Source organism: Rattus norvegicus, chromosome X (genome assembly GCF_036323735.1).
Source record: "Rattus norvegicus strain BN/NHsdMcwi chromosome X, GRCr8, whole genome shotgun sequence".
Classification (NCBI taxonomy): Eukaryota; Metazoa; Chordata; class Mammalia; order Rodentia; family Muridae; genus Rattus; species Rattus norvegicus.
Window position 1 is genome coordinate 141473879 of NC_086039.1, and position 72089 is coordinate 141545967.

General features: G+C 41.2%; 1 long non-coding RNA gene and 1 other non-coding gene across 2 annotated transcripts; both read right to left on the reverse strand.

Moving 5' to 3' along the window:
* Positions 1–39601: 39601 nt before the first annotated feature.
* LOC134484184 (uncharacterized) lies at positions 39602–45696 on the reverse strand. Its single transcript, XR_010061649.1, has 2 exons — positions 43655–45696; positions 39602–40606 (listed from the first exon to the last, which is right to left on the reverse strand). It is a non-coding gene; the product is annotated as an uncharacterized LOC134484184 (long non-coding RNA).
* Positions 45697–51328: 5632 nt separating this feature from the next.
* LOC120099402 (U6 spliceosomal RNA) lies at positions 51329–51435 on the reverse strand. Its single transcript, XR_005498592.1, has one exon. It is a non-coding gene; the product is annotated as a U6 spliceosomal RNA (small nuclear RNA).
* Between the last annotated feature and the right edge of the window lie 20654 nt (positions 51436–72089).

The window sequence follows — 72089 nt, forward strand, 5'->3', positions numbered from 1 at the left end:
ATTGTGGAACTATGCTGTCCCTTCTACCACATTTGTTACTGTTGAAATGCTAGCCACATTGCAAGAAAATATACTACTATGCAAATATTCTAAATAGTGATTTTTAAGCCCCAGAAGGAATGACAGAAAGAGTGTCTCATCAAAAGCATAGTGCTAATGTTTTTCAATAGACAACAATGTATCATTGTTTTGTTTAACTATTGGATCTCTAAGTTATTACATTATTATAGTGAAAGTGTAATAAGTTAATTCTGGAGAGCCAGCTTTTAACTTCTCCCATACAGAATAATGACAGATGCAGCTAAAAGTGAAAGCATTTCTAGAGATTTGAGTAAGATTAGAGAGATGCCTGGCATTTCCTGTTTCAAGGGTTTCCAGCAAACGCCCCAGCAGTCACTGAGAAGTCCATTGCTAGGTATCTACCAGTCAGAGAGCACACTGATTTGGCTCCTTAAAATGTCTATTTATGCAATCTATTTTTACCAAGAAGGAAGCAAAAATTAAGTGGATTTGGTCAAGATTGTATATAGACCTCAACGCTTAAACGAAAGTGGATCATTCTTATAATTTTTTAGTTCTCCATTAGCCTTGCTTCACGAGGAAGATGATTTGCAAGAAAGTTGACGAGTCTTTGCTTGGGGAAGCTGTGGTATTTGTCACTGAAACACTACTTCAGCAAGCCAATGCTGTAATACTTCAAGGTCTTTGAAAAAGATTAAAAGGCTTCATATATTATACTTGACAAAACTGAAAAGTTACCCGTGACAGTTAATCTTTATTGTCCAGGTGAATGACTTTACAATCACCTAGGAGACACACTTCAGGATGTCTGTGAGAACGTTTACAGAGTTTTATCTAAGGATGGAAGACCTGCCCTGAATGTGGATGCTACTATTCCATCCATGAGCAAAGTTCCTGGATGAAATACAAGAACCAATGCTCATCGCTCTCTGATTCCTGAATGCACATGCAATGTGACCTTGTCCTTGTCTTCTCACAGCTCTATCTTCCTGCTATGCTAGACAGTATCTTCTCAAATTGTAAGCCTCAAGTTGTTTACATCAGATATTTTTTCACAGAAATGGAAAAAATTAATCAATACATTACCCAATTTTGTTTTAGCATTGCTAATTTCCTTGATGGTGGGAAGCTTAATCTCCTCATTAAAAACAATTCACTTCATTATAATTTCAAACTGTCCTCAAGCAGTCATTCTGTTTGATGTTCATAGTCTTTTGCAAGGTAAGAGCAAGAGGCTTTTTCCTTCTCTTTCTCCAATGAGTGTTTCACTATGTAGATCAAGGTTTACATATGGCAATACAATTAGCAGAACAAAATCACAGCTTCTTGGTTTCTGGAACATTCTCCATCCCTTTGAACATCGTTGCAGTGTAAATGTCTGCTGTTGGGACTATTTTTCCCAGTAGCCTTTTCAACCATCTGACATCACTTGGGTGTGAGCCTGCTGCTTGTCTTCATATGGCACCAGACATCTCCCAGCCTATCACGGTTCTCAATGTAACCTTTCCTCTGGGACCCCAGACGCTTGGAAATAATATCTCAGAACTCTCTGTACAGATATCTCTATTGTTGATGCTGCCCACTTGATGGTTCCAGTCTGTTGGAGTTACTTTTCCTATATGAAAATAGGGCCTTGAAAGTACCACAGCATCCAGGATGCTCTGTATTTTCTGAATAAATGCAATACGGCAGATATCTAGGGTTCTTATTTGACCTTCTCAGGCATAAGGCACATCTACCTTTGTCTCATTTATTTGATACGTACCCCTTCATCAACTATTTATTTCACCCCAGAAAGATTCTTCTGCTTCATTGATGTAAAACCTTTCTTTATAAAAACATCACTCTCGCTGACTCTGGTGTTTTGAACGAAGATCCAGGCTGCATTTGTCTTGTGCATACTAGGCAAATGTTCTAGCAAATGTTCTCTCTTTATAAAGAAATTTATTCTAATAAGTAGCATTACTCTAGAGAGCCTGGATTAATACAGAAACAGCTTTGCTTTACCAAATAAAGCAATGTGTTTATTTGTGTGTGTGTGTGTGTGTGTGTGTACAGGTACATGTGTGTATGTGTTTAAGGGTGGGAAAAAATTGACATTGAGTGTATTTTTCAATCACTTTCCCCCTTATTCTTTGAATCAGGAGCTCCCACCTGATCTTGCCAACTCAGCCAAAATGACTGGACTGTGAGAAGCAGATACTCTCCTGTCTCCAGACTTGCCTGGAATTTTGCATGGATGCCCAGGACCCAAACTCAGGTGGTCACAGGTGCACAGGAGCACCTACCTCACTCCCTAGCTCATCTACTAAGGGTTTTCAAGCTGAAGAGAATGATTCAGGGCATTCAGGAAATTGTAGCCCGTCTGTGAGTGAGGGTCTGTGCTATCTCAAGCATTGGTGTATTCGATGTCTTTTACTGTGTTTGTGAAGGTATTGAAAGAACTCGTAAAGTAATCCCTTAGGGCATATTTTCGGAAGCAATGTCAAAACTATCACTGGACAGAGATACGCAGAACCAAATTATTGTTGATTTGTTACTCAAGCTTATTTTTCTTTCTGAGTACATCCCTCATTAATGGTCAAGAAGCCATGCCAACTGGTGTTTGAATGCATGAGAGCAGACCAATCTTATTGTTACCAAAGCGATGGATAATCCAAAGGCATTTTAAAATTTGCTGCTCTTCTGAGTTGATTGCATCAAAATGTTATTTACCTCAGTAACCGCTCCATGGTGTCTCCTCTCTTTTACAGGTTAGAAACTGAGCCCTAGGGAAGAAAACAACTGATTTTTCAAGTCATTGCTATGCATTCTGTATTTCTGTGCCAAAGTCTGCTCAAATTTTAATCACAAAGTAACTATCTCCATAACACATTTGAATTTCGTAGTCCTGCTATCATGGTGTTATCATATTGCTGCACTTTGCCATTCATGAATTTTCAGAGTTTGAAAGATGAATTAGAGAGTAAAGAGAACAGATCCATTGTGATGGGAATAGCAAGAATGAAGTGAGAAGTTAAGGGGCTTTGGGGTTCAGTTTTCAGCATTGGCTACTTTAAACTGTAGTTATATGGATTTTAGATTAAATTTATTGCAAAGCTTTCTTTTTCTGAACACCAAGACATCTTAATCCTAAATGCTGCCACACTGCAAAATCAACCGAATGCTTAGCTTCATATCAATTAGCCTCGTTTAATTATAGAAAAGTTATATGACTTTTGTTTAGCTATCTGTGTATGCATGTATTTGTCTGTGGATGTATGTATACTACTGTGTGCCTGTAAAGGTCAGAGGACAGCTTTTGGAGCCAGTTCTCTTCTTCTACCATTTGCTTCTCAGGGTCCAAACTCATGTTCTTTATCATCCCTGCTAAGACTGGCTATACGTACTAACAAGTGTCATTAATTGAGGGGCCATCTCCCTGGCGCCAGCTCTAGTACCTTAGTGGTGAAATAAAAGCACGTGTCTGGATCATCTTCTGTAACCATAGGCGAGTCTGTATGATTTCCATAGCACGCAGTCAGATCCGTGTCTTTCTTGTCCTCGGATCTAATCAATCAGCAGGTACTAATGTCCATTATTGTTTAGATTTTCCCCATATACTTCCATCTCATGGGCCCCTTCTCAAGAGCCTCAATATCTTTCCTCAGCTTCTTGCTGTTTTCCCTCACTCTTTGGAACTACCCAAATGATCATTGTTAAATGCTCATTTGGGAGACTGGAACGGAAAGAGGAGAGACGGGAGGACAGGCAGGGTAGCCATGGAGGAGAGAAAATGAAAGCTAATGTTAAAATCCCACTCTGTGTATTTATAGGCAATAAACTCATGAAAATGCCCATTGTGGTCTAACGTAGAGTAAAAGGGAAGAGTCGGTTATCCAGTTTTGACATGAGCAAATCATGGGTACACAAACCTCCAGACAAATCGAACTCGCCATCTATGACTTCAGAGAAGTTACATGACAGCAGCAGCACACAGGTGTCATAACAACATGCCCACAGGCCCTGCTTCTATCTTCCTGCCCTGCAGAGAAAACAGCTGCCTTCTTCAAAAGTCAACATGCAGCCAGACACTGTGCCACTCACCTGTCACCTTGGCCCTTGGGAGAGAGACGCAAGGAACTCAAGATTGTCTTCCACTACACAGTCAGGCTGAGGCTAGCTGGAACTACCTGAGGCCCTGTCTATCGAAACATAAGCAGTGGATAACTTGAAATTAGCCAGAGGTAGTGTCACACCATAGCCTTAGTGCTTGGGAGGCAGGCACATGAGATCAGGTGTCCAAGGTTATTCTTAGCTACAAAATCAATTTGAGGCCATCCTGGAATACATGAGACACTGTTTTTAATTAATTAATTAATTAATTAAAACTAAGGAACTAGGTGTAGTGATGCAGATCTTTAGTCCCAACACTGGGAAAGCAGAGGCGGGTGGTTCTCTGTGAGTTTGGAGTTAGTCTGGTCTACAGAGTGAGTTCAGGGACAGGCAGGGCTCTGTTACATGGAGAAACCCTGTCTCAAAACAAAACAAAACAAACAAAACAGAATAAACAAATAAACAAACAAAAAAATGAGATAATACTGGGGGGGGCGGATTCCATTTGCAATAGCACCAAAAAGATTAAAAACTCATCAAGAACTCACCAAGTAAATTATAAGACTTCTACAGTGAAAAGTCACAAAACATCGTTTAAAGGCATTAATAATACTAAATAAATCAGAAGCGCTGGTGTTCATGGATTGGAAATCCTGATCGTGTTACCGTGGTAACTCTGCCAAGTCCCACCTATAGATCCAAGGCAATGCCTATAAAAATCCAATTGCCCCTTTTTACAGAAATGAAACTGATCCTAAAATTCATATGGCAATTCAAGAGGCACAGAATAGCCAAAATTATTTTGGAGAGGCCAGAAAGATGGTTGAGCAAATAAAAACAATTTTCCACCAAGCCTGACAACCTGAATTTAATCCCTGAGACCCACAATGGTGGAAGGAAATCGTCAACTTCTGAAGTCGTCCTCTGACCTCCACATATGTGGCCTGATACACTGACACCCACACCGCACACAAAATAAAAGAACAAATTAGTGTTTAAAAATGAAAAAAAAAAAAAACGTTCTTTCGGGAAAAAGAACAAAAACCACTAACTCATACTTTCCAGTTTCCTTTCTCTTCTCTTTTGAGACAGGTCTCATTATGCAGCACAGGCTGAAGTTTTACTTAAAGTAATCCTCCTGCCTCTGCCTCCTTAATGCTGAGATTATATAGGCAGGCAGTGCCACCTCCAGTTTATACTTCTTGATGTCAAAACTTACTATAAAACTACCAGAACCAAAACTATGGGGCCAACATAGAGATGGATATAGATTAATAGAATGAGAGTCCAGAAATCAAGCCACAGGGCCAGCTGATTTCTTCGATGCCTCAGTGTGAAAAGAGTGGTTTTCTTCTGACTTGAGGTACTGAGACAAGTGCACAGCAGAGAAATACAAGAATTAAAGCTATAAAGCCATTGGAAGGAAACGGATGGCAAGCTCTCTGATGTTAGCCTAGGCAACAGTTTCCTAAGTGCACCACCAAAAAATAAGCAATGAAGGGAAACAGATTACAACTGGAGATTTAAAATTTTCACACATCAAAAGACAGCACCTGAGGAGAAAGGGAAGAGGGCAGAGAGGACTGAGCAGTAGGAAGCACTCTTTAGGATCATTATTATTGTTATTATTAATACCACTGTTATCATTAGCATGGGGAAGGTGTTGGGGTGCATACACACTCATACACACACATGTGTATTTGCATAGAATAACATGCATGTAAGGTCAGAGGACAACTTTTACATTATTTGTGTATGTGTTTGTTTGTTTGTTTTTGTTTTTTGAAACATGGTTTCTCTGTGTGACCCTTGCTGTCCTGGAGTTCGCTCTGTGGAATGGGCTGGTCTCGAGTGCTGAGGTCTGCCTGCCCCTGCCTCTGGAGTGCTGGAATTGAGGGTGTGCGTCACCACAAAACAAAACAAAACAAAACAAAACAAAACAAAACAAAATAAAACAAAACGAACAAACAAAACCAACAACACTCATTTGATCAAACTGCACTTTGGGAAATAAACTGACTGTGGTTTCTCTATTTCTGAGTTATGAAGCATACTCTGCCCCTCACCCATTCTGTCTTATGGCCCAATTATTGGGCCAAACTTCACTGCTTAAAAATTAGAGGAACTGTGCTTGTATCTTCAGTGCCTAGGTTAGTGCCTGGCATGCTATAGTTGCTCAATAAAAGTTTATGAGCCTATTGAATTGATTTCATTATAAGCTTGCATCTGTAATGGGGTTACCTTATGGCAATTACTTTCTGTCTTGTTTTTAAAGTCTAGAATCCCTACTACAGGGTAGATGTCCATCCTCAGTGCTTGGTTAAGCCCCTCTGCTGATGATATGGAGAAGAGCACACGTCATATGGTATGGTACTTAGTATTCTGTTTATCACTACAGATGGTGAGCAATATGGAAGCAGCATCTACTGCAATGACCAAAATTAACCTGTAAACCCCACCTGCCAAGGGACCAGGTAATTTTCTAGAATGCTGGGAATTGTAGTTCTTAGAAAGCCTCATGGGAAAATATGGTGGCCTATAGGATGGCCCTTATAAACCTCTGAAACACATGACTCACAGCCATTCTCAACTGGGAAATTACAGAAAATATTTCAATTTCTTGGAAAATATTTAATATTTAATAAAGCTTGTTTTAAACTTGGCCCCCAAATTGGTTTTTCTCTGGTAAATCTCAGGATTAACAGCGCTAGGTAATTGGCTAGATTTCTAGTACCAGACATGTTTTCCCTCTTCTTGAATGGGTCTTGAGTCCAATTAGAAAACTATTGGTTGCTATCAAGAGATGTATGGCACAATTATACCCTTAGAGTTATCATGCCATGGTGGTCACTGTTGTGTTTCATAGTTGTGATAGCTGGGTAAGACTATCAGTTGCTTCTTTCCTTGGGAATCTTGCATGGTGCCTTCTGGTACCATGAAAACTTATATTTGGGAAGGAGACTTTTTAATTTCAGATCTACCTCTGGGCCTCTAGATCCTGTGTTCATGGTGTCTTCAGCAATAGGGGCTTACCTTCCACATTTGAGAAGCAACCAAGGACAACAGCAATAGCCTATAATGTTTTAGGAGTCTCTCAGACAACCCTGAACAATAACTCAAAGAAGGGCTTCTCATGCCTGTCGTTGGGGGTTTTGTTAGATAATCTATGACTCTTGGATGGAGCACTGTCAGTCAAAATGGAACAATTTTTATTTAAGACACACACACACACACACACACACATATATATATATATATATATATATATATATATATATATATATATTCTAATACCAAAAGGTCATTCCTGAAAAATATATACAAATAAGATTATATGGACTGAGCAGGTTGTATTTATATATTTGTGAGCACACAGACTCATGGACACACAGACACATATGCAAACACACACACACACACACATACACACACACACACACACACACACACACTCAGAAATGTTATAGCAATTAAAGGAAAAGAATCCATGAGTTTGAAAGAAAACTAGTTGGGTAGTACATGGGAAGGCTTGGGGGTAAGAAAAGTGAAGTAGAGAAATAATGTAATTATATTATAATCTCAAAAATTAAAAAAATAAGGGAAGAGTATAGTTAGGCAAGGTGGCACATACAGTCACCTTGTTATAACAGCATTCTGGGAAAAGGAGTATTGGTAAATTGGAGTTCAGCCTGAAATATAAAATGGAATCTAATTTCCAAAATGTTAAAAGGAGAGAGAGAGAGAGGGAAGGAGGAGGAAAAGGAGGGGGAAGAAAGGGGAAAAGGAGGAGGAGGAAGAGAAGCAGGAGGAGGAAGAGGAGCAGGAGGAGGGGGAAACTTTAATATAAATGTGTATACTTTTAGTTTTTTGCTATTGGAGCTTTTAACTAACTGAGGTACTAGAGAAAGGAGTGACCATTGTCTACCTGGCATGACCCTGCATTCACAGGATGGGGAAAGGAAAGGTGGTACTTTTAATGGCACTGGGAACCTCTGAATCTGTAAAGATAATGCAGGGACATTTTAGAAAGAAGGCTAACTGGAAACCATCAGGCAGCAGTGGCTGAGGACTAATCCCCATAGTATGATTATACTAACTTTGGAAAATAAAGTATTTATTTTACATGCTATGGCAATTAAACAAACACAAACCTATATGACCAAAAAGTGAAGACTGATACATGCATTCAGTGAGAGCAGGGAAAATTACACTCGCCTAGGAAAAGATTCCATATGTTCTCCAATACCTAGGCACAACTGGGTGCCGCTTTAATGACTTTCCAACTGCACCCCGTTGCTCTTAGGTATTGAAGAACATATGGTGTGTTTCCCCTTTAACTGTGAATTTCCTTGCTTTTGTCAGTTGGTGTCTCAAGCTTAATGGATTTTAATGCAGTTTTTGTGGGTGTGAATACAGTCCGAAGTTGTTATTAGCAAGGCCATGCTAATAGTATATGCAGATGTTATCTTTTAGTCTTCCCCAAATATGCTGTGAAAAATCTACATATAGCAACCTAACTTTGAAATTGTTAATAAAGGCCCTGCGAGACTGTTCAGATGCCTCTTCTCAGCTCTAAACTTAGCATGGATGATAAATGACCATTTAGTTGCCAATATAGCACAATATTTCAATTTCCTGCCTTCCCAAAGGTATTTGAAAGGTTGTACGAAGTTCATACTCACAGTATGCGTTGTCTACAATTCTGTGATCTCCGACAGGCTAACTTGAACCAAAGCCTTTTCAATTAAGTCAACACATTCCTGGATAAAGCCAGCCCACTTTAGGCTCTGTACAAATATGTCCTTATTGATTTTCTTGGCACAGACTCCTTTTGAAATTACAGAAGAATCTGTTCCTTCAGGTGATGTAGAGAAGAGAGTACTGTCTACATACAGTAAATGCTCAGCAGAAGTATGATTGACATTTTACCTGCAAAAACTTCTGGATTTCACTGGATCTTTGAATGTTAGGGAAACTCCAAAGGAAAGAGGAAAAGAGGTCCTCACTGTAGACCTCCCTCCTTCAAATCAAATTGTGCTGTGTTTTCCTCATTCCCTCCGACTTTCAAAGTGCGTGCATAATGTTTTACATAATTAAACTCCCAAAGTAGGCTCAATTTCCTAATCTAGTTTTTATTCAGTGTAGTGATAGGATTCCAGGGGAAGCTATCTAGTACGTCCTTATGGACAAACACAACGAGCCAGAGCAGAACCTGAAGGCTGTGTGCTGAGGTTTACAGGGTAAGGCAGCCCAGCCTTTTAAAGTCTAGAATGACTGACTTACATGGCTACATTAGATAGCTCATTGTTTACATTCACTGAAAGTAAGGGAGACAGAAAGGAGCTGGTGATGGTTGTCCCATTATTTTGAGACCTAGGCTATGCAAAGAAAGGGACTCAGCACTGGCTAGTTGTGAAGACCATTGTGGGATTAGTATTGTTCCAATGAAAGGAAGCAAGGCTGATTTCCGGCGACACATAGGCAGTCGACTACACACCAAGCATTTCTGAAGTGCATAGCTTCTGCTGGCTGATTACCTTAAGCTCTCCACAGTCAGGATCAAGCTGGGCCATCCAGGCTCCTTGTACACATCATAAACAGCAACAGATACTAGTGAATTCTGCAGATAAAAGCTGAGACCAAATAGTTACCAGAGTGACAGAATTTTCAAGTAAAAATTCATATACAGAGTGAAACGTTTTCTAAAAGAAAATACGTAAATGTCTAAGTTCAAAACAATCATGTACTTCAGCTTTTAAAGTGCATGCCTTAATGTTTTTGGTTGTCTAAACCAGTGGAAGTTCTCTTGAGACGGAAAAATAAATTTCTGGCATTAGTCGAACAAAATTGGCAACATGAGAAAAATAATTAGAACCCAAGTTTATGGGTTTTCTTTCTAAGCCTAGGTCATTTCTTCTATATATTTATATATAAGATTTAACATCAAGCAATTCCCCATTTTCATTTGGCTTTTAGACAGATTCTTACTGTGTACATCAGACTGGCTTCTGGTCATGATTCTCTGGCCTCAGCTTCTTAAATCATGAGATTAAAACTAGACACAACTGCACTCAACTTGAAGCTATTGTTTCTTCTACCTGTCCAAAACTGAGGATGGTGCTAGTAAGGATAGAGATGACAGTGGTTATGCTATCAATAATGCCAGGAATACCACATGTAGCCATTACTGAAGCAAATATAGCATAAATGACATTTTTCCTTAAGTTTAATTTTTTAAAAGATTCATTAGTTTTATCTGTATGAATGTTTGCCTGCATGTGTATATGTAGCATGTGTGTACCTGGTGCCTGTGGAGGTTAGAAGAAGGTATTGGATTCCCTAGAACTAAACTTACAGATGGTGTGAGCCACCATGTGAGTTCTAAGAACTGAACCAGGGTCTTCTGCACAAGCAACAGGTGCTCTTATACATTGAGCCATTTCTCCAGCCCAATATATTCGGTTTTAATTAATTAGTACAATGTGGTCACTCTATACTTACAAATTAATTTGCATACTTTTTATTTAAGACCAATACAGAAACATATTTACTTCAGGAAAGATATACTTTTCTACTTTACATATAGTTCTGCAGAAGTTCTGTATGTATCCCTAAGGACAGAAGAATGTGAACTTCTCAGGAACCCCGATGTAGACTAGCACAACCTTAAAATTTCTTTGATGCATTTTTAATATAAAAACACTAAAAACATTTGCATATGTTTTAATAATGTACTTATGTTTGTTTTTATTTTAAAACTAATTTATGTGATGGGAAAATTATGTGACTTTCTTATGCCTATGTAAACAGGAAAATCTGTCTTTCTGGAAGGTTTATCATGTTTGTTCCATGGCTTACCAGAACTGCATGTGTCTATTGAACAGTATGGCAGAGTAGTTTTAAGATTTTTTTTTTAAGATTTTTATTTCTCAACTACTTCAAGAATCCCTTTAGAGTTCATTAAATGCCAGGGAACAGTTGCTTGAAGCATTTTATCACTGAACTTCATATTACTACTATGGAATAATATACAAGAATATTGCTTTGAAAAGTCCCTGGTGTTATAATTCTGTTATGTTTGACCATGTGTTGATTTGTTCTTCCTCTCTCTGGACCTGTGCTCTTCAAGCTTGCTCAGATAACTTATTTGCTCATATGAATTTTAGAATAATAATTTTTGTTTAAGAATTTCATACATGCATATGTGCTGCTTTGATCAAGTCACCCCACTCATTCCCTTTTCTTCGATTGCTCCTGCTATGTCTTCTACCACTTTTATGTCCTACATTCCTATGCTCTGTTTTTAAACAAACTGAGTTCACTTAATGCTGTCTGTATGTGCATGATGGGTATAGAACAATCTAACAGCACAAGCCACCTCTCAGGGGACACATCCCTGGAGAAAACTGACCTTCCTTCCCCCTGCAGAAATCAATTGTCAATCACTTGTAAGCTAGGACTTGGATTCCATTAGCATCCTTCATCCATGCTGGCATTTTTGACTAGCTTGGTCTTATGCAGCTCTTGTGCAGGCAGCATAGCTGCTAACTGCATGAATACAATGGCCCTGGGATATCTGGAAAAAGTTGTTTTCTGACACCCTCATTGTAACAGTAACCCACAAGATCTGATTTGTGGTTCCCACATGTACATAGCTCTGTGGTTACCCACTGGAGCATCAGTGTCTCATCAGAGGTCATAGTTTCGAAAAAAACCCGACCGGCTCTCCCCCAGTAGCCATCAACTGTGACTTGCTCTTCAGCCAGGGCTTGAAGTTTGCAAGCCTCTTCCCCTCCCACACTGGGATGGTTAATGGCTTTATCATGTGTGGGTCTTGTACAGGTAATCACAGTTGTTAGTTTCTGAGTGAAGGAGTAGTGTCATGGACAGGAGATGCTGTTTCATACCCATCCTCTCCAACCTTTGGATCTTCCAGTCTTTTGGTCTCTTCTGTGCTTGTACCTGAGCTTCAGGAGAGAGGGAGTGATACAGATGTCCTGTAGGTGGCTGAGCATGCCACAGAGATTTATTCTCTGCACTTTGACCAGTTATCAGTTTCCACATTAATCACTGTCCATTGCACAAAGAAAACTCTTTGACGAGATCTGAGATTTTTATGTGGGAATTTTAGAATGCTGTTTAAAGTGAGGCTGTCTGGAAATCAAATTCACACCTTTGTCATTTCATTGTCTTGTCGCTGACCTGTGAAAGTTGATGTTTCTTCTTTTCTGTAAAATATAAACCAGACAAAAAATGTGTGAGTCTGCTTTAATGGGGTCACGTTATATAAAGCATGCAGCACATGGAGGATCTCTTAGTGATAAGTTAGATAAGGGAAGCAGTCTACTGTTCTCTGCTGCATTCTAGTTCCTTTTTCTAAATGCGGATGCACAGTTCTTGGCTACTTAGCAGCAGTTCACATTTTCTACCATTTTCACTGGAAAAAAAATAACAAAAGCAGTTTATGGGAAAGAATTACCAACCTAATCATGTTTCAGACAGTTACATGTGTTATCGTAAAATTTCCAGGATTCAAAACTTTTCTTTCATTGATGGATTTTCATACTGCAATTATAAATGTCCATTATTTGAATGAATTCTATTTCTTTAGAAAATATAGATCATATGTAATGGAGAGGGATTTGAAAGTTTGGTTTATAGTTTGGACCATTTGAAGCATATATAGCGAACCAACACTGACATTGTCTTAGACATTGTCCTGAATGTCTTACAAATAACCATTAATCCTCTGTATAGGGCTTCGTCTTCACGGACAATGATATCTAGGTTAATGATATCTATGGCTTTCCTTTCTCTTATCACAATATCTGATTTCATATTATCTGAATACAAATTCCAGCATTATGATTACTTACCTACTTTCTAGTGTTCTCATGTATATCACCAATAATAATAATACTCATTCTGATAAGCCAGGTTTCTAAGTTGTAAACAAAAAGCAACTGATTGCACTCAGCAAATCAAGACAGATTCCCTGTGTGCATGCTAGGAAAATAGGCCAAACAATTTTAGGAAATGATAGAAATGAAGAAAAATTGTGGGGTTAGGTTAGGGGCTTGAATCTGGAAGCTGCTTTTGGCATTACCACTACTCGGCCTCTGATGCTCCCACTGCCTAAAGGCAGTGTACATTTCCGGAGCTTTGCCCTTTGTAACATCACCCAATTAGTCAAGTTGAAGAAACTTGTTTGGGGGAGGGGATCATTTCACCATTTAGCTTTAGTGGGAGGTAGGACTTCATCATCTATTTGATGTACGGTATGACAGAATTTCACAGATGGGATACTGGCCACTCACAAGACAATTAAAATAAATGTAACAAACAGTACTAGATTAAAAATGATCCACAATCTATTTCATAGTATTGTTCTAAGGATAAACTGAAGAGCAAATGCTAAGGACACCGTGAGGATTACCAATTATTAAAATGTAATGGGAAAAACACCCTGCCTTTGCTTTTACCACTGTAAGTTCTCAGTCAGGACACCAGGCCTACATGGGAAAAGCATACACAAAATTTTAAACTTAAGCCTTTTGTGTCATATGTGAGTAAGGAGATGAAAACCTCAAGAAGTGGTTAAAATGGTGAGAAGAGAAATGTAGAGAACATAAACTGGCTTTTCACTACGACTTCTAAACTGTGAGGAATCAAGCCTGGCTGATTCATATATAGTCCTTCCTCCTTGTATCCACTTTGTAAGTTATGGGTGTAGCTTGCCTTGGTAGTAGGAAGTCTACTTGTTTCAAAAAAATCTTACAATTTGCTATAGGAGACTTTATACTATACCTGCAATTTATCTGTTTCTTTCTGCTTGAAATGCTTAATACGTTAAAACACTACATTTCAGCAATAAGATAACCTTCTACATCTCCCATTCTCTAGATCTTTTTGTCTGCCTTGGTGATGTTATAACTCTTTCCCTAAATGAGTTGGCTGAAGAGGTTAGCAATTAATACTTCAGGACCAAACTTGAATTCTGCTTCTCTTACTTCTTAGTTGTAAAATCCTGGCTAATTACCTAAGCCTCTTAGAGACTGTTTGTTCTTCTGAGGATTAGGTCGTTCATAGGGTTATGGGGAAAATTAATTAATTAATGCATACTGGCTTAGAATTATAGTGAGCCTTCATCATTTATCTATCCTTTTCATTAAATGAATATAGGAAGGGAATAGTAGAATAAAGGAAAGGTTTCCAGTGCCACAGTTATCTTGACAATTTAGGCATCACTACCACTATCTCTGAATCATCCACTTACATTTGTATGCGTGTTCTCTCTGCTTAGCCAACTCTTCAGTCTTTGCAGCCTAGCCTAAGTCTCATTTTGTTTCCAGCATTGGCCCTATCCTTCGTCAGTCTCTCCGTTTCTGGATTTCTATATGTTGGAAATATTAGTTCATTGTGATCATTCACTCTCTAAATCTGTTATATGGTTATAACTATGTGAAAAGGCACAACGATGGGAGGTTTGAAAGGATCAGTGGTTGATAGGAGTTATGCTGAAGGGGGGTGAGAAGATGGGTATATGGTTAACAGGAAATTGTTAAAATATAGTTTTTCTGAGAACTAAATATACATGTGACATTAGTTAATCACATTGGCTGCTCACTTATCTTCTGTAGTTCTTTAACTCCCCCCCCCCCACCTTGTACTTCTCTAGAATGGTTTCAATGAGAATGGGCTCAATAGACAGATGTTTGAATGCTTGATACCTAGATGTCGAAAATGTTCGGGAAGTATTATGAGGTGTGGACTTGGAGGTATGTCACTGGGTGGACTGAGATTTCAAAAGTGATCCTCAGGCCCAGTTAGCTTTCTCTCTGCCTTGTGCCTGTGAATCGTTAGGCAAGCTTTCAGTTTCTGCTCCAGCACCATGCCTGCCTGCTTGCTGCCATGCTTCCTGCCATGATGACCACAGACTTTAATCCTCTGGAAATCTGAGATCGAATAAACTCTTTTATAAGTTTTCCTTGTTATGGTGCCTTTTCATACCAATAGAAAAGTAACTAAGGCAGAAACTGGTACCAGAGAGAGGATTATTGCCATTACACACTTGAGCATACTGTTGCATGGAAGAACGTAGAAGACATTAGGATTTTAGACTGAAAAAGCAGTTGGAAAGTGTAAGTACAACTTAATTGTCTACTCTAGTAGGATCTTGGAAGACAAATATGGGCTATGGAAGCTCTGTTCAAGAGGTTCCATAGGAGAACAATATTAGCAACTGGGTTAGAGAACACTCTTCTGTTATTTGGCAAAAAAGTGAAGCCCCTTACACATAATGCTGGAGTAGATTGGCTTGATCTCACACAGATCTTGTACTGATAACCACAATTGCTGTGAGTTCCTCGATGCAGTGCCCTTATCCTATTTAGAAGACAATGTTTTTGCAGCAGCCTTCCATGACTCTGGCTTTTACAGTGTTTTCTATCACCTCCTTTGCAATGTTTCCTACGCCTTCAGGACAGAGACCATGATACAGACGTTGTACTTAGGAGTGAGCCTGCCATTAAAACTTATTCTCTGCAATTTGACCAGTTATAACGTAGAGGATTTTCTGGACAGTAAAAATAGTCTATGTGATAGTACAATGGTGCATGCCATTATCCATGAGTCCAAATTTGTAGAATATCAAGGGTGAATCCTAATATAAACAATGGGCTTTTAGATTTTAATTGCATTATTATATCCTTTCCCCTTCCTCTTCCTCCCTGCAAACTTTCCCTTGTACCTCCCTTGCTCTTTTTCAAATTTGCAGCCTCTCTCTTCTTAAATTGTTGTTATACATCGTTGTATGTATTCCTAAAAATATAAATACGTTTCCCTCATATAATTCTCCTTGAATGTATATATTTTCAGGGCTGATTATTTGGTAATGGATAGCCAATTGGTGCATGCTTCCCTAGTGAAGATTATTTTCTCTGTTCTCAGCATTTCTTAGTTTCTTATAGCACTTTGGGGTTGAAGCCTCTTGAGCTTTTTCTTATCCATGTTGGGAAGCCTTTGGTGCTGTCCTTATTCGACTCGTGCTTTAGGCAGCCACAATGGTGAGACTTTATGGGTGTGGCTTCTGACAGTACCATGAGCCATGACATTACAGCAAATTCAGGGTTCCGTCCCTCTGGCTCTTACAATCTTCTGCCTCCTGCTCTACACTGACCTCAAATCTTAGATGCAAGAGTTGTGTTACAGATTTATCAGTTGGGATGGAGCTCCACAACTCTACATGTTGATTGGTTGTGGTTCTTTTGTAACGGTCTCCATCTGTTATAGAAATCTCCATGAGGGGTGCTGAGAATTACCCTTAACTATGGGTAAAGGAGGTATAAGGATAAATATTTACAACGCAGTTAGAGATAATGCTGATTTAGCTTCACCTCCGAGATCCATGACGTCCCCAAGTAGTTGCCTGGATTTCCCATACCAGGCATGAGTTTCCTCTTACTAGGTGGGTCTTAAGTTCAATTAGAGAGCTGAATGATATTGACAAAGTACATGTTAATATTGTACTATTAGGTAATTGTGCCATGCTGGTCATTGTTGTGTTCACACGTGTTATAGCTTTGTTCATTCCCTACACTGGGCTTTGGTTTTTAATGAGGTAATAACATGGTAGGTTTATCAGTTGAAGCAAATACAACACTTTGGTGTGTGATGTTGACGATAGGGGAATCTATGTATGTGGACAAGGATTGTATGGGAGAGCTTTGTAATGTCACCTTGATTATGATATAAACCTAAAAGTGCTCTAAAGTTATTTGTGCTAAAAGACAAAAATATTTCTAATAGTATATTGACATCTCTAGTTTTTAAAGCTTCTTCAAAATATAATGTTATGAGAAACTCATACATGGGTCCTGGAGGAAGGCATAAAGTTGTAGTTATTTTTCTACAATTACAGAACTATAAGAAAGTGCTTTCTTTATTTTTGTTCACCTCTGCTGTCCTGCTCGGTATAAATGACTCTGTATTTATATCATTCTCTGCCAAAATGTCCTTGAGAGCTTTGACTAGGCCAGCAGATACATTTTAATTCTGTAGCCTTTAATTAGCATGTCATACAAAAGGGCAAGGTTTAGACTTGGGGTTCTGGAAATGAAAGATCCTTGGGTAATAGCCCTGAACCTCAGTATCTCCTCTTATGTTACAGGTGCTCTTTAAGGACATTTTCAGATGTGCATTTCTGTGACTTAGGCCATGTATTATTATATCAACACTATCTTCTGTGACCTAAATTCGGCCAAGGCTCTGTTTTAATACCAAACAAATGTCTTCAGTGATTAGCTAATGTTTCTATATGTATATCTTCAGCTTGTGGTAACGGTACAACTTCAGAACTGTGTTCTGAATGTACTCAGTCAGAGTTACCTGTTAGTGGAGGTCCTGGTGTATTTAAGTCAGGGCATTTAAGCTTGTCTTACTGTCAACATCCAGCAAATGAAAGAGGAAATAATACTGACAGTTTTGGCTATAAGGGCCAGGGCTGGAAGTCATGGTTATAACTGGGTTCATTTGTCTTTAGCCAGACAAGACCACAGTTAGATATGAGATATGAACTGCCCTTTAGCTGGATACCCAGCTGAAAGAATACCTGGATATTGATGAGGAGTCTTTTTCATAGGTAATAAGAATATTTGCAATGAACATGTTGGAACACTTTTTCTAGTCTGGTTATGTGCTATCTATATTTATCTCATTTGAACCTTATATATCACCTTATTGAGGGAAACCATTTTCAGACCCTATCTTTCAGGTTAAGAAACTGAGGTTCAAATAATTCAAGCCATGTTTTCTGAAGATATCTTATGTTAAATTAGATCTATTTGTTACTAGAGCTAGTCCTGTTAACCTCGCTAAGGTTTTACTGGTCCTTTATGATTGTTCTGTATTGAAGTATGTTCTATTGAATTTTAACCTAATGGAAACACCAATCATAAGTAAAAGGCTTTCTTTAGATTTTTTGGGTGTTTATATCATATTATGTCTGGCTAGTCTTCCAGCTATATTTCAGTTCTCTGCAGGTGAGCTTTCAAAAAATGTTCATAGATGAAATATACTGCCACTAGCAGATTCTTATCCACAGTTTCTCTTGGAATGTTGTCCACATGGGTATATGAAGTGTTTATGAACCTAGAGAATGATGATTGAAAATGAGGGTGGAAATCTCACAAGCTACTTCTCTGATGAGGTTTCCAGTTCCCTGTGAGTCACAAGGGGAATTGATATAACTACACTCTTGTGGTACTAGGGACATTCTGTATTGGGTCTTGGCTGTCATCAGAAGGGCTTGGAAGAGAAGTGTATTGGGATGCAAATTAGCACAGATCTTTGACCAAGACCATAAGGAAGCCAGACTGCCTGAGGTCAGGAGACTTACAACTAGAGGCAATTGGCCTTTTCAGGTGCATGATTCACAGGGGAGAAACATGCACCTGGAAAAAGCAAGCAGAGTTCTGTGTACAGCAGATCCACTGTTCAGTGGGGGTGCAAACTCTCCATTGGACATAGTGACTGCTGAAGGGTGAGGCCTGACTAAAGGGTACAGGAACAAGGAGCACGGGAATCCCTTAAGTTTTGGATTTCTATTTTGCTCTTCTGGGGATTACATAACTCACATTTCAAATTGGGAGGAAAATAAACCCAGTCTTTCAACTATTTTCTGTGGCCTGGCCTGTATATGAATCTTGAGACAGTTCTCCATGCCCATATTTCCACCTCCCCACAACCTCCCTCCTGCAAGTTGCATGTGGTGCCAGTACTAGTGGTGGGAACTTTGTGTTAGAATTTCAAGTTTCAATGTGTGTGGTGTTTTCACACATACTGAGAGAAAAACCCAGAATATTTTTGGTGTTATTCATTTGAAATAATTTCAGCTCTTTTGCTGTATTTACTGTATCCATCTGCTAAAGGAAGGTTTGTGAGTAGTCAAAAAACTCTGGCATGGGTTAAACATGGGACAAAGAGCAGAAAAGGACACAGATGTCTCTTTCAGGACACTCGTGGTCAGCTAAGGATGCTGCTGAGTTGGTAGGCTACCTGCCTACAATGCGTGAAGCCCTGGCTGAGACACACGGCACAACATAAAACTTGGTGTTGAGGCACACACTAGTAATCCCAGCACTTAGGAAACACAGGCAGCAGAATCAGAAATTCAAGGTGATTTTTGGCTGAACAGTGAATTCAATGGCAGTTTTTATTACATGAGGCCAGAAAAGAATTTCACAGCCTGTGGAAAATCTAGGATGGAATAGGGAAAAAAGGAACACTCTCATCAAAGGAGTTTTTCCTTAGGCATTGAATATGGGTTGTTCAAGAGACTAACACAGGGTGACTTATACTAATGACCTTTTTTTTGCGTTATACTTCAAACCTAAGTATCTTAGTTAGGGATTCATTGCTCCGAAGAGACACCATGACCAACTCGTACAAAGAAAACATTTAATTGAGGCTGGCTTACAGTTTCAGAAATTCAGTCCAGTATTGTCATAGCAAGAAGCATGGCTGCATGCTGGCAGATTTGTTGCTGGAGGAGTAGAGAGTTCTACATCTTGATCAAAAGGCAGCCAGCAGGAGATTATCTTCCACCCTGAGGGGACTTTGAACAATAGGAGTCTTCAAAGCCCACTAACACAGTGACACTCATCCTCCAAGTCATACCTACTTCAACAAGGCCACACCTAATAGTGCCACTTCTCATGGGTCAAGTAGATTCAAACCACCACAACAAGCCTTACCACCAATTCCCAAACAAAGCTATAAACATAGTACTTTACACACTTAGAAAACAGTGTTGTTTCTCTATTTTCTTCACTCAGAGATTTTAAAAAATCATTTATTTTATAAACTTGTTCTACTAGCCAGACTCTGTGTAAGTTATCTGTAACACTGAAGTGTGCCAGATATAGAGAACACATGGCAAAAGAAATATGCACAAGATATCATGGAAACCTGGGGATAGAACTAGGAGTGCCCACCCTAAGAGCACTCAGAGGAGAAACTTGGCTTCTAGAGAATTCATACGGATCTAACAGTTTTTTGGTAGATAGCCTTGTATGGGACACTGGAGATAAGACAACATTGGGTTAATGATGTAACATTTTGACCAGGATTACTTAAACTTTGCATATCTTTTTGCCTTTATGTAAATAAATGACTTATGTCAGAACCCCAAATATGGACTGGAGCAAGCATTCACTGAACTTTTTCTTTTCAATAGAGACATATTGAATAAATCTCCTCTTTCTAATGTCTATTATTTCTTGCTTGCTTAGTTGAAACATTGAGGGCAAGTGGATGAATGTGGCTTATTAAGTCTGAACCCACGTTTTAACTCTAACACTAGTTACAGCTCTAATAAATTTATTAATATGAAGATAATACAATCTTTTTATGAAAAATCAGAATTGCATACAAATTCAAAGGGGAAAAGGAGATATTAACCTCCAGAAGTTTTACTCATTATATCTATTATATATATATATATATATATATATACACACATATATATATGCATGTGTGTGTATGTGTGTATGTGAGTGTGTGTAAAACTTAGTGTCTCATGCATGCCATGCTAAGCATATGCTCTAATTGTAAACTAATTCTTCAACCAAATGCCCATTAACACAGGGAAGCTGATTTCTTCTACATAATAATACATTATGGTCAATGTCTCTGGCAATGAAACCAACTTTAAAGTAGTAGCATACAGGCCACATACATGTTGGGTTTAAGTCTGCCCATATGTATTCAGAAAAGTGTAACTGTCCCCTTCTATCTCTTTTCTAAATGTGCTTTCCTTAACACTTTGGGCTTTCACCCCTGTTTTCGGCTTCCTTACTGTTTCTCTAAAGACTTTCTCCCCATGATGTGACTGTTTTTCTCACCTCCAGGCCAGGTTAAACAGCAAGGTCGTTTTTTTCTTAAACGTCTTTTCTCCATTCTACTCTAGGCAGCTGCTTAGGTTTTATGGCTCTCCCCACCTCCCTACCCCCAACTTTTGCCTTTTCTTTTAACCTCTAATAAAGTTGTCCTTGAGCTTTAAAGCAATAACCATTACCACTGCAATTGTTGGGGACTGCATAGTACCTATTGGGTGTATTGAAGTCAGTTCTCTTGGTATTTGTTTAGACAGTTTACATTAGTTCAAATACATAGACAGAGCTGTAGCTAAGATATCCTGGCAGACTTTATGGCTTAGGAGTTAAAATGATTATGTTCGGATCTTGCCTTTGTCACTTAAGAGCTTTGTAAACTTCAGCTAATGACTTAGAAACCATGTGCCTTTATATCTTTCTACACACAATAAGAAGGAAATTACAAATAATGCATACAATATTCTTAGAATAGGGCTTGATGTCTAGTACTTACTTTTTAAAATTAATTTACTTATTTATTCACTTTAGATTGTGCCCCCCTCTTCTCTCAGTATCCTCCTCATACAACCCCTCCCTCCACCCCCTCCCTTTCCCCTCTGAGAAGTGGGAGCCCCTCCCCATACCAACCCACCCTAGCACATCGAGTTTCTAGTCTGTGCTTGAAGTACACTTAGCATTCTTGTTAATTGTGAACTTCTCTGATCGTGTGCTGCTGATAAAATCTTGGAAGTAGAATGATGGGGCCACAGGGCAGGCCTATTTTTGAACATGCCTGATGTGTGTTGTCAAATGGTTCAACAGAAGGGGCACAGTCATTTTCACTCCTACAAGTTTGATATGAATTGGTCAGAAATATCCTTACCTCCTCGCTGTCTCTGAGGATGAAACTCAAAGCCTTGTACATGCTCTTTTAAGTATCTGTTCACACATGCCCGATAAGTAAAGCCAAGTAAACTGATTGGTTCCTCAAATTGGATTTTATTACAATTGGGCTTTGGTTTGTTATTGGTGTTCCGTAAGGAACAGGTAGACTTTGTATATAAGGAATTCCTCAAACAACTTTCTCTCTATACAAATCCATCAACAAGAATGATGTCTAATTTCCCAGAACTTCTACAGTTCCTAAAAGGCAATGGTTGCTTAATAAGCATTTCCTCAATTAATGACCCCTCCCCATACTTTTGCACAAACACAATTTCTGAGTTTATTATTTGCATCTTGAATTTCTATGTGGGATTAGTTTAATGTTTATTTATTTCTCTAATGAGAGAAAGCATATATTCCTAATGCTCATTAGATATTAGCGGGGTTTTATGAGCTGTCTGTTCTTATTATTTCCTTAATTTTCCATTGTTGTATTTATTCTCCATTATTGATTCTAAGCTCTTTCTATGCATTTGACATGTTGTTTTATTTGCATATCTCATGTTTGTCATTTGCTTATTTCTGTGTGTGATATTATTTTTCATGTAGACTATTTTAAAATTATATAGTCAAGTTGTAATTTTTATCCTAGTTCTGTGTTTGGTGCTAGACCTTAAATACCTTGTTAACCCCAAGACAGAATTTTCTTCTAGCTTTTAATGTTTTGGGGTGCATGAACCCCTTACATGCTAAGCAAGTACCCCACAAATGTTCGACCCTCTAGACATTAGCTCCAGCATTTACATTAACCTTTTTCATCAACCTGGAATTAATTTGGACTCAGTTTCTTCTTAAATAGCTAATAACTACCTTATCACTCCCCTTTTTATATAATTGTCCTATTTTCTTTATTGCATATTAAATTCATATGTACATTAACTGCTGTTTCTGTGTCTCTCATCGAAACTCAGTGGTATTCCAATTCTGGTATTATGCTAGTTTATCAATAATTATTGTCATTTTACACAACACTTTAGGCCCCAGCACTCTGGAGGTAGAAGCAGGTGAATTTTTATGAGTTTGAGGCTAGTCTGGTTTACAGAGTTAGTTCTAGGACAGTCTGAATTATGGTAGAGAGACCTTGCCTCTCAAAGAAAAAAATTGTAAGTATCTGTCTGTTAATTTCTGTATTGCTTGTTTTATATTGAAAGGTATCTTGAGTGTGAAATGGCTAAGTAAATAAATAGACCATCTTACTGTTTATCTTATGAGATTCAGAATTTGTCATAACACTTTTTTATCATCTGGTATTTTTTAGAAAGTGATCTACGAAAGCTGTCACAAACTGGAATTTAAGCAGCAAGGCATCTAGTTACTGGCAAGGCTATAGAGAAAACTAGCGCTCCCTGACTCCACGTCATCCACACAAAGGATGGGAATGCATTCAGATTCTATCATCTCATAAGCTGGCATCCATCAGAGCAATTAACATATGTGTTTTGACATCCAATTCTGAAATTCATTTCTTTCATTTTTCTCTTTTACACTCCAATTGAAATTTCTAAACAAACCTTCCTGCCTCCATTGTAGATTTTATAAATATAAATGTTTTATGTACTACATAGTATTTTTTACCAGAAAACTACAATACGATAAATTTAGACTATGGTTTGAGCATGTAATTACAGCATGTCATAAAACAAAGAGAGTTAAAAATACAAAACTAAGCCCACAGCAATAAATATTGTAAAAGACACTCGTTCCTTTATGGAAACCCAAAAGAATTTGCAAGTCTCCTTTTTAGGGGTTGAGGGGGAGAATTTCATTTGGGATTGAAGTGTAGAATCATGAAACGGAGATGGCTTTTGGATATGCTCAAACTATACCTTTGGAAGTCAGTGTTAGCAGTCAGGGAGACGACAAGGCAGGACTTGGAAAAGATATGGAGCCTATCGTATTTAGCTTACTTGGCCTAAATCGGCTCTGACTAGCATAGGCCAAAAATTATGTTCACCTCAAATATACATGTTGGCCTCTGGAGAAATGTTTGGATTGTAACATTTACTACTCTGAGCCCAAGTGGTATGGGTATGATCCAAAGACCTGCAGATTCAGAAATAAAGATCTTTCATGGAGGCTCCTGCCAAGAAGTTCATATTGAACCAGCAGAGATCATGCAAAGTTAAGATGTAATTATGCAGCCAGGATTCCAACCAGCATAGGAGAAAATGTGAAAAAGGATGAGGACCCCATGTTTCTATTCTCATTTCAAAAGGTTTGACATAGAAGTGTACATCAGCATTCAAGAATGCTTCACATCTCATCATAAAGGGAACGGTTTCTAGGAATGGCTGGGGAGACTTTTGCCAATTGCAGGAAAGAAATTGCCTTAGTAAGTCATGCACCACTGAGTCCCTACTATGGAGTTATAATAAAATGGTATGCCCGCCATCCTCATCAGCAAAGGACTGAGCAACTTGTTGGCTATACGCCATGCCATTAGGCGTAAAGGAAGCCTATGGATTTAGGGTTGGGCTTAAGGGTGCAATGGAAAGAAGTTGAAAAAAAAGTGAGATTTAGTACTATTCAGCCACTGTGTGTTTGGGTAAATATTTCTTCCTCTTTGGGTCTCAGCTTTCCTAAAGCTTACCCTTCCTGAGGCATAGAGACCATTAATAATTTGATGAATAGAAAAGTCATGGCATGAGTCAGGAAAAACACAAATACCTCATCTCTCCTACACACATATGCCGAGTCTAGAATTCCTATTTTAATTAGAACCTTTGTTCAGTAAGAGATGTCTCATTTGCAGGTTATATAGATTCACAATTGATCTTATAGATGTGTGTGCATGTGTGTTTGTGTGTGTGTGTGTGAGAGAGAGAGAGGGGGGGGGTGAGGGTAAATATAGTTAGAGCACATGGTATATTTGTATGAAAACATCCCTTATGAAAAGTACATATATTCATCACTGTGTACAATGAATATATGCCAATAAAGAAAAAAGTTAAAGTAATCTTTACAAGAGAATTATAGTTAGGCAGTCATAAAAATTATGAGAGTGGTCTTGAGTTCATAAAAGTGAGCTACAGTCCCACAGTGGTTACATTTTTAATGATAGGCTTCTCTACACATGGGGTGTGTAAACATGCACACATATGCATATGTGAAATTTGATGACAAATATAAAGTATTCAGAAACCACTGGAGCCATGCTCATTTTCTAATTTTGTTAACATTAGTGGTTGTTGTTCAGGTGAAAAGGGCTTAGTAGATAAGTCGAACTATGAGGCTTCTAGGATGTATGAGTTTTTGCAAGCTCCACTATATGCGTTATAGACATAACAGGTTTGTCAAGATTAGATCCCAGTTATTGTTGAGCTATGTTTAGTGTGGGAGACCTATAATTTACTGTTTATTGGCAAACTTATTCATTTTGAAATATAATAGGAGAAAAACTAAGTGTGCCTAGATTTTTGGGGTCTGAGTCTAGGCTGGATTTCCAATATTGCTGTGACTTCTCAGTATTCATCAACAGGCAGATTATCTGTTTCCTTACATAGTCTTCTATAAACCTCAGGTGAAAATCCAATATGTTACATAATTGTTTTCTACCCTGTGAGTGTAATGCTCTTCCTAAAAACCTAAATTTTATTAAATTTATAATTATACTTCTGGTTTTCAGTGGAATCTTCAGTGGCTAATCTGTCTGCAATCTCCTACATAGTTTAGCCTGTAGTTGGTCAAACTGCGTTCTCTCTCTAAAAGAGATGAAAGTACAGATTCTTTCTCAGGGCATGGCCAATCACCTTTTCCTTAATTAGGCTGCATAAGGCTGTTTCAATTTACAGCTATTTTATAAAACTATAGAGCAAATGCAGTATGTATCGATCAGTTCTGATGTCCACATAAAGTTGGTGACCTAGCTTAAAATGAAGTGTTACCTAGTAGAGCAGATCACAGAAAGTTCATTTAAGATTGAAAGAACATTTTGAACTTAGAGAAATTTAACATTTGGCCAATGCTAATCATTGTATCCCCAGAAAGCTCTGGGAAAAGTTCCAGTTAAGTATATTTAAGTTTTTCTTAAACAGGTCGCTTCTAAATCCAAGTTTACCTTATTGTGCTTCCTAAAAGTCCAACCTTTCTGAAAGATGTTTAATGAAAATCATTAGTTTCTTTTCCTCACTCTGCTCTATCAAGTTCCCTAGTATAATAAAGCTGTCTTGTTTGTGATCAATCTGTTTCTTTGGAAATCTTACTTCAACTCTTCAGATTTTCAAAAAAGTCATTCGCTAGCCACTCACTCTAGTCTGATATCTGGGGACTCCGCTTTGCGTACAATTCTCTTGTATTTCCTCCTGGCTCCTACATCTTCTGCTTTCTTGGTTTGTACCTTGATTGTAAGGCTGCTTGAAGAGGAAAGGGAGAACCATTGTACATCTGAAGTAACCTTTGCCACACACTTGCTGAAGTATAAAAAGTTCTATTTTGTGAATAATTTCCATTCTGAAACTTGCATTGTTCTTTTACCTTTTATCTTCCAGAATAAATCACCATTCCCTACCCACTTAGGCGAATTTGTATATATAAATACTGTGGTTTAGTGGTCCAGTTTTACCCTAGTAATTTGATTATTTAACTATGATGTAGTAACTGCTACAACACATAGCCACTTTGGCCAACAGTCACACCCATTCCCAAAGGCTCTGTGAATTATGTGGTTTCTACTCCATGAGGTTTCATTTGAGAACACAACCATCAGATGCCTAGAAGAACTAGAATGGCTCACAGGTGTGGCAGAAAGCCAGTGCATAACAGTGAACTGTAAGTTCACTTGAAACTTCAACCACAGGACCTTTGCTTTTTCTCTAATCTAATACTACTCCATGTGGGCTCTTAGCAGATGCTGCCCAGCTTCCAAAAGGAAGGAAGTGCCAGTGCTCTTAAAGCCAGTGCTGTCAACTAAGAACCTCAAATTGACTGTATTATATTGCTCACAGGCAAATATGTATCTAATCTAGGTTCAAGAGGAAGGAAAATAACAGCTGATGTAAGCAGCAGCATAAACACTTCGGGGGAACAGTAAGGGTCACCTTTAGTGACTACATGCCATGGGCCTCTGTCACTTTGATTTTCTTTTTTTTTTTTTTTTTTTTTTTGGTTCTTTTTTTCGGAGCTGGGGACCGAACCCAGGGCCTTGCGCTTCCTAGGTAAGCGCTCTACCACTGAGCTAAATCCCCAGCCCCCACTTTGATTTTCTTTATTGGATTTGCATAACCTGTTTAAGAGAGGAAACAAGTATATCTTCAGTTCATTATTTGATGATTTCTTTTTTTTAGGTTTATTTGTTGATTTTCTTTTCTGAAAAATTTGTTTTACTAGTAGTCACATTTTATTTATTTATTTATTTTTACATTCCAGATTTTATTCCCCTCATGGGCCACCTTCCGACTGTTTCACATCCCATACCTCCTCCCTGCCCCCTATCTCCACAAGAATGTCCCCACACAACCCTCCCTACCAGATCTCTAAACTTCCTGGGGCCTCCAGTGTCCTGAGGGTTAGGGACACCTTCTCCGACTGAAGAACCAGTCGGTCCAGATCCAGGAGTCCACTGTTGTGTATGTGTTGGGGGTCTTATAACAGCTGGTGTATGCTGCCTGGTTGGTGATTCATGGTCTGAGAGATCTCGGGGGTTCAAATTAATTGAGACTGCTGGTCCTCCTACAGGGTTGCCTCCTCCTCAGATTCCTCCAGCTCTCCCCTAATTCAACCACAGGGGTCAGCAGCTTCTGTCCATTGGTTGGGTGCACATTTCTGTATCTGACTCTTTCAGCTCCTTGTTGGGTCTTTCGGGGGCAGTCATGATAGATCCATTTTTGTGAGCACTCTGTAGCCTCGGTAATAGTGTCAGGCCTTGGGACCTCTTCTTGAGCTAGATCCCACTTTGGGCTAGTTGCTGGACCTCCTTTTCCTCAGGCTCTTCCTCATTTTTGTTCCTGCAGTTCTTTCAAACAGCAACAATTATGGGTCAGAATATTTGACCATGAAATGGCAATCATATTCCTCACTTGATGCCCTGTTTTCTGCTGGTGGTGGGCTCTACAAGTTCCCTCTCCCCACTGTAGGGCATTTCATCTAGGGTCCCTCCCTTTGAGCCCAGAGAGTCTCTGACTTACCAAGTCTTTGGTACATTCTGGAGGGTCTCCCTACCTCCCACCTCCCGAGCTTGCCTGTTTCCATTCTTTCTGCTGCCTTCAGAGTCTTTACTTGTTATATTCTTTTAACCAGTAATTTTGGATTTTTTTTTTACTTCATACAGTTAAATTATTTGTAATAAGTTTGGTTAAACTAGGGACCTTTTATAGTCAGGGAATAAGAACAAGGCAGCACTGGCTGATGTGACTCTCACTGGGTCTGAACTGATGATGATTGGTTTCTTTTTTTTTTTTTTAATTAACTTGAGTATTTCTTATTTTCATTTCGAATGTTATTCCCTTTCCCGGTTTCCGGGCAAACATCCCCCTAGTCCCTCCCCCTCCCCTTCTTTATGGGTGTTCCCCTCCCCATCCTCCCCCTCCTTGCCGCCCTCCCCCCAACAATCACGTTCACTGGGGGTTCAGTCTTAGCAGGACCCAGGGCTTCCCCTTCCACTGGTGCTCTTACTAGGATATTCATTGCTACCTATGAGGTCAGAGTCCAGGGTCAGTCCATGTATAGTCTTTAGGTAGTGGCTTAGTCCCTGGAAGCTCTGGTTGCTTGGCATTGTTGTACATATGGGGTCTCGAGCCCCTTCAAGCTCTTCCAGTTCTTTCTCTGATTCCTTCAACGGGGGTCCTATTCTCAGTTCAGTGGTTTGCTGCTGGCATTCGCCTCTGTATTTGCTGTATTCTGGCTGTGTCTCTCAGGAGCGATCTACATCCGGCTCCTGTCGGTCTGCACTTCTTTGCTTCATCCATCTTGTCTAATTGGGTGGCTGTATATGTATGGGCCACATGTGGGGCAGGCTCTGAATGGGTGTTCCTTCAGTCTCTGTTTTAATCTTTGCCTCTCTCTTCCCTGCCAAGACTATTCTTGTTTTAAAGAAGGAGTCAAGCATTTGCATGTTGGTCATCCTTCTTGAGTTTCATGTGTTCTGTGAATCTAGGGTAATTCAAGCATTTGTGCTAATAGCCACTTTTCAATGAGTGCATACCATGTGTGTTCTTCTGTGCTTGGGTTACCTCACTCAGGATGATATTTTCCAGTTGCAACCATTTGCCTATGAATTTCATAAAGGCATTGTTTTCGATAGCTGAGTAATATTCCATTGTGTAGATGTACCACATTTTCTGTATCCATTCCTCTGTTGAAGGGCATCTGGGTTCTTTCCAGCTTCTGGCTATTATAAATAAGGCTGCTATGAACATTGTGGAACACGTGTCTTTTTTTATATGTTGGGGCATCTTGTGGGTATATGCCCAAGAGAGGTATAGCTGGATCCTCAGGCAGTTTAATATCCAATTTTCTGAGGAACCCCCAGATCTTGCTTTTCTGGTGTGTTTGGATATTCCGTGTTTGCTTTGGTGGGAGAATTGGGCTCTGATGATGCCATGTAGTTTAGTTTCTGTTGCTTGGGTTCCTGTGCTTGCCTCTCGCCATCAGATTATCTCTAGTGTTACTTTGTTCTGCTATTTCTGACAGTGGCTAGACTGTCCTATAAGCCTGTGTGTCAGGAGTGCTGTAGACCTGTTTTCCTGTTTTCTTTCAGCCAGTTATGGGAACAGAGAGTTCTGCTTTCGGGCGTGTAGTTTTTCCTATCTACAGGTCTTCAGCTGTTCCTGTGGGCCTGTGTCTTGAGTTCAACAGGCAGGTTGCTTGGAGCAGGAAGGTTTGTCTTACCTGTGGTCCCAAGGCTCAAGTTTGCTCGTAGGGTGTTGCTTTTGAGCTCTCTGCGTGGGCAGCAACCAGGAAGATCTGTGCCGCCCTTTCTGGGAGCTCCCATGCACCAGGGTTCCAGATGGCGTTTGGTGTTTTCCTCTGGAGTCAGAGATGTGGGCTGAGTGTAGACTCTTCTGGTTTCCCAGGCGTGTCTGCCTCTCTGAAGGTTTAGCTCTCCCTCCCACGGGATTTGGATGTAGAGAACTGTTTATCTGGTCGGTCCCTTCAGGTTCCGGTGGTATCTCAGACGCAGCGGACTTGCTGCTCCTGTGCCCTTAACCAAGGGAACCCAGAGGCCATATACAGTTTCCTCTTGGGCCAGGGATGTGGACAGGGGTGGGCAGTGTTGGTGGTCTCTTCCGCTCTGCAGTCTCAGGAGTGCCCACCTGTCCCGGCGGTGAGCTCTCTCTCCCACGGGGTTTGGGAGCAGTGAGCTGCTGCGGGCAGGGATCTGCGGGTTGATGATTGGTTTCTTATACCCATTTTTGCCCTCAGCTTCCCGATATGATCTATTTGGACTGGCTGATGAGTGGATATCCATTTTGAGGATTTAAGATAGATATAACTGATTTTATATTAAAGTTTAGATTTTTGATTCTTTTAAGATTATTATACAATTACTTTTAAAGACAAATAGTAAAATAATTACTTCTTTCTTTGTAAATTGCTGCAAATTGCTGTCTGCCAGTAAGAGAAACTGTCTGAGAAAACTATTTTGCCGTTTTATACTTTGTTAATCTATAACAAGCTGCTTGGTTATGAATGTATGTGGGGTTTTTAGAATAATTTTTTTTCTTTACCTGTACTATGTAATATTATTTCATGTAAAGGTATTGGGGAACACACTATTTTTCATAAACATTTACTAGAAGAAAACTAACATGTAATCACATTGTAATCATATACTGCTTGGAAGATTTTGCTGGGATATATAAGCTATGAAAGAAAGAATAAAGTATTGTGTGGTATGATACGGTGTGGCTGGAACATTGTCTCTTCCATCCATTAACTATGTGTGCATGTATAAAGTTTGGGTGAATTGGGGTTGGAGCATTGTCTTCTCATCCACTGATTGTGGGTATTTCTGTATCTATGTGTGGAATGAGCCTGCTTATTGGAGTTTGCTCTAAACATTCTATGTGTGAATATGTGTATGTCTGTCTGTAGGTCTTTATACATGTATGTATGTATGTATATTTGTGTGTATGAAGTTATGGGACTTTGTCTTTTGTTTCATCCGGGGTGTGTGTGTGTGTGTGTGTGTGTGTGTGTGTGTGTGTGTGTGAACTTTCTTCTTTTTCTTGCAGGCCCCAAAAAGTTCAAAGAGCTCATAGTTTTCCACTGGCCACAGAGAGTGCCAGCCCCAGTAAATTAAGCTTTTTTCCTTCAGAAAACAAGTCTGCTGAGTAACTTCTCTAATCGCCTGCTGCCTTTGGCAGCAGCCCCTCTAGGTATCTAGATCCATCCTCATCAGCAGCTCTAAAAAAAAGTGGCCTACCTGCCACTTTGATGCCAGCGTCAGAGTCATTGGTATTATCAGGCTTGGCAGCAGCCACCTTTATCAAAGAGCCATTTTACTGGCTATATACTGTGCTTTGATCATATCAGCATTTTCAAAACAGAATGTTATCTTTTCTAATCCCTTCTATGACAATGTTCTCTGAGCCATGTAGGGAGGGGGCATTATATATATGACAGAAATATTTTTATTATCATGAAATCAGGAATCTACTCAAATCTTTTAAATCATTTACTTATATCAAGAGGTTATACTAATGAATTTTTAATATTTTCATTATGGTATTTGATTCTTTAGCTTGTCACAGCACACTGCTGATCAACATTAATTAACTTTGGCTGCATGATGGTGGCCAACTAATTAAATTAAAAGGTGACAATGAGGAGTGGGGAAGGAAAATAACATCCGTCCACCCATTCATTCACTCATGGAGGGTTGCTAAAATGAGAATCTGCTATCCTAGGCTTAATATCTTTAGGATATTAAAAAGATTGAAGTCTTTTTATCTCCCATACACGCAGACACACACAAGGGAAGGAGAGGGAGACAGGCTCCTGTGCAGAGAGTTATGGAAGTGTAATGGTTGCCATGAAGATACAAAGGTATCTTCAAGCCTTATGTCAAATGAGTGGACTGAGAAAAGACATTTTGACTGCCTGATATACTTCTTGTAGTTTTGGAGACATTGAAAAGAATAACCTAATGCCTGAGACATCACAAGTCTATGTCTATGGTCTTAAGGAGTGGAGAGGCTGGAAGAATATATGATAACAAGCGTCAGAGTCTCATAGAGGGACAGGGTGAGTACTTGTACTGTTTCTTGATGATTTGCTTTTGTAGGATGGCTCTGTGTGGATCTTCAGGGTAAAGTCAGTATGTAGGAGCAATTTTTTTGAAACAGGGTCTCATATAGTCTGAGGTGAACTTCTGACCCTCCTGCCTCAACATTCAGAGTTCTGAGAACACAGGGTATACCAATATACCCACTTTATTCTGTGCTTGGGATTGAAACCTGGTTTTGGATGTGTTATAGGCAAATGCTTTACCAACTGAGAGATAAATGGTCTTAGGGAAGTCTTGCAAAAAGTCCAAGGGAAAACCTGAAAGAGATGGCCAAGTAAGCCAGCAGGAGGGGAAATGAAGAGATCTAGGGCTGAAGCATGAAGTCATGAAGAGCCAACCAGAAGGATGGAGATATGTAGCCCAGTGGAATGGAATAAAGTATCCAGGAGTAAACTCCTACTTGTCTCATCGATTTTGACAAGGACTCTGTCTTAATTACTTTTTGTTGCTGTGATAAGACACCAGAAGCAAAGGAACTTATAGAGCCTGAGTTTACTGGGCTTACAGTTTCAGAGGGCGAGTTCATGATCATTAATGTAGGAAACATGACAGTAGGCACACAGGCATGGTGCTGGAGCAGTAGCTGAGAGCTTATAGTTTAGACAGCAACCAAGAGGCAGAGGGAATAAGAACTGGGAATGGAATGGCCTTTTGAAACCTCAAAAGGGTGACACACCTTCTCTAACATGACCCCACTAATTAGGGCCCAAGCATTCAAATATATGAGCTTATGGGGGCCATTCTCATCCAAACACCACAGGTACTGAGACAGTTTCAGAGAAAAATGTCAGTATATATAAGGAATGGTGTTGAAAAAACTGGATAAGCCCATACAACAGGATGCAACTGGACCCTTACCTCATATTGTACACAAAGTTAAACTCAAAATGGGGTGCACTGTTATATCTATGGAATCCAAGATATCTTAATGCTGAGAGAAGAGACTCACTTGAGTCTAGGATTCAGTTCAGTCGGGACAATTTGGTGAAACATCATCTCAAAATTTAAAAAGGGAAGAGGAGGTCCAGGGCTAAAATGTAAGAATGAAAGTTATGATTTCTTAGCATTAGAAGAAAACAGTGCTGCATAGTGATGATGTTGGAATTGGCAACAGATTCTCAGCTATGCCAGCAGAAAAAGTACTAAAAGAAAACAGACAATCTGATCTCACACAATTTAAGACTTTGTGCCTTAATTGGCACTACAAAATGCCAGGTAATATTTGCATATGATATATGTAATAAGGGATTCTCACACAGCAGCTGAAGAGATGATTCAGCGGACAAGAGTATTTGCTGGTATCACAGAGGACTCAGGATTGCTCCATAGCCATGCCCCCCAAAACGGTAGTCCACAGCCACCTGAAACTCTAGTTCTAGGAGATCCTATTCTTCTGGCCTCTAAAGGTGCTACAAAAATATGGTTCATTTACAAACAGCTGAAGCATCCATACACATAAAACAAAAATAAAGTTTGTCTCTTTTTAAAATGATGTGTTCTTAAGATGTAGAAAGTTAATCCATAGAACAATAATGAAATACATATTCATATTAAACATAGGTAAATGTACTAAGTAGCCATTTCTCCAGGATAGATGCTTACCATTGTCATTTAAAATCACAATACAATATCACATGGCATTTAAATGAAGACAGAATGTAGAACTGGTAAGCCTGTGGATAAATTGACACCCATGTACACTGCTGGAGGGCATGTTAAGTGGTCCAACTCCAAAGCAAAAGTTTGACTATTTTTTCCCCAAAAACATAGCATAGTGTTAACACTATAAACTTTCAATGTGCTCACAGTATCTTACCTATGAGATTTGAAATCATGTTCTAAAAAAGCTTACACATTAGGAATTGTATTTTATTTATAATAAACAAAGCATAGAAACAGCCAAAATGCCCTTAACTCTTTTGTTTTTAAACAAAATGCTTACATTGGTGTATTACTGAGTCATTTAAAGTAATCATGCCATATCCTTGCATGCTACAAAACAGATAAAACTTTAAAACCTTATACTAATAGAAGATAGTACTAATGGACTACATTATAATTCCATTAATAGAAAGTCTCAGAATTGGAAAAGTATAGAACTACAAGGTAGTTTAATGACTGTGTACAGTAGAATATTGGGCATGGGGAATGGGCATTGTGATAGTGCAAAGTGATAAAAATGTTCTACAAGAGATCGCCACTAGTTGTTCACAGCTGTGACTATATAAAGGCTCTGAATTGTACTTTTTAAAAGGATAAGTTGTATTGTGCCTTAATTGTATTGTAATAAAGTGGCTAAAAATCAGAGGTGTGTGAGAGAGGTAGCTTTATCCATGAAGTGGCTGGGGCTATTAAAGAAGCCATTAAAATTCACCAAAGGAGAGAATTATCTCTTGGAGGACACATAGTCAAGGATTCTGCCATCGTTGTTAACTGGCAGGCTGTGCACCATCCCTGAGATCATTTCTTTCCTTGCGTTTTACCTTAGAGGTGGTAGCATGTCAGTATCTAAGGTTAGAATGGTCCAAGCAGAGAGGACACTGTGCACAAAGCTGCAAGTGTGAGAATCCACATGCCACCAGTGTGGAGCAAATGAGTGAAGGTGATACAGCTAAGGAGATAGAATAGAGAGGGGCAGTGAAGTCAAATATAACAATGACCATAAATGATTTCCCTTAGGTATCCACGTCCTTGCAATCGCCTATAACCCATGCAGTGGTAAATGTAGGCCAGACCAGATCCCCACTAGCAAACTGTAAATTGATCTCTTGACTCTTTAAATATGACTTGGCACTATGACTTGCTTTGTCCAACAGGGCGGTCACAAACATGGCACAAGCAATAGTTCAAAACACATGTGTGCACTGGGATTTGCTTTCTTGTTGTTCTTGGAAGCTCAGATTAGGAGGGTAGATGATTAAAGACACATGACCCAGTTCCCTCTGTTATAATCATTGACTCCCAGCCAAGTCCCAGCCATGTGAGGCCACTGACTCGACTTAGCTACAGATATGTGTACCATTTCAGCCAAGCCCAGCAGAAGAAGCATGCAGCAGCACCCGTATCACTGACCCACAGAACTGTGAAATAAATAGCTGTTTTCAAACATGGTATTTGGGGGTAGCTTGTAAATTCTAAATCTAGTATAGTAAAGACTAAAAAGAGTTTTAGGTGTACCTCTTCCTGTGCTCAGGGCTACAGAGGCAGGGGTGCTTCTCAGGGTCCCGTGTCCTCAAGTCCAGCTTCTAGGATTTGGCGTTTAACCCTTGGCTAATAATAATGGATGGGCATTTTATTGGAGCATTTTCTGTGTTGAACAGTTTCCTTGGCAACCAACATATCTTAACTGCAGCAGCAGCAGTGGTATGTGGATTAGTCTGTCCCCTAGGAGGTGGTGGATTTTAATAATGAAAATGACATCAGCTATCATTTCTTGAGCTCTTGGAAAGGCCTGGGCACCTTCATTTGCATTATTTCACTGAATTCTATACCACCATGGAAAGAAAGAGTTCTTTTTCTCCCATGTCCAGATTGTAATTAAGGGAAGTGGAATAACTTGTCTAAGCTTACGTAGCCAATATGTAGGAGGGCCAGGATCCAATTCTTGATCTTTCTGACTCAGTTATTCAAACTCTTCACTAACGTATAGATGCTATAGTGAGACACACCAAGCTCACCCGGAACTTTGCAATCAGTGACCTGCTTTTTTGCTGAGGCTAATCAGGCACCTCAAGACAAGCCTGAAATATCCACTGCAGCCCAGCCCCACGCCTCATTCCCTTACTTCCGACCATCATTCCATCTACAGCTGTGGAACAGCTGGCTTAACCCTTTCCTCTAGTAGGGTGCTCTCAAGGGAAAGGAGGGGCCAAGGGCTGCTCCTGAAGAGGCCTGGCAATACTTTTACTCTTCATTAAAAGTTTATGTGCATTATACACTTCATTATATGCAATTGGGTTTCTTATATGGCACTCTAGTGCATAAATGACTCCCTAGACACATTGTGCATTTCCATTGTTTTAATATAAAGTCTGGCCAAGGCACAAGGCAGGCATGGTTTAAACTATTCAATTATTTCTGGTGCACTAACCAAATCCAGGGGAGTCTTTACTCTCTACTCTCCACAGGATTGCTGGCTTGGTCAAAACCTTTCTGTTGTGAATTTGAATAGTGAGGAATATGAGAAAAAAAACCACTGGTGGGTAAATCCCTCCTCCCCTTTCTGATTTATTGAGGATTGGCTTGTGCTGATTTGTGCTTGTGAGCTTTTTATTTTATTTTATGTTTTTGTGTAGTGTGTGTACTGTTTGAATAGATGTGTGTACACATCTTTCTTTATTGATATAAGTTCTCTCACTGATCTCAGAGCTCATCCATTTAGTCATCCTGACTGGCCGATAAGTGTCAGGGACCTGCCTGTGTCACCCTTCTCTAGTGCTGGGATTACAGACAGTTGTACCTGGCTTTTTAAATGCAGGGCGTGGGATCCAAATTCAGGTCCTTGTGTTTGCATGGCAAGTACTTTACTGACTGAGCCATCTCCCCAGCCCTTGTTTCTAGTTTATACAACATGACTATTGACTCTAAAAGGACTAATTTTTAGATTGAGAAGCAGTAAGGTCACAAGTATTTTATACCTTTCAGGAATAATAAAAAGATATGCATGCATACTTCATCCATTTATTAATAACTGACTACATATTCTCAAAGAACATGCCCTACAGTAGGGTCACAGATTAATACACAAGTTTAGTGCAATGACTCTAATACTATGGAAAAGAGATGAAAGAACCATGTCTGAAATAAAATAGCTGATAAATAGAATTCTTTGCCGAAAAGTTTGTTGGTCTAGGATGTTTAGCTTTACTGGAATGTAAATGACTCAAGGGTCCCTGAAAACCTATGTGTTCAAGATGGCAGCGCCTCTGTAAGTGTGTTACTCTGAGGGGAGGATGACTGATTTCCCTAGTTCTTTTGTGTTCAGTAGTGGTTTGTGTGCAATAAACACTTACATGATTTGAACCATTATTTACTTCAAAGTTGGCCTGTTATAGCAGTTTTCCTAGCTTTACTGAAGCCTTTTCACAATGGCCTGTGAGGATTTCTAATATGTTGATTGTGGGCCATTTTCTCCATCCTCTCATCCCCCTCATCCAAAAGGTGCTCATTGCATCTTTCCTGGACAGTCCAACAGCCTTCTTTTGAACTGCTTCCCTCTCTGCCTTCTGCTTTCTTGCTTATATGTTTAGCACTCCGAGGGTTAATCCACTTTGGGCTAGAGGGTCAACAGGAAAGCAGGGACTGCTGCCTTGAGAGGTAACTCTTGCTGTGGTGAGTGCCCTTCTGGTACCCTTTTCCTTCAGGCTACCTCCACATTCTGCCTCTGCTTAGGTTACTTTGTATAAAGTCCACAGAGCTGGGGCCCAATTAGACTTGTTTACTTTCTCTCTATTTCAGGGATCTAGATTTTTCCACAGGTGAGAAATAGACACAAAAAGTTGGAGAGAGTTTTAAGGAATCCTCTTCAAGCCACAGCTAAACCTCTAGCTAGAAAGGAGAACTAAGGTGGCTTAAGATGTTTCAAGGCCCAAGACAAAGTTCTGTGTTTCAGAATCAGATTTCATTATGAAATGGCTACCTTTTATAAATTGATCATATACTTATGTGAAGATACTTTAAGGGAGGACACTTGTGGATATCAGATTAGACAGTAGACCCCAAGAAAAAGCAATTTACTCTGAAATCTTGTAGTAGAAGAAGAAAAAAGTGTACAGGCCCTGATAGGGCAGGACCTTGTCTTTCAGAAAGAGACTTCACGTGACCCTGATAATTTGCAGTAAAGAATGGGATCAACACTTATGGGTCAGTTGAGAGTAAGACAATATTCTGACTAGGATGAACTAGTTATACATACTTTCATCTTCTAATTATCTATTAGGCAAGGTCTCGCTCTGTAGCTCTGGCTGGCCTGAAATTCACAGAGATCAATCTACATACAGCTCCCAAGCAGTGGGGAAAAGGTGTGTGCCACCATGCCCAGATTTTCCTTCCTTTAAAGCCTAAATCTCATGTCAGCACACTAGTGGTGGATTTGCGGGCTCACCAGATGTCTTTCTTTGTTCTTCCTCTCAGTGTGCTTCCTTTGAATAAATCTTTTTCTGCTCTTCACTATTGGTTATTCTTCTTCTCAATTTTATTCTTATTTATTTACATTACTGTCACTGCCTCCCTCAGTCCTGCCTCCCTCAGTTCCTCATCCCACTTTTTCTCCCATTTGCCACTGAGAGTGTGCTTCCCCCAACTAGGCCTCTCTTTTCTCTGAGGCCTCAAGTCCTTCACAGATTAGGCATATCTCCCATTGAGGCTAGACCAGGCAGTCTTCTGCTATATTTGTACCAGGGGCCTTGAACCAGTCCATGGATGCTTCCTGGTTGGTGGCTCAGTGTCTGGGAGCTCCTGGAGGTCTGGGTTAATTGAGACTGCTGGTCTTCCTATGGAGTTGCCCTCCTCTTCAGCTTCTTCAATCCTTCTCCTAATTCAACCATAGAAGTCCCTGACTTCAGTTCAATGGTGGGTGTAAGTGTCTCCATCTGTGTCAGGCCTTGGTGCCCTTCCATAAGATAGATCCTAAGTTGTGCCAGTCATTGGACCACCTTTCCTTCAGTCTCTTCTTCATTTTTGTCCCTGCAGTTCTTTTAAACGGGAACAGTTCTGGGTCAGAAATTTGACTGTGGGTTAGTAACCCTGTCTCTCTGCTTGAGGCCCTCCCTGTCTATCTAATGAAAGTAGATTCTTCCAATTCCCTCTCCCCATTTATCATTGGGCATTTTAGCTAAGGTCATCCACATCGAGTCCTTAGAGTTTCTCACCTCCTGGGTCTCTGGTACTTAATACAGGGTCACCCCAACTCCCAACTCCACCCCTTCATGCTGCTTATGCCCATTCATTCTCTTGATCCTCTGGGCTTCTCTCCTGCCCCCCATAACTGATCCTGTTCCCCCTTTCCCCTCCCCCTCTCCTCTCTCACCCAAGCCCCTCCCTCCCTTTGCCTCCCATGATTATTTTCTTCCACCTTCTATGTGGAATTGAAACATTCTCACTTGGACCTTTCTATTTGGTACATTTCTTATGGTCTGTGGGTTGTAGCCTAGGGACTTTTGTACTTTTTGGCTAATATCCATTAATCAGTGGGTACATAGCATAGTCCTTTCTGGTCTGAGTTACCTCACTCAACATGATATTTTCTAGTTCCATCCATTTGCCTGCAAAATTCACGATGTCCTCATTCTTAATAGCTGAATAGTATTCCATAGTGTAAATGAACCACATTTTCTCTATCCATTCTCCTGCTGAGAGACATCTGGGTTTGAAAAGCTCTCAGGGAGAACTTTCCCTCGGGATGGAGACCCTCCAACTCCAAAGACCAGACCGAGACACCACAGGATGCAATCAGCAAGAGGATTTGGTTTATTGTCGGGATACACAGGCACAGGCACCTGCGGGCGCTTCAGTCACTCGGGGGACTGGCGCGCCCCACGGAACCAAGGATGGGCTTTTATAGGATTTTGGGGAGCAGAAGCAAGCATACAGAAGCAGATGCATGGTTACAGGGATATAATTGGTGGATTCTAATATGGCAAGGGTTTAGCCCGGGGGCAAGTTTCCTAGCTACCTTCCTGAAACATAACGGCTGACTCGGCCCCCCCAAGGGTTCAGCCCGGGGGCAAGTTTCTTAGCTACCTTCTTGGAACATAACGACTGACTCGGCCCCCCACCAGGGTGTGGGACCTCTCCCGGGGCTTTTTTTCATTGTCAGGTGTTCAACCGAAGTCGTCCTGTTGCCAGGCCTTCAACCAAACACATCCTGCTTGGCAGCTGCTGTGTACTCAGTGTTCTAACCTTTCCCTGAACCAGTCATCTTAAGTACAGCCTTGCAAAATGGCGTTACTGCTGTTAAGCTGGGGTCTTTCATTCCCCCATTTTTTTGCTAACTTTGAGTGAAATCTTTCACTCGACTTGGTCAAGAAATTTCTGTCTGGTGGGGGCTTATTCCCCCACTGACTCTAGGCCACAAAAGGGCTAGGAGGAGCCACGTAGGAGTTTTAACTTTAAGGGGTTTGGAGTGTGCTGAACTCTCTATGTCTGGGGTGTAGTGTTGTGATTAGTCAATTCCTCAGACCGGACTGTCTTGACGTGTGGTGTGTGGATCTAAGCCGAGACTCCGTCTACCTTTAGGGCGGTCGGGGTAGTCAGGAGGACGGTGTAGGGTCCTTTTCACCGTGGCTCGAGATTCTTGGTCTGGTGTCTGTGCACCCACACGGTGTCTCCAATCTGGAACGGGTGTGGCACCACCGGATGCTCAAGCTTGTCCTGGTAAGCAGTGGCCAAAGGTCTCCAGACGTCTCTCTGCACAATCTGTAGGGCCTGTAAATGGGCCCTCAGAGAAGGGCTGTCAGCAAAATCAGCAATGTTTGAATCAAAGAAATGGACAAATGGGGGTGGTGTTCCATATATTATTTTAAAAGGAGTTAGACCATGGGGGCCCGGGGTATTCCAGGCCCGATATAGAACTAGGGGAAGGAGGGCCACCCAATCCTTTGAGCCAGTTGCAAGCGTTAGTTTGGATAAAGTCTCCTTAATTGTTCTATTTATGTGTTCTACCTGACCTGAACTCTGGGGTCTATAGGCACAATGTAATTTTTAATCAATCCCCAGCAATTTGGCCACCAACTGACTTACTTGGGAGACGAAAGCGGGCCCGTTGTCCGACCCCAACGCTTGAGGCATGTCATACCTGGGAAAGATTTTCTCGAAGAGCTTCTTGGTGACCATTTTTGTAGTCTCGTGCTTTGTGGGGAAGGCTTCGACCCATCCTGAGAAGGTGTCTATAAACACTAGGAGATACTTGTATCCATATATATCTGGTTTAATTTCAGTAAAATCAATTTCTCAATGGATGTCGGGACGGTGTCCCCTAGGATGAACTCCTTGTCTAATCATGGTCCTTTCCGGGTTAACCTGAGCGCACGCTTTGTAACTCTCAGTCACCTTTTGTATCGCTTTGTCCCGATTTAAAAAAACACAGATTTATCTCTTCCCGATCTAGTAAGGTTTTCATCTTCTTAAACCCCAAATGGGTTAATTTATGTAAAAAGGAGATCAATTCAAAAGTAGACCCACTGTTTTAGTTGAGGGTGGTAGATGGCCCCCATTTTTTTAGGAGCTCTATGTCCTCATGGGCATAAACCCAACTAGTTTGTCCCACTGGTGGGGGCGTGGGTTGGTCTGGGCTATTTAAGGTCAAGATTTGTTTGCTCATGGCCGCTTCTCGCGCCGTGGCATCGGCCAGCCGGTTTCTTCGTGCCTCTGGGTTGTGCCCTTTCTGGTGTCCTGGACAATGTATAATACTCAGTCTTTTGGGCAAGAATAGGGCTTCTAAGAGGGCCAGAATTTTAGCCATATCTTTACCCTCAGATGTGAGCAGCCCCCGCCTCCGGTAGATCTCCCCATGGATGTGTGCCGTGGCAAAGGCATAACGGCTGTCTGTATATACATTTAGCCTCTTACCTTTTGCCATCTTGAGCGCCTGAGTCAAGGCGATGAGTTCAGCCCGTTGTGTGGAGGTACCAGCAGGCAGGGCTTTTGCCCAAATCACTTTGTCCTCCGTAGTGACCGCAGCTCCAGCCTTTCGCTCTCCCTCTGCCAAGAAGCTGTTGTCATCCATGTACCATGTGTGGTCAGCATTCTGAAGAGGCTGGTCCGATAGGTCCGGCCTGGTTCCATGTACTTCTGCGAGGATTTGTAGTCAGTCATGCTGTTTTGCCTCCTCTGGTAGAGGAAGCAAGGTGGCAGGATTGAGGGCGACTACGGGCCCAAACTGAACCCGTTCTGCATCCAGTAACAAGGCTTGGTGTGAGAATTAGAGAGCCAGCGGTCTGGGGGCTGCTTTACCAAGGCCTCCACTGCGTGGGGTGCTAGGATGGTGAGTGGCTGTCCCAAAGTCAATTTTCCAGCATCCTTGATCAGGACAGCAATAGCAGCCACCATCCTTAGGCACGGTGGCCAGCCGGAGGCCACAGGGTCCAATTTCTTAGACAGGTAGGCCACAGGGCGTTTCCAGGGTCCCAACCTTTGTGTTAGGACCCTTTAGCATACCCCTGTTTCTCATCGATGAACAGTTACTGAGCAAATTGTAAGGGTTTGGAACAGTCGGATGAATATCTTTTACCCTCTTGTTGACCTCTCTCAAGTCTTGTACTGGCCTATAATCTCCAGTGCCAGGTTTCTTACAGGCAGAAGAGGCGTATTCTAAGGCGACCGGCAGGGGATTAGGATGCCTTGATCTAGAAGCCTCGTAATGTGAGGCCTTATACCTTGATAAGCTTCATGTGACAGGGGGTATTGTTTTATGGAGACTGGAGTTGTAGTGGCCTTTAACTGTATAATTAAGGGGGGCTGTTGGAGCGCCAACCCCATCCCACCAGTCTCTGCCCAAGCCAGTGGAAAATTCGTGACCCAAGTGTCTATTTCTAGGGATTGTGGCTTGTCCTGTCCCGGTTCATATAGTCTATATTCATCCTCTAGTTGTAGGGTTAGAACTTGAAGGGGAGTTCCGTGGGGGCCAGTTATTTGGGCCCCTCCTTCCTCAAAATGAATTTAGTTTGGTGAGCAGGTCACGGTCCAGCAGAGGGTACGGGCAGTCCGGAACATGTAAGAAGGAATGGGTCACCTTACCAGTAGCCAGCTGAACCCGGCGGTCCGTAGTCCATCGGTATTGTTTCTCACCAGTAGCTCTTTGTACCCAGGCCGTCCGGTCGCTGAGTTGTCCTGAAGCTTGAGTGAGGACTGAATGCTGGGCTCCTGTGTCTACCAGGAAAGTAACCGGCTGCCCCCCAACTTAAGCGTTACCCTGGGCTCAGGGGGGGGGGGGCTCCTGGCCCTGACCTCCCTAATCTTTATCTAGAGCCAAGAGGGAGGTTCGTGGTCGAGGCTTTCGGGGTCCGCCAGGCTTCTTGGGGCACTCTCTGGCCCAGTGCCCTTTCTCTTTGTAATAGGCACATTGATCTTTATCCAGCTTCAGCCCCTTTCGAGCTCCCCCCCTATCTCCCTTCCTTTCTTGGCCCTGAACTACGGCGGCCAAGATTCGACTCAATTCTTTCTTTTTTTATCTCTTTCTTATTAAAAATCTTTTCAGCTTCTTTAAGTAAATCCTGTAATGTATAGCCCTGCAAATTTTCTAACCTCTGTAACTTAGTCTTGATATCTGGAGCAGCCTGCCAGATGAAGGACATAGAGACACTCGTCATTTGTCCTGGGTCATCTGGGTCATAGGGAGTGTACATACGGTAGGCCTCCTTAAGTCTCTCTAGAAAGGCGGAGGGAGTTTCCCCTGTTTCCTGTAATACCTGTTTTACCTGAGCCAAATTAGTAGGGCGTCGTATAGCCCCTCGGAGACCCGCTAGAAGCAACTGGCGATAAAGGCGTAGGTGTCCCTTACCTTCAGCTGTATTAAAATCCCAGTTTGGTCCTCAGGCAGCTGGGTGGGACGCCCATCATCTCCCAGAACATGCTTTCTGGCCTCTAGGAACACTCTTTGTTTTTTTTTTTTTTTTTTTTTTTTTGAGGTTAAGAGGGACTGTAAGAGCTGTTGGCAGTCATCCCAAGTAGGCTGGTGGGTAAGTAAAACAGATTCTATTAGGTCGGTGAGTGCCACCGGATCTTTGGAGAAAGAAGGGTTGTGTTGTTTCCAATTGTAAATGTCAGCTGCTGAAAACGGCCAGTATTGGGTCTGGCCACCGGTTCCCTGTCTAAGTGGGAAAGCCTGGGAGGTTGAATCTGGCATCACCTCGCGCTTATTGCGCAATCTCCCTGCGACAGGGGAGAAACCCTTATCAGACTGTGGCCCGGCAACTGATCTGGCCGGCGGCTCTGCCTCCTCCGTTTTAGCTGGGCCTGTCAGAGAGAAGATCTATGAGAGGGGAGTTTGGGTCTGCCGGGAGGACAGGTTTCTTAGAAGGCTCTGATTTCACAAAGGTAGAGAGAGGAAGACGTGGCCGGCAGACCGGGCGGGGCCGAGGGGGCAGGCTGGGGGTTGAGGGGAGGCCAATTCGGGTCCACGAAGGGTTCCGCCCGGGGGGGGGGGTTTAAGGCGAGACTCTCTCAAGTGATAATATAAGAAACCTGGTCAGGATGTCCGTGGACGGCCCGATCTTTAACCTGTAAAATAATGATCTTATTAAATGTGCCATTCACTGGCCATCCCGCTCCGAAAGTGGGCCACTCGGATGTGCAGAGAGTCTGCCATTTTCTTTTTTTTTTTTAACCTCGACGGACTGGTTGTGTGCCCGGTCGTGGACGTCTTTCTAATGATCAAGAGTGAGACTTAGGGGCGTTGTTAGGGACTGTCCCATGTTAGTTCTAAGGAAGATTAGAACACAGAGAAAACAAACAACACCAACAGTCAAACAAACAACAGACAGGCGTGCTGCACGGCTTTGGTACCAAACTGAAAGCAAAAAGTCAGATGGAGGTGGCAAAGGTCCGGGGCCCTCTGAAAGCCAAAAATACAGACAGAGGTGCCGTTAGTCCGGATCTTTCTCCTCTCCCAGATTGGGCCCCGAAAAGTCGGGCCCCTAACACCCTTGGAACGTCTTCCAGGGCTGCGGGGCGAGAAGTCCGAGCTCGTCAGCTCCTTCTTCGTCCCGCCCAAATTCCAAACAACCTGGCTGAGCGCTCACAGAACAGACCTGGCTGAGCGCTCACAGAACAGACCTGGCTGAGCGCTCACAGAACAGACCCGGTTGAGCGCTCACAGAACAGACAGAATAAGGCAGAACGAGACAAAATCAGACAGACAGACAGACGCCGGCCGGCTTACCTCCCAGTGGGTGGTCGGTGGTCCCTGGGTGGAGGATCTCCTTTCCCGGCCAATGCACCAAATGAAAAGCTCTCAGGGAGAACTTTCCCTCGGGATGGAGACCCTCCAACTCCAAAGACCAGACCGAGACACCACAGGATGCAATCAGCAAGAGGATTTGGTTTATTGTCGGGATACACAGGCACAGGCACCTGCGGGCGCTTCAGTCACTCGGGGGACTGGCGCGCCCCACGGAACCAAGGATGGGCTTTTATAGGATTTTGGGGAGCAGAAGCAAGCATACAGAAGCAGATGCATGGTTACAGGGATATAATTGGTGGATTCTAATATGGCAAGGGTTTAGCCCGGGGGCAAGTTTCCTAGCTACCTTCCTGAAACATAACGGCTGACTCGGCCCCCCCAAGGGTTCAGCCCGGGGGCAAGTTTCTTAGCTACCTTCTTGGAACATAACGACTGACTCGGCCCCCCACCAGGGTGTGGGACCTCTCCCGGGGCTTTTTTTCATTGTCAGGTGTTCAACCGAAGTCGTCCTGTTGCCAGGCCTTCAACCAAACACATCCTGCTTGGCAGCTGCTGTGTACTCAGTGTTCTAACCTTTCCCTGAACCAGTCATCTTAAGTACAGCCTTGCAAAATGGCGTTACTGCTGTTAAGCTGGGGTCTTTCAGGTTGTTTCCAGATTCTGGCTATTATAAGTAAGACTGCTATAAATTTAGTGGAGCATGTATCTTTGTTATATGTTAGAGCATCTTCTGAGTATATGCTCAGGAGTGGTATAGCTGGGTTCTCAGGTAGTGCAATGTCCAATTTTCTGAGGAACCACCACATTGATTTCTAGAGTGGTTGTACAAGTTTGTAATCCCACCAGCAATGGAAGAGTGTTCCTTTTTCTCCATATCCTCATTAACATGTGCTGTCACGTGAATTTTTGGTCTTAGCCATTCTGATTGGTGTTGGGTGAAATCTCAGAGTCATTTTTATTTGCATTTCTCTGATGACTAAGGACTTTGAAAACTTCTTTCAGTGCTTCTTGATTGTCGGTGCCAGCACCGACACGGTACCGAGAATCGGGCGAAAGCCTACAGGATGAAAGAAACACACATACAAACACACACAGGTTATCGTGTCAAGCCAGGAGAGGAAGAGAGGAAGAGAGAGAGAGAGAGAGAGAGAGAGAGAGAGAGAGAGAGAGAGAGAGAGAGGAAGAGCGGAAGGAAGAGTGAGAGTGAGGAAAAAGAGTGAGAGAGTCCTGTAGCTTTATTCACTACTTATATACCCAAGTCTCCAGGTAGAAAATATCTGGGAAGCACAGTGGGAAACCCTGGCTCGTGACTACCTGGCTTGTGACTTTGGTAACAAAAGACCGATTAGGAGACCTGAATTAATTAGGGAGAAATCCCAGAAGACCAGCCTAAATCTCAAGGATAAAGGCTGAGGAAGTAAAAGGCAGAAGTAAATTGACCACCACCCAGGTGTGGTCCAGGTGTGTCAGTTCCACATGCATCAGCCGGGCTCAGCAGAGGTCATGCAGTGGAGATATCGGGTGTTTACTACTTGGTCTTTTCTTCCTGTGCCGTAAATACCTGGGAGAGGCCTCTGTCCAACAATCCCATGACTTCTTAACTGTGGCCATGCAGTTACAAAGCAGCCAGGCCCAAATCCAATATGGCACTACACTTGACCATTTGAGATTCCTGTGTTGTGAGTTCTCTGTTTAATTCTGTATCCCATTTTTTAATTGGGTCATTTGGGTTTTTTTTTTTTTTTTTTGTTTTTTTTTTGTTTTTTTTTTTTTTGGGGACGTTAATGTCTTGAGTTCTTCATATATTTTAGATAGTAACTATCTATCAGATGTAGGGTTGATAAAGATCTTATCCCAATCTGTGGGTGCCTATTTGTTGTATTGATGGTGTCTTGTACCTTACAGAATCTTTTAAGCTTCATGAGGTCCCATTTATTGATGATCTTAGAGCCTGAGCCATTGGTGATCTGTTCAGGAAATTTTCTCCTGTGCCAATGAGTTCAAGGCTCCTTCCCACTTTCTTTCTCACAATATTTTATACTATTTGTGACTATTGTGAAGGGCGTCATTTCCCTAATTTCTTTTTCAGTTTGTTATTCCTTTGAGTAGAGGAAGCTACTAATTTCTTTGAGTTAATTTAATATCCAGCCATTTTGCTGAGGTTATTTAAAAGCTGTAGGAGTTCTGTGGTTGATTTTTGGGGTCACTTAATTATACTATCATCTCATCTGCGAATAGTGATATTTCGACTTCTTCCTTTTCAATTTGTATCCCCTCGATCTCCTCTAATTGCTCTGGCTAGGACTTCACGTACTATATTGAATAGATAGGGAAAGTGGGCAACTTTGTCTTGTCCTGTATTTTAATGGGATTGCTTCAAGTTTCCATTTAATTTGAAGTTGGGTGTTGCTTATATTGCTTTCATTATGTTTAGGTATGTGCCACGAATTCCTTATCTTTCCAAGACTTAACATGAAGGGAGTGTTATATTTTGTCAAAGGCTTTTTTCAGCATGTAATGAGATGATCATATTTTTCCTTGTTTATATAGTGGATTACGTTGATGAAATTTTGCACATTGAACCATCCTTGCATCCCTGGGATGACGCCTACTTGATCTTTGGTGTATGATGGTTTGGATGTGTTTGTGGATTTGGCTTGCAAGCATTTTGTTTTGGAACTCAATAGGATATTTTATGTATTTACACTTCAAATTTTATCCCCTTTCCCATTTCCCCCTTTCCCATCAACCCTGTCCCTGCTTCTGTGAGTATGCCCCTCTCCCAACCACCCACTCCCACCTCACCACCCTGACATTTCTCTACACTGGGGAAATGAACCTTCACAGGACCAAGGGCTTCTTCTCCTATTGATGCCAGAAAATGACATCATCTACTACATATGCAGCTGGGGCCACGGGTCCCTCCATGTGTACGTTTTGGTTGGTGATTTAGTCCCTGCGGGCTCTGTACTGTTTGGTGGGTTGATAGTGTTGTTCTTCCTATTTTGTTGCAAACCCCTTCAGCTCCTTCTATCCTTTCTCTAACTCCTCCATAGGAGTCCCAGTCTGATGGTTAGCTGCAAGCATCTTAATCTGTATCAGTAAGGCTCCAGCAGAGCCTCACAGGAGATAACCATATCAGGCTCCTGTGAGTAAGCACTTCTTGACATCAGCAATAGTGTCTGGGTTTGGTGCCTGCAGATGGGATGGTGAGTCAGTCTCTGGATGGCCTTTCCTTCAGTCTCTTCTCCACCCTTTGTCCCCATATTTCCTTTAGAGAAGAGCAATTCTGGGTTAAAAGTTTGAAAAGCATGGGTGATTCCATCCTTCAACCAGGGGCCTTGCCTAACCTCTGGATTTGGTCTTTACAGGTTCTTCCTCCCCGATGTTGGTCATTTCAGTTAATCTCATCCTCACTGGGTTCTGGGAGCCTCTTGCTTTCCTGTCATCTGGGACTTGCTGGTGGCTACCCCCAGTTCCCCATCCCCCATTCTTACACACCTCTGCTCAAATTCCTGACCCTGTGTATATCATCCCTGTCTCCTCTCATACCTGATCCTGCTCCACTCTTTTCCCCTCCCCCTACTTCTTCTTGAGCTTTACATAGTCTGTGAATTATATCTTGGGTATCCCGAGGTTTTGAGCTTATATGCATTTAGCACTGAGTGCATACCATGTGTGTTCTTTTGTGATTGGGTTACCTCGCTTAGGATGATTTTTTTCTTTTAATTGGGCATTTTCTTTATTTATTCTTTATTTATTTCAAATGTTATCCCCCTTTCCCAGTTTCTCCTCTGGAAACCTCCTATCCCATCCCTTCTCCCCTGTTTCTATGAGGATGCTCCCTTACTCACCTACCCACTCTCTCCCCCTCCCCACCCTGAATTCCCCTATACTGGGGCATTGAGCCTTCACAGGACCAAGGCCTCTCCTCTCATCGATGCCCCACAAGGTCATCCTCTGCTACATATGTAGCTGGAGCCATAGGTCCCTCCATGTGTACTCTTTGGTTGGTAGTTTAGTCCTTGGGAGCTCTGGGCTGTCTGGTTGGTTGATATTGTTGTTCTCTCTATGGGGTTGCAAACCCCTTCAGCTCCTTCAGTCCTTTCTCTAACTCCTCCATTGGGGGCCGCGTGCTCAGTTGTCTGTGAGCATCCACCTCTGTTTTTGTCAGACTCTGGCAGAGCCTCTCAGGAGACAGCTATATCATCCTCCTATCACCATGCACTTCTTAGCATCTGCAATATTGTCTGGGTTTGGTGACTGTATGTGGGATGGATTCCCAGGTGTGGCAGTCTCTGGATGACTTTTCCTTCTGCTCCATACTTTGTTTCCATATTTCCTCCTGTGAGCATTTTCCCTCTTTTAAGAAGGAGTGAAGCATCCACACTTTTGTCTTCCTTCTTCTTGAGCTTCATGTGGTCTGTGGATTGTATCTTGGGTAATCCGAACTTTTGGGTTAAAATCCACTTATCAGTGAGTGTATACCATGTGTGGACTTTTGGGATTGGGCTACCACACTTAGGATGCTATTTTCTAGTTCCATCCATTTTCCTAAGAATTTCATGAAGTCATCTATTTTAATAGCTGAGTAATACCCCATTGTGTAAATGTATCACATTTTCTGTATCCATTCCTCTGTTCAAGAATATGGGAATAGGGAGGCAAAGTTTAGAACAGAGGCAGAAGGAACACCCATTCAGAGCCTGCCCCACATGTGGCCATATATATACAGCCACCAAACTAGATAAGATGGATGAAGCAAAGAAGCGCAGGCCAACAGGAACCGGATGTAGATCTCTCCTGAGAGACACAGCCAGAATACAGCAAATACACAGGAGAATGCCAGCAGCAAACCACTGAACTGAGAACAGGACCCCTGTTGAAGGAATCAGAGAAAGGACTGGAAGAGCTTGAAGGGGCTCAAGACCCCATATGAACAACAATGCCAAGCAACTAGAGCTTCCAGGGACTAAGCCACTACCCAAAGACTATACATGGACTGACCTGGACTCTAACCTCATAGGTAGCAATGAATAGCCTAGTAAGATCACCAGTGGAAGGGGAAGCCCTTGGCCCTGCCAAGACTGAACCCCCAGTGAACGTGATTGTTGGGGGAGGGTGGTAACGGGGGGAGGATGGGGAGGGGAAACCCATATAGAAGGGGACGGGGAGGGGTTAGGGGGATGTTGGCCCAGAAACCGGGAAGGGGAATAATAACCGAATGTAAATAAGAAATGCTCAAGTTAATAAAGATTAAAAAAAAGAATATTTGGGTTCTTTCCAGCTTCTAGCTATTATAAATAAGGCTGCCATGAACATAGTAGAGCATGTTTCCTTGTTATATGTTGGAACATCATTTGGGTATATGCCCAGGAGTGGTATAGCTGGGTCCTCAGGTAGTACTGTGTCCAATTTCCTGAGGAACTGCCAGACTAATTTCCAAAGTGCTTGTATCAATTTGCAATCCCACCAAAAATGAATGATTTTTCCCCTTTCTCCACATACTCGCCAGCTTCTGCTGTCACCTGAGTTTCTGATCTTAGCCATTCTGATTGGTGTAAAGTGGAATCTCAGGGTTGTTTTGATTTGTATTTCCCTGATGACTAAGGATGGTGAACATTTCTTTAGCTGCTCTTCAGCCATTTGATATCCCTGAGTTTGCGAGCATTATATTGAGTATTTTGGCATCGATATTCATAAAGGAAATTAGTCTGAAGTTGTCTTTCTTTGTTAAGTTTTTGTGTGGTTTAGGTATTGTAACTGTGACTTAATAGAATGAGTTAGGTGGTGTTCCTTCTGTTTGTATTTCATGGAATACTTAGAGGAGTTTTGATACTAGCTTTTCTTTGAAGGTCTGGTAGAATTCTGCACTAAACCCAACTTGCCCTGGGCCTTTTCTGGCTGGAAGGTTCTTTGATGACTATTTTTATTTCCTTAGGGGTTATGGGACTGTTTAGATAGTTTATCTGATCTTGATTTAACTTTGGTACTTGGAATCTGTCTAGAAAATCATCCATTTAATCTAGATTTTCCAATTTTGTTGAGTATAGCCTTTCGTGGTGGGTTCTGATGATCTTTTTAAAATTTCCCCTGTTTCTGTTGTTATCTCTACCTTTTCATTTCTAGTTTTGTTAATTTGAATACTGTCTCTTTTCTTTTTAATTAGTTTGACTGAAGGTTTACCTATAGTGTTCATTTTCTCAAAGAACCAGCTCTTGGTTTTGTTGAATCTGTATCATTTTCTTTTCTCTACCTGGATGATTTGAGCTAAAAAATATGGAATGCTTCATGAATTTGGGTGTAAACCTTGTATAGAGGCTGTGCTAATCTTCTCTGTATTGTTCTAATTTTAGTATATGTGCTGCTGAAGTGAGCAGTATTATTTATTCTTTAATTGGTTTATTGAAGATGGGCAGTTGCCTCTAGCTTGGTAACATTGCTATAACCCAAACTATGATCCTAACAATTCTAGTAACTAATAGGTGCCAAGGCACGGTTAAAGGCAAGTGTTGGGGCTCAGAAAAATGATCCCCTCAAGTATTGCAATTTGACATTCTGTATCCTTTAAATTGAAAGACTTTTGTAGACATGCTCCAAATAGCCATGAAATCTAGACATTTAAATTTATCTACCTTTTTATAGCAAGAGTCATCCATAACGAAATTGTCTAGGGTAGATTTGGTAGCTCACAATGGAAATTCCAGCACTTGGATGCTGAGGTAGCAGGATTTCTTGGAGTTCAAGGCCATAGTGAGTTAGAGGCCATTATCAGTTACAGTGTATTCACCAATACCCTCCCAAAACATAAATTCTCTAGAATGTCTTGTCTTGTCTCCAGTCTTAGATCCTTGCTTCAGAAGGGTCTTGTCTAGTAATATCTTAGAGGAAGATATGCTAAGCAGTGAGGCTAAGCTGACTCTGAAAAGACAGGCTAATGCTGGTTTCCCTCACCAGGCCATTGCCATTAGATTTTATTTTGACTTGTCATATAGCTCTGTAGCTGCCCATATGTCATCAAACTTAGGTTGTTGCTTAGGCATTAAAAATAGACAGTTTCCTCTGAACCTCATTTCTGAAGGCTCCTGTGTCACGAGAAACCTTGATTGGATGAATGTGTTGTTTTCCTCTTGTCTACCTGCCTTTTATTTATCAGAGTGTTGGCTGCAACCCTTATGGTGAGTCCTTGACAAGAAGTATCACAATACCTTCTTGGAAGATATTGTGCACACTAGAAACATGAAAGCTAATTGCAGGCTGGAGAGATGGCTTCGTGGTTAAGAACACTGTCTGTTCTCCCAGAGGTCCTGAGTTCAAATCCCAGCAACCACATGGTGGCTCACAACTATCTGTAATGAGATCTGATGCCCTCTATCAGAGTACATGCAGATAGAGTACTCATGTACATTAAATAAATGAATAAATCTTTTAAAAAAAAGCTAATTGCAAGGAAAGAATCATATAGCACATATAGTACTCTGTACCATAGAGATTATCAAACATTTCCTGTAAGGGACTCTACATCTAAGTACTTCTAAGCTTTGTGTATCATTATTTCTGTCACAACAATTCTGCTCTACTTTTGCAGTAAGAAAGCAGCTTTGGGCCACACAAACAGACGGATGAGGATGTAGTCTAATAAATTTTCATTCACACAAATAAATGGGTGGCAAGGTTTGTGGCATAGGATATAGCTTACTAAACTTCTTTTGGAGGTTGATGTCCAGGCTAGGACAAGGAGAAGATCCTATGATCTCTAGCTAAGCAAATCTGAGTTTCATATGGCCTATAAATGCATACAACTGGACCACAAATAAGGCTCCTGTGGATTCCGTAAGGAAGAAGTGAAAGGCACTAATGTTATACCTTAGTGACATTCACAGGGAGATGAAGAGTCTAGGAACAAAATCTATGGGGTTTCCATTGCTTACACACCTTAAAGACATGGCATGGGGTAGGGGTAGGGAGGTGAGAGGCATTCTACTTAATCCATGATGATTTATATTTTCGTATGTCATTAGGAGAGTTCAACTCAAGGTGAGGTAATGGAACTACCATGACCCATTGACCTGGTTATGTTATCAAAAGAACAGCTTTTGACCAGAGAAAGGTGAGTTCCTTCATAGAGTTCCTTCATAGTGATTGGTACATTACCCAGAAGCCTCTAGCTCATTACAGTTTTTCAAATAGGTTTAAGTGTACCAGTGGCAATTATTTAATTCCACAGTTGTGTGTGTGTGTGTGTGTGTGTGTGTGTGTGTGTGTGTGTGTGTGTGTTATCGTGTGGTTTGTACCTAAGTGTAGGTCAGCACCATAAACAAATTCATCTCTTCATTCCCTTGGAACCAAACCATAGCTTTGTCAAAGGGTAGAGCAGTGAGCAGCTTTTTGGCATGCTTAGCCTAAATCCTGTGGTCACCAGCATGTGTACATTGGCTCAAAGGAGACTGTGACCTGAGAAAACACTCCACATCTAAGATGGGAGCAACTGAACCGGCGCTTGATGGCTCATGTCTGTAGATGAAATCTAAAGTGCAAACGTTTGCACACTGATGCAGGGGGAGAGGGGTTTGCATTTAGTAAACAAAATAATGTCTTGAATGTTGTCTGCCTCAAAGGGTGAACATGGATTTAGCAGAGGCAGACTTTTATTTAATTATCCCTGATGTAAAGATTTCTTGTCTTTTTCAGCTACATGCTTTAAGAGACTGCTGGGTACCTGAAGGCCAGCTCCTACTGGGACTAATTTCATCCAGACAGCTCCAAGCATGTTCATTAGACACTGATTAGGTTTCACACAGGTGGAGAAGGTTAGGGGCACAGATAGAGAGGCGGTGCTGATTATGTTAAGCATAAAACACCATCTGTTTCCCAAGTAAGACAAGGGACTGAATCTACACTTCTGGAGGGACAGACACCAGGTCACTGCTGAAGCTGCTGCTCTCTGCTTCCTTTTCTTTCATCTCCTCGCATTCACAAGTCTCAAAACAAATTGGGAGAAATGAAGAGAAACACCAGTATATCTAAAGGCCGCTGAAAAAGATCCTAAGTTCCTAACCATCCCATTCAGGCTTGCTGATCAAAATGAATGGGAAAGAATTGTTTTGTTTAGTTCTGTTTTTCCCTCCATAATGCAAGCATTGTACTTGGCATGAAAATAGAATTACTACATTGATTCCCTTTCAGTATAAAGACTTTTTCCCTTCCATTGCAAATAGGCTTCCCAGTTAGCTGGACTCTTCAAAACACTTTAATATGGTTTTGTTTGGAACCAAAGAATGCAAATGAGCTGACGAATAGCTCCTCCTTTTCTAACGGAAAATAAACAGCCCAGAGACCTGTGCATGAGTAAATGTTTAGGAGAGGAAAGACAGCAGATGATGGGGTGAGCTGATTAACACTTCAGCTCACCTGATAAGGGGGCTTCATATTTGTCTCTGGCCCACACAGAGCCAGAGGCTCACAATGCTGCCTTCTTCCCAGCCACTCTCCAAGAGCAAACCACCCCACCACCTGGCCTTTCCCCATTCACCATCCTCTTTCCTGCCAAAGAAAAGTTTCCCAGTCAGCAGGTGGTGGGGGTGGGGAAAACCAGTGTGGGACATAGGGCTTCTGCCTCTTCAGTTCATGACCTCATTGGTTTAGAGCCCTAGCATTTTTATTATTAGAGCACAACAAAGCCAGCTGGAGGCCAATCACTATGGTTTCCTCCCCCACACCAAGCAAATGAAGGCACAGGCTGCGTTCCCTGGGAGTCAAGTGCAGCATGCCATTCTGGGATGATTACAGTAGGTTCTAGTTCTATGGGTCCAAGGAGAGGCAGGAAGCCTGGCTTTGCGTAAGGGAGGAAAGAGGAGCAGTGTCCACCTTTCTGAGGTCTTGCGTAGCTTTGTTTTCCATGGAGGGGAATCAGTCTCCACCTTGCACTGAGGCCATCTGCCATGGGGGAAGGACAGCTGTCATATACGAAAAGGTCTAAAGTGCCCCTAAATTTGGAGGTTGGGCAAAAATAATGAGTCTCTATTTCAGTCCTACAGGTCAGTGGTCCTGGCCACTACTGGATAGTGGGGATTTTATGCATATTTAAGCATGACCTCATTAAAAACACTCCCTAAATTAGAAATCAGTTCTCCATTTGGGAGACCCCATGGGTCATTCTCTGACAATAACTAATAATGTTAATTTAAATCTAGCACTTTGGGCCTTCCAAGATCCAACACATACTCTCCCTCAATCCTCTGCCCTATTACCTGATCTCAGAGGAATCTAGCTTTAGTAGTTGGCTGAATAAGGTCCAATCCTGTCTTTTCCCACATGTCATTGTTTCTTACTACAATGTCCACATGGTCTTCTGGCGTTTACTATGTCCCAAATGATGTTTTTCAGATGACTTTAAGCTCTCCCCAAATCTGCTAGCCCATTTATACATACTCTGCTTAGGAACATTTTTGACCATTAGCATAATGGCCTCTGGTATTCTTTACACATGCTTCTGAAGGTTTTCTTTTCTTTTTCTTTTCTTTCATTCATTTTTTTTGAGACAGGTTCTCTCTATTATGTAGCTTTGACTATCCTGGAACTTATAGACTAGGCTGGCTTCAACCTCACAGAGATCTGCTTGCCCCTGCCTCCTAATGTTGGAATTAAAGGTGTGGGCTACCATACCAGGCCTCTGATGTTTTTCTTACCCCTACTAATAGATTATTCTCCATTAGAAGGTAGAAGTTGCCAATTCTCATTCTTCATTTCCCCTGTACAACTTGGCATAGATCTTGCAAAAATTAGAAGCTAACTAAAAGGAAAGTAATTTGCTTACTTTTAGTCTGGCTACTTACATAGTATGAGTTAACACTTGCTTCTTCTACAGTGGGCCTTTGTCTATCATCCACAGGGACAAGAATCTAAACTTTGATGCATGGTACACACATATGTGTATGTATACACGCAGGCTTATCTTTCAAAAAAAGTCAGGACATTAGTTACACCCTGTCTTCATTTCCTTCCCTGTTGCTGTAATAACATACCCTGACAAATGAACCTTAAGGAGAAAGAGTTTATTCAGTTCACATCATTGGGCAGAAGTCAAGGTGACTGGAACTTTAAACAACTGGGCAGATCATATCCATAGTCAAGAACACAAAGTAATCACTGATGAATACATGCTACTACTCAGTTTACCTTTTCCACTTTTTATATAAACCAGGATGCCCTGCTCAGACAATCATACCACTCACAGTAGGTCAGTGTTCTCACCAATAACAATTGTCCCAGACTGAATAAGGTCCAATGGCTAACCAAATCAAGAGAATCCCTCATTGAAACTCATTTCCTAGATGATTCTAGATTGTCCCAAGTTGACAATGAAAATTAGACATCACACACAAATTTTATAGACAAGCAAAACCAAAGCTCATATGGGGGAAGAATTTACTTGGGTTTACCCATCCAGGAAGTTACATTTCAGTTCTGGATTGGAACTGCTGTTGTTATGATCACATAAAGTTCTCCCCCCACACTATAATTTAGCCTCCCCAATTCTAAAATATCCAGGTTGTGGGTTTGAAAAGGAGTTGTGGTATAGAAAGAATGGATTTTAGTTTTTGATTGATCAGCCCAATGTTGTTTGACGAGCCTTTGGTATTTAGCAAAGCGCTAACACACTGTGCTGGATGCTGGTGGGATACAGAGACAATCAATATAAAGCCCCTGACTTTCAGTTGGTTTCACAATCTCACAGAGGAAGTCATATGTACTCAACAACATTGTGATAACAATTGGGCTGCAAAGAGCTGTAAGTTTCTAGAGAAGAATACATGAAAATTCTGACTAAAATTGGGAACAACAGCCCAAAAAAGCCATAATTAGTTATCGTCCAATAGGAGTATCATATATTTACAAGAAGCATATTAGGCTGGGGAAAGCTGCAAAGCTTGAGCAAATTGAGATAGGAAAGGACTAGAAACATACACACACATTGTGTGTGTGTGTGTGTGTGTGTGTGTGTGTGTGTGTGTGTGTGAGAGAGAGAGAGAGAGAGAGAGAGAGAGAGAGAGAGAGAGAGAGAAGAGATTTGTTTTAGCACTTAGTACCACTAGCTGACTAGTGTTGAGCACATAGAATCCTGAATGGAGGTGAATGGAGGTGAATGGAGGTAAATGGAGGTGTGCGTTCTTATTTTTTCTTGTACAGTGGTTACAGTAGAGTTCAAAGATGATATTACTTGGAGTCAGTTCGTGTGGTGAACAGGCTGAAGAGGTTATCCCAGTAGAATGGGAACCTACCTCTTTCTGAATCAGTGGATTGTTATGGGCTTTTGGTTCCACAGAGACACCATATATCCACTTTTTATGCCTTCTTCATTACCATGTAGGAAGTTTATAAAAAGAGAAAAAAAATTGCTAGGAGTCACTCAACAAGGCAGATTATAATCCATAATAAATTTCTGCTAAAATTGATGTAACAGTTCTCTGGGGGAACAAATAGGTCTACGTGTCTCTGACCCAGTCTCTTCATCTGTCAAATGAGGACCAGAAAAGCCAAAAGTCCTACCACCCAACTTTCCCCCATCAATCTTTGAAAACAGAGAATTAGGAATTTTCCTTTGTCACCATTTAATGTCTGAGTCCACAACCTGCTGCCAAATGGAGGTTAATCAGCGGATCACAAGCTAACTCCTCAACTGACGGCTGGAAAACTGACCACAATATTTCCCTTGGAGTCAATTGCTTGCTGCTAGGCACTATAAAAGAATATCTCCTGGGAGGCTGAGAGGCCAAAGTGATCATTGATTCCAATAACCTTGAAATACAGCCTTGGCTAGACCTTGAAAGACTTGACATTTTCTTGGGATCCAACAGAGAGGAAAGGAGAGTGCTTAATTTATTTTAAATGAAAGTATAAATCTGTCCTTTGGAAGTTGTTTCCTTTCCTTTGGTTCTTCTACAGTTCGAAATGAAGTCCTTAAGAGTTAAGTTACTCTCTATGCCATCCAGTATTTGTGTTCTGCCTTCCGTAAGAACTTCATCCATTCAACATATATTTATTTACCAAGCAACCTGGTGGGTCTAAGGACTCTTCTACTGCTTGCATGGGTTATCCGAATCTCCTAAAACTCTCCCTCTCGTAAAAGGGCATCATGGTCTTTCCACACTGAATTAGATCAGTTTTGTAGATGGTTCTAGTTAGTTCATGTTTGAATGGCAGTTGCTTCCATGACTACACTTGCAGGCTCATAAAAAATGGATCTACCTCCAATCTTTATTTCTCTAGGTAGATTTTCAAAACCACCTGTGTTAGTATAACTTGCAAGCCCAATAGCAATGGAGAGGATGTCTTTTACTTTGTAGAAGGTCTTAATTTGGAAAATACATTTTACCTTCTTAACTAGATAACTGCATGGGAAGAGGATTTTCTTTACTTGAAGATTCATTCAAACAGATTAAGCAGCAGAAAATGGAAACAGGTCATTTTCTATTACCAACCTGCCTAATTTATGCCATCTATTAAGGGGTGGGGTGTAAATTAAGAGTATAAGTGATTGAGAGCGAGACTGGAGAGTGGAATAGGAGAAATGCACGTGGGGAGATGTAAAGAGAACACTTGTATAGTTACATTTTATTATATGTCAGATGTCATTACAGGCCCAAATGATACAGTACTGAACAAACACATCAGCCACAATATTCCCTGTCATTTAGCTAATAGTTCAGTGGTCTAATAGACATGAAAGGTGTTAACTAAATGAATACACAGTTTAAGTTGGTATTGAATGAGATATATATGTACACACACATATATGCATATATTGGGCAAGCCAACTAACAACAATAGGACAAAGCTTGACCTTTTAGGTAAGGCTGGCTGACATTATAACATTTGAGTCACTTTCTCAGTCATTTCCTAACTCATAGATCAGGGTGATGGCATAAAATTAGTAAGGTGGCATGAAACTTCAGGATGTGTGATACTGGGCCATGGCCTCTAGGAAACAATAACCCCTATGGTGGCAAATCCATATTGTAAGTGGCTTATCCAAGCACATGGCAAAATGAAAAGGAAACCCAAGCAAAGAATCCAGCTCTTCTGACTCTTTTGGGGGATAGGAGGGGTGTTGATACAGGGTTTCTTTTGTGTAGCCCTGGCTATCATGGAACTCACTCTGTAGACCAGGCTGACCTCAAACCCACAGAGATCTGCCTGCCTCGGTTTCCTGGATGCTGGGATTAAAGGTGTGAACCACCAGCACTGCCAGTATCCTTTCAGCTACCTGTATACACTAGAACACAACACACATTGCCTCTCACTCCCTTCAAATAATGAAGGTAAATATGACTTCCCGAAGTAGCTGTTTTCACAATTGAGTATATGTGAATCTCTTGGAAATTTGTTGCAGATGATGATGATACCACACCCACTTCCAGAAGAACTTACCTTATGAACCCCCTCTAAGCCCTCGAACCAGAGAGAAATTGACTGATTTTATCCAAATTTAATCTAAAGTCTCTTCTTTAGAAGTTCACATTTCAACTTCTCAGCAGAGGCTACTTTATTTTTCCACCTGACTTTTAAATTTTATTTGTTTAACATCTCAACTGCAGTTTCCCCTCTCTCTTTTCCTCCAAGTTTTTCCCATCCCCTCCTCTCTCTCCATCTCAATGCACCCCTCCTCCTCAGGCCTCCCATGGATAAGCAGCCCCCATGCCATATCAAGTTACGGTAAGACTAGGAGACTTCTCTATTATTATGGCTAGACTGGATGACCCAGTAGGAGGAAAGGATCCGAAAGTCAGGCAACAGAGTCAGAGACGGCCCCCACTCCCCCTGTAAGGAATCCCGCAAGAAGATCAAGCTACACAGCCATAACATATACGCAGAAGGCCAAGGTCAGGCTCAGGCAGGCTCCCTGCTGAGTGGCTCAGTCTCTGTGAGCCCCTATGGACTCAGGTTAGTTGATTCTGTATGTTTTCTTGTGGTGCCTTTGACCCTCTGGTTCCTACAATCCTTTCTTTCCCTCTTCAACAGGATTCCCCCAGCTCCACCTAATGTTTGACTGTGGGTCTCCATATCTGTTCCCATCAGTTGCTGGGTGAAACCTCAGCAGAGGCTCTTTTTTAAAGCACAGCACTTTGTCTAGTGAATTGTAACATATTTTCTTTAAGTAACTCACCATTTTTTTTCTCATCTGTGTCCTCTTAAAATTTCTTCCTCTATTATCGGGCAGGTGAGCATTTGGATTAGAAATATCTCAAGATAGAGATAGGGATAAATATAACGGTGAAGCCGAACGGGAATTTTGAAGGCAGATGATAGAAGAGCTTTCAAATCAGGCTGAAGAATTCAAACTTCAACTTACAGAAAATGAGCAGTCCTTGTAGACAAGAGAGGGCTAATGTTAGCAGACTTTTTTTCTATGAAGATGAGTCAGACACAATTGTATAGGAGAGATGGTACGAGCAAGTGGTGACAGCAGGATAATAATTTTAGCTGGTATTTTTTAAGACTGTAAGAGCAGGAACTGGCCTGTGTCTGTATTTGGGAGGAGAAAAATAGAGAGATCATGGCCCTGTGAGCTATTGCAGATGTTAGAATCTATGGGAGTTAATGGTTGATTGGCTCTGCAGGGTAAGAAAAGGACGAGGGAAGCAGATGACTTCAAGCTTCGCAGACTTGCACTGCTATGATCTGATATTGGAACCACTGCAGGAAGAACAGTATGGTGCTGGGGGAGCTAATAATTTTGGCTCGAGCTATGTTAAGCTTGATGTGTTGGTTCTATAACCATGGATAGGCAAGAGGAAAAAATTGGCTGAGACTTCTGAATATGCTGTTGCTTGTTTTATATGAGATGGTTCCCCTATTTTAAAATGTATTGAGCATTTACTGCATTCCAAGTGCTTTGTGAACATCCATAAGAGACGGCAACCAGTTTTCAAAAACCTGACAGTCCAGCAGTGTTAGGAGAGAGTGTTAGTAGAGAGGGGTAGGTAGATAGCAATGAATGTACAAAATATAAATGCTATGTGAAAAGCTAGTACATATATTATATTACAAACATTAAAGTCAAGAGAATTAATTTTACTAAAAGTATTACTTTAGAATGAGCATAGTGGCACACACTTGTAATCTTAGCTTTTAGGAGGCAAATGGATCTCTGTGAGTTAGGTCACCTTCGTCTACATAGTGAGTTCCAGGACAGCCAAGGATACATATTGAAGCTCTGCCTTAAAAAAAATCAAAACAAAAAAATAGCAATACTTTGTTTCATATTTATAAGAATGTTTATGATAGCTCAGGAAGGAAAAGGATAAAATAGGAAACAGAGAGCATGAAAGAGAGACGAGGGCATGGCCTTGGAGACATTGACATTAAAAGTTTGACGAAGTGATTAATCACGTTAGAAGATAAAAATAAATAGAATAGAGAGCCAGGGGATGAACAGAAAATGTTTTCACCACAGAGTGGTAGAACTTAAAAGGTCATTGCCAAAGTGATACAGGTAGAGACCACACTATAAGTGTGACATAGATTTATGGGATAGCATGTAGTTACAGGGAATTAAAAAGAGGATAGATGATTTCAAAAGAGAGGGCATCAATTTTGAAAGTTTCAAAGGCTGTGGTTGTGGGGCAGTGGTAGTGTTAAACAGCTTGCCTTCACATGTGTGAAGTTCTGGGTTTCATTCCCAGCACTGTGAAGAACGTTTAGCAATAAAATATAGGCTATTCCATGAATGAGCAAAAAGTAAGATTCTTGATACTATTGTTGTTTAGGTTAGATCATGGTGAGTGAGGGAGATGTGAGAATGTGTACTGGTGGCAGTAAAATCCATAATTGAAAACCTTAAAACATATCAATGTAGACTCAAAGGGTCCCTTAAGAGGCTCTGCCAGAGCCTGACCAATACAAATGCAGATGCTCCCAGCCAACCATCAGACTGAGCACAGGGAGCCCAATGGAAGAGTTAGGGAAAGGACTGAAGAAGCTGAAGGGGTTTGCAACCCCACAGGAAGAACAGCAATATCAAAAAACCAGACCCCTCAAATCCCTCAGGGACTAAACCACCAACCAAAGAGGACACATGGAGGGACCCATGGCTCCATCTGCATATGCAGCAGAGGATGGCCTTATCTGGCATCAGTGGGAGGGGAGGCCCTTGGTCTTGTGAAGGCTTGATGACCCAGTGTAAGGGGACGCTAGGGTGGTAAGATAGTGTGTAGGGGAACACCCTTATAGAAGCAGGGGGAGGGAGATGGGATAAAGGGTTTTTGGAGGGGAAACCCGGAAGGGGGATAGCATTTGAAACGTAAATAAATAAACGAACCAATAAAAAGGGAAAAGAATATGCAGAGAAAGATAAGAGGGAATGTACTGGACTGCTACAATTTGTTAAGATGGACTTTGAAAGATAAATCCAAGACAAAACAATAGAAAAGAAAAAGAGACCAAGCAAAGATATCCAAAAGACTGAGGTAGAAGGGAGGTAACTAAAGAAAACTTATATTTTATACCTTGGCAGTTTGAAAATTTAAGGGAGAAATCAGGAGACAAGTTAGAGTCATGCAAATTGGAATATAAGGCTACACAGTGGGGGTCACTCTGTAGGATGAGTTGTCTGAGTGTTCGCTACAATCTTTGTAGATGGGAATGAGTGGAATAATAGGTATGGGACATTTTTATTGTAATTAGCACAGTAGTATCAGAAAAAGATGAAGTAAAGGAAAGCAGCTTGCTATTGGTTACAGAGGAAAAGGTGTTCAGCACAGTCTCAATCAACAGACTGCTAGAAATGGAGGTGACAAGGAGGGGTACAAACATAAGAATATGGAGGGTGACCAAGGAGTGGAGAGTCCAGTGGAGTGATGTCATATGTTTCTTTGGAATAAAAAAGGGAGTGGAGAGTCAGAAGTCTCCTGTGGGCAGCTGTGATATGATAGGAATGTTTTAAGGATTAAGATTCTAGTGTAAGATTGGTGTTAGGCAGTGAAGATGTTCATGGCTTAGCTGCCCTGGCCGAGCTGATTGGAATAGAGATGGAAATTATTGAAAGAAGACAGATCTTGTTAGTGCCTTAAATGAATTAGTCACATGAAAGTGAAACTTCAATAAGATAGGGTGGAAAGAAAATGGCAATCTGGGTTCCAGAACCTTCTGGAATGCAATGAAATGCCTGAGATGGAGATCTCATGATGACAGTAAAGACAGTTTAGTTTGTGAGTCGGATGAGGAGGCCTTCAGAAGAGGAGTTCTTGGTGGAAAGAGCTAGTCAATATGGGATTAGGAAATTCCTGCCTGATTCCTCCTCTATTTCAGCATATGTGCAATATGGAGGGTAGACAAAAAAACTTCCCAGAGATTTACTAAGTTCAGGGTGGCCAGTGACATGCTCCAGGATCATCTGAGAACTTGTTAGGACACACTCTCAGGTCCCACTGCTGTCCTACTGAATTCTAGCAAGATCACCAGGTGAATCCTGTACAGATTATAGTTTGGGAAACACTGTTATGAGGCATGTGTCATTATCAGAGGAAAACTAAGTCATGGTGAAAGAATAAAAGAGAAAGTTCAAGAGATGAACTACTGTAGACTGGGATGCGTGTCTAGTCAGACTGAGTGAGATGTAGCCCGTTATAATTGAAAACAAGGGGAGAGTCTAAACTCAGTTTCCACCACCAATAGAGTGGACACAGGCAGGTAATTTTTGCTCTGGTCCAGCTTCAGGAGGTGGACGAAACTAGACTGGCTGTAGCTGCTCAGATGGTTGATGAACTCTTTTGGAAGACTCTTTGTTGGCAAGGAGAACATCAGTATTTATGTATTTATTGTCTACAGCTTGGATCACAGCTGAGGCCCCTAACACTTGCTCAGCACAATGAAGCTTTTGCAAAGGGATCATGTCCATATTAGAAGGCAGAGAAAGGTAGTTCAGTTTGTTGAATGAGTAGTTGTGTCTCACACATGGAGTTCTGAGTTCCTTCTTCAGCACTGCATACAACTGAGCAGGTTAGTGTATGTGTGCCATCTAAATACTGGCTGGGCAGGGGTGGAGGCAGGAGAATAAGGAGTGTAAATGCAGCCTCAGCTACATATTAGCCTCAGCTACAAAATAGAGGCCAATTTGGGATATATGAGGTCCTGGGGTTTGTATGTGTGAGTTTGTTTTTGTTTTAACTTTTGTGGTTTGATGTCACAAGATACAAGTTAAGTGTCCACTGGCAGTGCCAGCCAAGGTTTTTTTTTTTTTTTTTTTTTTTTTTTTTTAAAGCAGATGTTTGTTTTAGTAACTAAAATGTAGGCCTAAGACAAAGTTGAAGATGTCAGATGCCCAAAGACAGAGGTGCCTCGTGCTGAAAGTTTGGCAGCTGCCTTCAGCTTTGCAAAGTCCTGTTTATTGTTTTTCCTTCCTGTTTTGATTTTACTAGCCTTGCTGTTTTCCCTTCTGAACGAGACGTAAATATTAATTGAGGCAATATTAATTAAAATACCGTAAAAGCTTAAAACCATGGCTAGAACATATACTGGCTGAACATATGTGCGTGTAATAGTATCAATATTGAAAGCCCCTGCTGGGAAAAGCCATTGCAAAGGATTTTTAGCAGACTTACTTCTGGGATCACTAATGATTAATTAGTGTGTATCATAATGTAAAGCAAATGTCACCCTAGCTACCTGGGGTTGTTGTCATTTGAGAGTGGAACAATTTCTTCTTGATCACCAATAGTAAAATGAAAACTGCCTGCCATCTTGTGGAAGACAGTGGGTATCTCATGCTGAAAGAAAGCAAGTGAGTCTTCTAGACATGCACTCTTGGGTTTTTCCTCCTCTTTCCCATGGATGTGTTGCTTCCTGTACAGAACTGTAGTAACGATTAAAATGGAAATGAGCACATCTCAATTAAAAATTGCACAATTGCATTTCCCTCCTCGTCACACATTTCAAAATCAAGGTATTTAGCTCAGAGTAAGATGAACAGTACATTGTCATCGAGTGGCTGTCTCTTAAAAGAGTTGCGCGTTGGCTTGATCTGCTTCAGTTTATTGGCTAGTCTCAAGAGAAATTATGGCTGAATGGGTATTTCAGTTCTTTAGCTCAGAAGCAGAGTGTTGGCTATGAAATGGTGGAATGAATGCCAAACTAGCAGCTCATGGAGTTTTAGATTGTGGCAGATTTCTTGGGATGCTCAGGAGTTTAATCTGCTCCTCGGGGGGCCTTCCAGTGGCTCTGCCCAGGGCATCCATCAGCTCAGTCGATTACTGTAACTCACTCAATCCCAGGAAAATGTGTGTCCTGGGGAACAAATGGTTATTCCTTAACTCCAATCACAATTGAGAAAACAATTGAACCAGGAAAGGCTGCTTGGAGGAACCAACTGAGAAGAGCTGTGGAAAGGGAAAGTGGGAAGATCAGGAAAGCAAGACTTTGCATAAGCGCCTTAACAGGTGGTTCTGGTCAAACAAAGGTAGCAGGGAGTCAGTGCCTCGTTCATTAAAGTCACTTGTGAATTTAGGCAAACTAGTTTGGGAAGCTTGTAGAGACAACTTAGGCATTATTACTTGATAGATGTTTTTTGAAAATCTGAATCTAATCCAGTTTGTATGTATTGTCTCCAGTACTGTATTTTGTAATTTGTGTCTGTATCTTTCTCTCTTTTCTATATATGTATAGGTAAATATGCATTTATTTATCATTAGTCTTTTATTCTTTCTATGAATATACGTATACATTTCTACCAACAACCTACTTGTTGTAGTTCAATAAACGTTACTTTGTAATTTGCCATTCTGAACCTTTGGCTACTACCCATAAAACACCAAATTTGGCTTCTGGGTTTCAAGTGCATGTATATGTTCTACAGGATCTTATCTTAGTGTTACTAATAGACAGAGGTTATGTATTGACATAAACAATGCATATTTATGCATGTATAGAAGCTTGGACAGTTTCTATCAGAACTTAGAATGACTTTTATGTGTGTTTGTTTTTTGGGTAACATTTTTCCTTCTGTAAGTTTTTTTAAAATTTCATATATGAATATTGTATTTAAGCAGTTTCTCCCCTCCCTCTCCTCCCCCCAGCACCTCCTGTCTCTTTTCTTGTTCCCTCCCACATTCATGGCCTTTAAACAGATGCATAGCCTGCTGAGTCCATCTAGCATTGCTTATGTGTATATATTTTTAGTGTGATTTTAGAGCTGACCACTTGGTTTTCAGATAAACAGGGGGCTCATCTTTGGGGGATGATTCTCCATCTCTCGGCAGTCATTGTCAGGATACAGTTTTTATGTAGGGGTATCTATGAAAAATTTCTGCAAAAATAATTACAGAATAATCAAACAGAATACAACACTCTTAATAGTTCTTACTCCATCACTGGGTTAGATATGAACATATACCCAAACTTGTATTTCTGTATTCATTAGATAGATATGTGTAAGTCTAGGCTGCAATTTGGTCTAGTCCATAACACCATATTGCACTCACTTGCTAAGTAAACACTTGTTAAAATACTCAGTTATGCTGTGTATTCTCACAGTTTTACTGTCAAAAATAGGAGGAATCAAATATGCATCCATTCAGTCAGAAATAGATCATGTGATGACATTTACTCTACACTTTAATTGCTTTCCTCAGGGTACGTTCAAGATGTACCCATCCTTATAAATTCAATCTCAAACATCTTTATTCCTCTTGGCCAGAGATGAGAACTACAGATTAGACTATTCTGATAGACTGATATCAGTGGTAAACACGGCATCCTGTAGCGGTGCCATCCCGTCATTACAGATGTGGAAGTAGACTATGTTTCCGATAGGCAGTAAATAAGAAACTTGATATATGCAAGCTGAAAGCAAAGGAATGGGAGGAAGTTTTCATTTTCAATTATACTCTTGACAAGGTGTGAATTTCATTTTATTTATTTTTATCATTCATTTATTTTTTCTGGGTATGAATTTAAATGCACACCCATATCAAATGTGAATGGAACTATGTATTTTACCTATAAGAATAAATGCCAGCCATGAGCATTTCAATTTTTAAAGCACTTAGAATCCAGCAAAGAATTGGGAGTTTTAGAAGCCAAAATAAGAATTCATGTTTTCCAGCTGAGATAAAGCTTTCTGATGGATGGAATATATTATAGGTCCAAAAAGTGCAGTGGTGAGAATAAATAAAATAAATTGCTTCCAAATTGCTGAGACAGTGTAATACTCCTCAGTCTGATTGTTAAGAAGCTGTTGTTAAGGTTGTTCTAGGACCATTCAAACTGTGAGTCTCGTTTTTCTCTCCCCCAGCGTTACTGGATATGCCTCGTTTAATGAGAGCACGTTCATTAAATGTTTTGCTCTTTATAATTTCAGGCTGCTGGTGACGGGAAGAATTGTATTATAATAGAAAGTAGAAGTGGTTGGTATAAAACCACTCTTTTTTTCACTCATTGGGGAAGACTGAGTAGCTCACTTATGGTTGTGCTACCCAGGAGCACGGCTATTATACGTTTAACTCATTGAATTATGCTATTAGACATGGAACTATTATGCATTTCATTGATTTGTTAAAAGAAAATTTAAAACTACACATTTATATACTGAAGATTATATGCTAGACCGGAGTACCACATTGACGGCTTTCCATACACAGATGTTTAGAAAGGATAACGAATCCACCTGCAATGGACATTGCTTTTTCTGTAGCTATTAGCTCAGATCCCCTCTGTGTTTTCTCTGACTTTCTTTTGTGCTGTCCCTGTTTTGTGAAGCCTGGAGAGTCAGCTTTTCCTAAATCATCTTTCTAGTTGAACCAACCTACAGGACATCTTGTGCTGTCTCCTTGATATGCCTTTGTCTGATGCGAGATCTTATTCAGTGTCATTGTTTAGCTTAATGGTACTTTGGGAATTCTGCACAAACCTTCAATGCATCATCCAATCAGGAATGACTGGAAAAAATAGTATTTGATGATCCACACGGTCCCATGTTTGCTTATGTGGAAATTCAAAATGGATTTCAGCCTTGATTAGAAGGAAAATCTTTGGGGGCACACAGCTGCCAAGGCAGGGGGAGGGCTAGAGCACCACCAGAGAGGTTTATGTGAGAAAATCTCCAAAGAGGGTTGATTTAAGGTGCCGAATGTTTATAATCTTTTAAAAGGGAGCATTTGAGAAGTGACAAAGAGTCTGATACCTTATGGAAAGAACAGATGCTGATTACACGTGAGTGCTGATTTTGTAAGTGGTGAAAAAATTGAGTCAATCAGTTGGGTATTTTGAATTCATGACATCAAACAACTCTTCTGGCTTTTTACCCCTACTCTGGAAGTAACTAAAAGAAGAGTCAGAAGAGATAACCGTGTACATCGCTCTAGTCTCTCAGGTTTCAGGCTGATGGCCCCAGCTCAGGAGAGAGACAGAATAGTGTCTCCAGGCATTTAGTATGCTTTTCTATTTATTCTGCTAGGCAATTGAGTGGGACTCGGGGAAGATTAGTCACTGGGAAAAATGCTTGCCATACAACAATGAAGACCTGAATTTAGAATCTTTAATATCTATCTATCTATCTATCTATCTATCTATCTATCTATCTATCTATCTATATAAAATGCTGAAGAACCAGGCAGGCCAGTCCACTTAGGGGAAGAGGATCCACAGGCAGGCAACAGTCAGGGCCATCCCCCCTCCACTGCAGTTGGTGGGGGACTTGCATGAAAACTAAGGGGTACATCTGATACATATGTGCAGGGGAGGGTATGTTTAGTCCTGCAGTGACTTGATGTGCTAGTATGGGTTGGTACCTAGGGACTCCCCTATTTCAGAGGAGAAGGGAAGGGGGTAGCTGGAGGGGTTGGATGAGGGGGACATGGAGGAGGGGGCTGCAATCAGGATGGAAAGTGAATATATAAATAAATTAATGGAAAAAAACTGAGTAGCTATGGTAATTATCTGTAACCATAGGGACGGTAGAGTGGGGACAGGCGGACTCCCAGAGCTCAATGACAAGACGGTCTACCCAAATCAGTGAGTTTTACACTTAGAAACCCTGTCACAAAAACAATAGAGAGAATGATAGAGGAAGACACCCGATGTTGACCTTTGGCCTTTACACATAGATGTACACATGTGCATTCATGCACCCTCATGCATAGATGCACACACATGTGCACAGGCGCACACACTCACTCACGCACATGATTAGGCAACTGATTAGGAAAACATAGCAATCAAAACAACTATTTGAAGCAGTGGGCTAGCTTTCTCCTAGTTACTGATCATTTCTGCTGAGTCACATGCTCCACTCACAGTGTAAAGCTGTAGTCTGTGTAGACTTTGAGTGAAGCAGCCATCAACATAAAAACAGAACTTGAAACAGCAATGCCGTGTTACTGACACAACTATTGACAACATGGATTAGCTGGCAGAATCTGGGGTTGACTTCGGTTCGTTTGTTCAATCCTGATTGCACAATACCTTCCTGAAACCATCCAGGCAGCAGTAAGTCTATTGATAAAGAGCAAGACAGGTCTGGGATACTGAGACATTGAAAAAGAGTTTCAATAGAGTATGATACAAAATGAGCAACTATAATCTAGCAACTATAATCCTGTGTAATCTAGCCAGGAACAAGATTTGCCCTGGAAGGTTGAAATAGGTTTCTCTACATTTTGCAACTGGTATGTGTGGTGCCTCCAGCAACAGGATCTTCCTACGTAGTTCCATTGGGTTACTGAGAGCAGTGGCAATAGCCTGTGTTGTTTTAGAGACCTCTGTGGTCACCATGACCAAAACAACCTAGGGAGTTATCACATGCCTGGCAGTGAGATTTTCAATGAATAACCTATGCCTTCTTATGGTCACTGTCACCCATACAAGGTGTCTCCATTCAAACAGCTTCCAATCTCACTATTTTTTACATTTTATTTAACAACTTATTTATGCATTGTGTGTGTTCACCGACATTAGATGGTTTATGTGTAGAAATCTGAAGACAACTTGTGAGAGTCAGTTTCCTCTTTCAACCTCATTGTTCCTGAGTATGGAGTTTAGGTTATGAGGCTTGATGGCAAGCATCTTTATCCATTGAAATCATAGCCTGTAATTAATTTACAAAGTAGTGGGACTTCATAGCCTTTCATATGTTCTTAAGTTCGGTGACCTACTTCTCAACCCCCTTCTCTCCCCTCATCTACCCAACTGAATCCTCACTTAAACCTTTAATGCTGTGCATTCCCTCAATTCTTTCATACCAATCTAACTTGTTATTTTACTTTGGATGCAAGAGAGTAGGTTTCTGTGTGCCTTTTGATACACATTTCACGTTGATTTATTCACTTTACCCAGTTTTTACCCCTTTGTTTTTCTCATTTACTCACTCTCTTTTTTTTTTTATTGACTTGAGTATTTCTTATATACATTTCGAGTGTTATTCCCTTTCCCGGTATCCGGGCAAACATCCCCCTCCCCCCTCCCCTTCCTTGTGGGTGTTCCCCTCCCCACCCTCCCCCCATTGCCGCCCTCCCCCCACCAGTCTAGTTCACTGGGGGTTCAGTCTTAGCAGGACCCAGGGCTTCCTCTTCCACTGGTGCTCTTACTAGGATATTCATTGCTACCTATGAGGTCAGAGTCCAGGGTCAGTCCATGTATAGTCTTTGGGTAGTGGCTTAGTCCCTGGAAGCTCTGGTTGCTTGGCATTGTTGTACATATGGGGTCTCGAGCCCCTTCAAGCTCTTCCAGTTCTTTCTCTGATTCCTTCAACGGGGGTCATATTCTCAGTTCAGTGGTTTGCTGCTGGCATTCGCCTCTGTATTTGCTGTATTCTGGCTATGTCTCTCAGGAGCGATCTACATCCAGCTCCTGTCGGTCTGCACTTCTTTGCTTCATCCATCTTGTCTAATTGGGCGGCTGTATATGTATGGGCCACATGTGGAGCAGGCTCTGAATGGGTGTTCCTTCAGTCTCTGTTTTAATCTTTGCCTCTCTCTTCCCTGCCAAGGGTATTCTGGTACCCCTTTTAAAGAAGGAGTGAAGCATTCACATTTTGATCATCCGTCTTGAGTTTCATTTGTTCTAGGCATCTAGAGTAATTCAAGCATTTGGGCTAATAGCCACTTATCAATGAGTGCATACCATGTATGTCTTTCTGTGATTGGGTTAGCTCACTCAGGGTGATATTTTCCAGTTGCAACCATTTGCCTACGAATTTCATAAAGCCGTTGTTTTTGATAGCTGAGTAATATTCCATTGTGTAGATGTACCACATTTTCTGTATCCATTCCTCTGTTGAAGGGCATCTGGGTTCTTTCCAGCTTCTGGCTATTATAAATAAGGCTGTGATGAACATAGTGGAGCACATGTCTTTTTTATATGTTGGGGCATCTTTTGGGTATATGCCCAAGAGAGGTATAGCTGGATCCTCAGGCAGTTCAATGTCCAATTTTCTGAGGATCCTCCAGACTGATTTCCAGAATGGTTGTACCAGTATGCAATCCCACCAACAATGGAGGAGTGTTCCTCTTTCTCCACATCCTTGCCAGCATCTGTTGTCCCCTGAGTTTTTGATCTTAGCCATTCTCACTGGTGTGAGGTGAAATCTCAGGGTTGTTTTGATTTGCATTTCCTTATGACTAAAGATGTTGATCATTTCTTTAGGTGTTTCTCAGCCATTCGGCATTCCTCAGCTGTGAATTCTTTGTTTAGCTCTGAACCCCATTTTTTAATAGGGTTATTTGTTTCCCTGCGGTCTAACTTCTTGAGTTCTTTGTATATTTTGGATATAAGGCCTCTATCTGTTGTAGGATTGGTAAAGATCTTTTCCCAATCTGCTGGTTGCCGTTTTGTCCTAACCACAGTGTCCTTTGCCTTACAGAAGCTGTGCAGGTTTATGAGATCCCATTTGTCGATTCTTGATCTTAGAGCTTAAGCCATTGGTGTTTTGTTTAGGAAATTTTTTCCAGTGCCCATGTGTTCCAGATGCTTCCCCACTTTTTCTTCTATTAGTTTGAGTGTATCTGGTTTGATGTGGAGGTCCTTGATCCACTTGGATTTAAGA